Here is a 72,089-nt window from a genome sequence, read left to right on the forward strand (position 1 = left end):
CCTTCCATGTACTCCTTCACCCACTCTGTAGTTCATAGCCTCTTTTTCTTTGTTATTGTGACATACATGTATAAATGTGTAAATATTTAAATAAAATGGAATGAATCTGTTGATTGTATGTATATGATTTCAAGATTGACCACTTGGTACTGGACAGCCAGTTGGTGTGCTTTTCCCTGGGGAAGACTATTTTTTCCACTCTCAACATTCGTTAGTTGCCTGTAGTTCCTTGTGTAGAGGTGAAGTCCTGTGAGATTTCCATTTCCATGACAGCACACTGATTGGTGTTTTCTTGTTTGGTTCCTATTTAAGAGAGTTAGCTTTTTAGTCATACATTTATGTAATCTGTTTTTATCATGGAATGTCTTTATTCCTCCAGTTTTAATAGATAGTTTTGCTGGGATTAATAGCCTGGTTTGACAGTTGTAGTCTTTTAGGGCTTGGAGTATGTCTTTTCAGGCCTTTCTGGCTTTAAAGATTTCTGTTGAATAGTCAGGCATTATTCATAAGTGACTGCACCTTTCTCCCATGCAGCTTTCAATACCCTTTATTCTGTGTTTTTTTTTTTTTTTTTTTTTGGTTTTTCGAGACAGGGTTTCTCTGTGTAGCTTTGCGCCTTTCCTGGAACTCACTTGGTAGTCCAGGCTGGCCTCGAACTCACAGAGATCCGCCTGGCTCTGCCTCCCGAGTGCTGGGATTAAAGGCGTGCGCCACCACCGCCTGGCTTATTCTGTGTTTTTAATGTTTTATTTATGATATGTTGTAGAGAATTTCTTCTTTGACTTGTGTAACCACAGTTACAATCATTCTTTCAAATTCTTTTAAGTTCTTTCAGATCATTTTCATTAAGGGGCCATTACTATGAGACTTGTAGTTTTTAGGTGATGTTGGTTTTTTCCCCCTTGTACTGGGTTTTGTCATCTTGAGTTATTTGGTTGGTTGAGTTTTTCTTCCTTCAGCAAAGGTATTTACAGTATTCAGGATGGGGCTAATTCATACATTCATAGCAAGGTTGTGATCCCAATTTCCTCTATTTATCTAGTATTTGGGGATATAGCCTCTATTCAGTTCTGTTTCTATGCTACAGTTGGATGCCTTCAGCAGTTTGATTAAGGAGCCTGGAGCCAGTTTCCCCTGGCAATGTATACTCAAGACCCTGTAGGATAGGGCAACTGGCGTGTCTCAGTCAGGAAGAGGCATTGTTCTGGGAGTCTGGGTAACATGATAGCTGAAAGGTCCCTAGTGAACACCAGGGGTGGGATATGGTGAGTCCTAGAGGGAGCAGACAGGCTGAGATGAGGAAGCTATCCCTGGCAAGCAGCTGAAGAACTTGAGTGACCCAAATGGTGGGGAATCAAGAGGGAGAGCGTGACTAGTGTACTTGGGTCCTCATTATGAGTGGTGGCTATAAGGCCCAGAGTAACAAGTGATGTTGGGATCAGATGAGTCCCAGAGGAAGGAAGATGGGTGGAGAGGATGTGACTATTCCTGGCAAGCAGCCAAAGGACTTGGGCAACCTGAATGGAGGAGAATGAGGAGAGGGTTCAGGTAACCTACTTGAGTCTACAACACATGTGGTGTCCATAGTTGAAAACTGTTGATTATTTTGTATCTGTTTATTATTTACTTATTTTGAGATAAAATGTCATATAGCTCAGGCTAGACTGAGAGTCACCATCCTCCTGCTTCAGTGGTGTCTTGAGAATTCTTGATTTGTGTCATTTTTCTTTATTTATTTTGCTTGATTGTTTGTTTTCATATAGGATTATAAACCCATTCACTGTTACTCCCTCTTAGCTAGAAGTAGAAGTTTCCCTAATTTTTAAATAGAAGAAATTGAGACCAAAGGCAGCTAACTGGTTTATAGAAAACTCACACAAGTTGTTGGCAAACTCAGGAAAGTAGCTGAAAATTGCCCATTTCTAGTTTTAAATTGAAATAAGTGCTTTATTTTTAAGAAGGAGAATAATTTATTACATTTGTTTGCATGTATGCTTATGCAGGCATACATATGTATGTGTGGGTACTCACATGCCACTGCACATGTGTGGAAGACAGATGACAACTTACAGGAGTCAGTTCTTTCCTCTCACTACGTTGGGCTCTAGGGGTTGAAGCTCAGGTCATCAGGGTTGGTGGCAAGTACCTTTGCTGGCTAAGCCATCTCTCTGGCCCACAAGTTACATCTTATCTTCTGGGGCAAACTGATTGCAGAAAGGTAAGTCAACTATGATTACACAAAATAAACATCTTTGACTTGAGAGTCCCTGAAAGGTTCTGATCAGTTCTCTTGTCATTTCAATCTGCTCACCTATGTGCCAGTGCCTTATTCCTGAGGATAAAGAAGCAGTTGGCACCATCTATTGCTGGGGATGTCTTTCTGTATGCTGTGAATGTGTTGCTCTGATTGATTGATAAATAAAACACTGATTGGCCAGTAGCCAGGCAGGAAGTATAGGTGGGATAAGCAGAGAGGAGAATGCTGGGAATTGGAAGGCTGAGTGAGGAGATGCTGCCAGCTGCCACTGCCATGAGAAGCAATATGTAAAGTACTGGTAAGCCACAAGCCATGTGGCAACTTATAGATTAATAGAAATGGGTTAATTTAAGATATAAGAACTAGATAGTAAGAAGCTTGCCATGGCCATACAGTTTATAAGTAATATAAGTCTCTGTGTGTTTACCTGAGTCTGAGTGGCTTCAGGCCTTAGTGGGACTGGAGAAAACTCCAGATACAATTTATGACAACCAAGGCCTCAGAGTCTATTTGGAAGAAAAATGCACATGAAACCATATCTGTGACTCAAATGACTCAAGCATATTTTCCTGTAATATCATGAGTCACTCAGCTGTGCAGCTAAGGGAGTCAGAAGGGGTCATGGCATGCAAGCTTTTCTCAGGAAGGGCTCCTCAGAAGAGGAAGCAACTGGGTTTGAAAGAAAAGCAGTGTTCCTTAAGGGAGGAAGTAAGGCAGGCCACCATCTCTGCAGGCCCATAGCAAGGTACGCATAGGTCCTTGAAGGGTCTTTGGTTGTAGGGGAAGGATGGATGTATTATCCTAGATAAAAGGCAAACAGAGAATCTGGTGGAAGTTCTATGGTGATGAAAAGAGTGACGAATGGGGAACTGTAGCTAGAGTTTTCCTGCCTGGCCCACAGTCAGGACAAATCTCTCTCACCTGCCAGTCCCATAGCCGCTCAGACCCAACCAAGTAAACACAGAGACTTATATTACTTACAAACTGTATGACCGTGGCAGGCTTCTTGCTAACTGTTCTTATAGCTTAAATTAGTCCATTTCCATTAATCTATACCTTGCCACATGGCTTGTAGCTTACCGGCATCTTCACATGCTGTTTGTCATCATGGTGGCTGGCAGTGTCTCTCTGACTCAGCCTTCCACTTTCCAGCTTTATTCTCCTCCTTGTCCCGCCTATACTTCCTGCCTGGCCACTGACCAATCAGTGATTTATTTATTGACCAATCAGAGCAACACATTTGCCATACAGACCATCCCACAGCAGGGAACTTTCTTAACCTGTCACACAATCTAATCCTCCTGGGAAGATTGCTTTCTATTTGAAAGCAAGTTTCTTTGCAGGTCAGCAAAAGCTCCATTGTCCACTTGAAGCAGTGGGACAGACATTTCAGACACTAGCAATTCAATCATGTGGTGAAACACATATTGAGCACTTACTGTATTCCTGGAGTTTTTCTATGGACCAAGAACTCACTGGTGCCTAAGACTTACTTCTTGTCTTAGTTCACAGTCTCAATGATGTGAACTAAGATGTGAACTAAGGGATACAATACCAGATTTCCCTAGGGAAGGGTATTCTTTCCCATTCCTCTCCCTCTACTACTCATAGGAGTGGCCAAATGTAGACCTACCTTCAGATCAACGTAGGGCAGGGGAGAGAAACCCCCCCCCCCAGAGCATACCACCCGAAGGACTTTCCATATAGAGCCAGGAAAGACGGAACATTTCAAGCCTCTCTTTTATATCCTGCCTGAAAATGAACCATGTTTGTTAGACTTCTTTTCTGCATATGCTCATTCCTCCATGGTATGTTGAACTAAGAAAGATGTGCTTAGGTCAATGTTCAGCTTTTCTGGGAAATCACAGCCTTTTGAAAGGTCATGCCAAAGATTTCATCAGGGTTTTATCACCTGTGGCACCTGTCATGGTATTCTACACAGGATGAGTATTTGAAAAATGTCCCTTTAACAAATCTGGGGCTTTGAAACCCCTATCACACTTCCACCTGCACAGGGCCTGTGTGCACACAGGCCTTCCTGAATCCCTTCTTCTAATTCTTTAGATACCTTCAGGGGCATCAAGTGAGATGACCACCATTGTGGCTAGGTGTGATTGCCCTGGGATGCTAAGACAACGAGGATGTCCTGCTTGATATGTGATCCTGCCTCTACTTCATACACATGGCAGAAAGTCCCTTGGCCTTTTGTTGACTTCCTAGTTACCATGCTGCAGGGAGAGGGTGTTGCTCAAAAAGAAACACCTGTACAGGGGCACCTCCTCCATAGAAAGGGAGTAAAGAGCCGGGGGTTCTCAAACTGCCTCTCCTGCTGCTCATGCAAATCTTGGAAGGGCAGCAGACCATAAGAAACACTGGCCTCTCACAAGACTCAACCTTGACTCTCATATTCCGAGGACATTCACCTTCACGGACTCTTTGACCTACACAACCCAACTGCTGGGATTGTAGTTGCATTCAACCGCTCTGCCCTTCCTGTTGAGTGGGAACTGCTACCCCAGCAGCTTGTAGGCCCATGTGCATTGTATCACCCAAATCTCCTTTTCACTCAGAGACTTTCCTAGCTTTGAAAGAATAATGCTGTCATCATCACCCTCTGCATGGGCAGTGCCTTGCCATTCACTCAGACACTGCTCCATCATCTTGATGCCTCGGGGTAGGTGCATTAGGTGGATGTTCTGTAAGCTGCAACTTCACCTCCCTGTTCATTTTTCTTCTCTCAGTGAATTTTCCATCCTCGCCAAAATAAAATCTTATTAATACAAGTGTCCCAGATAGAAACATACCGATGTATCTTGGTTGACAGTTTGGGTTTGATAACGCCATGCTCAGCAATTCCAGGACGGGGGCATATTCCCAAGTGAACAAACAGTAGAGTTTTGGAGAAAATCCCTATCAACTCCAAGGACATTAGATCAGAAAATCCATTTGCTGAGCATACTGATAGGTGAGTGTTCACTTACTTTGAAAGCACATTTATTTTTAAGAGGTATTCATAAAGTTATTGAATTTGAGTGCGTTTTGTCTATTCTCCCTTGGTTTTCAGATAGGAATTTATAAGATAAATGTGACTAGCTGTATCTCACAGCTATTTGTGGCTGACATTGACTTTTTTAATATAAAATTCTCATTATCACTTCTTGGCCTTTTGGCTACAATCAAGTGATCTTTTGTGTTGGTATCTATTTATTGTACATAGTGATGTATTTCATAAAGACTTTTTCATACATCAAGTACTTTGACTATATTTTCCTCTCTCCCTTCCCTTTCCCCTCTCCCTCCTATTATTCCTAGTCATTTCCTCTAAGCAGTCTCATTTCTGTTTTCAGGTTCTATATGCATATTAAAATCCAGGATATACAAATTGGTGAAAATGTGTTTGCCCGTGTTCAATTGCACTTAATACAATTATTTCCAGTTGCATCCATCTTCCTGCAGATGACATTATTGCACTCTTTCTGAGCCTCCCTGGGATGAAAAGCTTCACTTGTAGGCTTCTTACCCACTCAACACTCTTTTGGATGGAAGGGAAGAGATCTGAAGGTTAGGGGTTTAAAGCCTTAGTGCATTGATAACCAACTGAAAACCGATAAATCACTTCTGAAATGACTTACTATTGCATAGCAGCCACCAGGTAAACAGGGCTTGGGGACTTTAAAGGGATTTATACATGTGGATATAGAAACTTGTCTCCCAGCTTCATCTTATGAAGTGAGTGAGAGATGTCAGTGAGGAATGCCAGAGTCCTATATGACAGAAGGACCTTGTACAATCTGCTTCGCTGTCCTCGACCCCCACTGCTCAGCTTGGAGGAAACCCTGGGAACACCTAAGTCTCTAACTGGCAAAGTGTCAATCAAGGTCATCCATTCAGTCCCCACCTCTGCTCCCTTTTCTTTGTCTCTCAAATGCTGTGCTTCTTCCTTTTCTACATTCTAATCTCTCCACTGTGGCAATTTCCCTCTCTGTTCTAATCCCTCTCTGTCATTTCCAAGATAAAGATTCCAACTCCTGAACCTGAATGTACTAGCTCATGTAGGCTCTTGGGGATTGCCATTAGTTGGAGGGCCAGCCTGAGCTACTGTTATGTTTTAAAGGAAAAGAAAAGATTCCAACCCCTTACTCTAGTCTAAAACACTTTTCATGACTGACAAGTGCTGCACTTTCTAGGTTCTCCCACACCTCTCTTTGCTTAAATTTTAGACTGCAGTCAGAGCAAACTAATGGTTCTTTCCCAAGGCAGTCTCTTTGACCTCTAGCCTTTGTGCTAGTTTCTTGCTGTACCTAGAACACTCAGTCTTTCCAGCTTGCCCTTTCTTTCCCTTAGCTACTGAACTGTGCAGAATTCTGTGCCCTTATTATCTTCACAGGAGGTCCTCCCCCAATCTGAACTGCTTTTCCTCTGTGCTTCCTCCTCTTCATGCTTCTGTCTTCTGAGCATTCATCAGCCTGATTGAAACTGCCCTTTTCCTCGTTTATTTCTCCCACTCAGTTCTGCCCGACTGTGTCTTACTCGTGATCATATTCCCAGCAGAGCCTGTTGAATGAATGATACATGTTTAAAAGTTTTTTGAAACTGCAGCTTGCCATACTAGTATTAAGTGTTGCATAATATTACCGTGTTCAACTTGGCTATTTACTATTGTTGGATAAAACTTTTTGATAGTAACTGATATCACATTTCAGTTCTGTCATTCTTGTTCTTTCTTAAAGCTGATTACTTAATAAGGCTTTCCAGTTAGTGAACATTTAAAGTGGACTAGACTGAGGTAAGATTTGATGTGATGATGTCACTTACTCATTATATCAATCTTATAAATTAGGTTCTCCTATAAGAATCATCCTAATTTTTCAGATTAAAAAAAAAAACTAAGTCTACAAATATAGGTTTAAAAACATTGAGTATCTTACCCAGTGTCTCATAGCTAAGTTTTTATCGTTGTTTTTTCAACAAGATCTGCCCTGCAAGCCAGACTGGCCTGGAACTTACTCTGAAACCCAGGCTGGTTTTGAACTGGCAGTGGTCCTTGTGCCCAGTCTCCCAGATTCTGATTACAAGCACGTTCCACCATGCCTAGCTTCACAGCCAGACTTTGGATGTAGAGATTACAAGTTCAAAATCCTAGTCCTTACAAAGTTTTCAAATGAGGAAATTACTGACAGAGTGAAAAGATGATTCACAAGATGAGAATATCATCTGTTACTTGTGCGTTTGCTGAGTTACCGACAGGTCACAGAACTACTAGAACTCAGTGATTTCAAACAATTCCAACAGGATATTAAAAATGAATACAGAAACTTGAGTAGATATCTCTATAAAGAAGATATACAAGTGTCCAAAAAGCATATGGAAATATGTTGAACATCATTGATCACCACAAAATGCTAATTCAAACGACAATGAAATAACACTTCACACCCATTAGGGTGGCTTCTATTTTTAAAATGTGTTGACAAGGAAGTGGAGAAGTTAGAACCCTTCCTTGTGCATTGCTGGTGGGATGTAAAATGGTTCAGTTGTTGTGAAAGACAGTATGGAGATTCCTTTAAAAATAGAAGTACCCACCACATGATCCAGCAATTCCACCTCTAGGTATATACTTTATGGAGTTAATCACAGAATCTCAAAGGGATATTTGCTTACTGCAATTTATAGATGTACTCTATACAATAGCTCAAAAGTGATACAGTCTAAGTGTCCATTAACGGAGGAATAGATAAATGTGTAGACAGTCAATGGAATATCATTCATCCTTTTAAATGTTAGGGTATCTTGATATATACCATGATATGGATAAAACCAAAAGAGAAAAACATATGAGTCCTCTTATTTGAGCTACTATCATAATGCAGTAGACACAGACAGATAGTAGAATGGCGGTGCCAGCAGTGAGGGGATGGGGACCAGGGAGTTAGCTTTGAATGGTATGTGTAGTACTTTTCACAGTGGGAAAGAAAGAGCTCTAACTATTGATAGTGGCCATGTTTTCTTAGCAGTGTGAATGTACTTAATACCATGCCCTTCCAATGGTTAATGTATAAAACTTTAAATGTTGATTTGAGTACAATTGGAAAAGCTAACCCCTAATTCTAACCATTTCCAAGTCTTGCAATGTCAGAAAATTCACACCTGATGAATCTTTTAATTTGGATTTTATTTCTTCTCTCCTAAGGCCAGAATTCTCCCTGCCAGGGCCTCTAGACCTTCCACATCGGTCATTGACTTAGATGTCTAGTTCATTCTCCTCCTAGGAAGACGACGGTTACTCTGAAGGTGGCACACACACATTTTACTCATAACCATTGGCAGATGGCTGTGGATCCCGTCTGTTCCCAGGAGTGACATCAGGACTAGCTACACTGTGCCTTTTCCATCACTGGGAGCTAATCCTGACAGTGACGTTGGACATCATTATTAATAGGTCAAGAAGAGACATAAAGAGAAGAGGAAAGTGCCTTGGGCTGAGTCACACAGTGAAGTTGAAACAGCATGCTCCCAGTAACAAACCTCACCCTGCCTTTCCGATGTGGCTGCCAGCTCCACAACCTTGCTCTTTTTTTTTTTTTGTACTTTGTACAACAGATTCACTGGCTATGGAAGCAGGTCTGAATTGTCTTGGTGATAAGTAAAGGAAACCTTCCTCTGTTTGGTATTGATGATCTCGCTTTGTTTCCTGCTTGGCAGGAGGCCTCACCATTGAAAATCAGTAGATCTTCAGGTTGCCCTCCATTCAGATGTAGCAAAGAACTCTTGATATCCCTGGGGTCCTTTGGGGATACTGAGGACGAAGTAGGGAAAGAAGGATCTGCTTCATCCTTTCCACAGGTGAACGTCAGGCCAACTGGAGCATGGCAGTCTCCTGGAGAACTTTTAAAACTAGAATGCTTGGGCTAGGAGTGCAGCACAAAGGTAGAGCACCTGCTGAGCATGTGTAAGGCTCTGGGTTCAGTCCCCAGCAACACAAAAAAGATACCCTGGGGCTTGGCCAGCTCAGCTTGGAATGTTCCCTCCCCCCCCCCCCCCCCCCCCCCCCCTCCCCCCCCCCCGCTCTTCCCAGGGAGCCCAGCCCCAATATGGAGCCCCCTTGAGTTTAGAAGCAGCTGTTCAAAGCCCCTGTCACTTAGCTGACAGGCACCTTCTTTGTGAGATGGGAAGTGCCACAGTCTGTTGTGTTTGAGCATTCCCATAAACACAGTGTTCCTCCAGTCTTGGCACTTATTACATACTGCCTGTTGTCTTTACTTAACTGCTTCAGATCTTTGCTTCTCATATCCTCAAGAAGCTACTGGAGAGTAAGGAGTATGTACACCATATCCTATTATTATTGCTCCAAATGCCAGCTTCATTAGCACACAGCGCATATTCGGTGCATATGAGTTGAACTGATGGAAGTCTTGTAGATGGGATATCTGACATAATTTCTTACTTATTTGGACAGAAGCTCCGTGTCCTTTGGAAGCAAAATGATCACATGGGAAAAGTCTCATAGACAGAAGCCCTGGCTTCCGATCCTGGCTGTGTCCTAAACTCCCATTGTGATTTGTAGTAAGTCACTTGCTTTCTCTGGCATTTAATTTCCTCATATGTGAAGCCAGGGCTGAGAAGTAAGCTTCATGTTAGCGCTGGGCTATTCTGCATAGCAATGGACAGTCTTTTTCTCATGTGAAGGTGTGAATGTCTTTTAAAAGTGTAAATCGACTCCAAGTTCTGAAATGAGAAACCTGGGTAGAGAGCAAAGTATGTGATTTGGCCTCGGTTCTATGCATTGTGTGTATGGAGAGGAGAATGTTGCTCACTTCTCATCCATGTTCTTGGTTTTGACCGGACACTTCCATCCTAGGAATGTGAAACGTTCACTATCTTCATGCCTGTTCAGTTCTTTTTATGAATGAGCTGGTGCAGAGGTTCATTCCAGCTGGATTTCTGCTTGTCCCTCTGTTTCTAGTCTGGACTAAAATGTTTGTTATTATGTTTGATAAAACCTGTTCAAGTAATGTGTTCTGAGGAGGACAAGGATGACACAAGACACAAGTATTCTTTTCTTTCATGGAGCATCTGATTTACTCAGAAAGTTGGTACACAGACATGGGGATGTGCTATTGTCCATAAAGAACTACCTGAGAACTAAGGGTTGCTTACAGAAAGCTCCAGTACATAGAATAGAGTCTGCTACTACACAGGTGATACTCACTATAAATATCTGAAAGTGAATGAAAATGTCCGTGACTCTCAAACCTTTTGTTTTAAAGAGACATCTTAAATGCAATCGTGTCTTAAGCTCACTACATGATTGAGTTGGATATGATACTGTCTTGATTGAGGAAAGCTAGGGACCATTTCCTGTTTGCTCACTACATGAATGAGTTGGATATGATACTGTCTTGATTGAGGAAATCTAGGGAGCAGTCCTGTTTGCTCTCCCCTCTGGATCCCAGGAAGGTTCTTCAGAGCCTAACTGGAAAACTTTTCTTGTATCCAGGAGAAATGAGAAATGTTTCAAGTCTTGCTCTTTTCCCAGTTCATTTTGGCCACTTGCAATCTTAACAAAATAAATAGAAGATGATCTTTCAGTGGGGACATGTGTATCTGAAAAGAAAATACTGCCAACTCCCTCCACCCACCCTCACTCCAGGGATCCCGCAGTTATTACTAAGAGCATGGAAGAGGTTGTTTTCAGTAAGAGATTTCCACCTTAATCCACAAATGTATATGAGATTAGTGTTTTTTTAACTTAAATAAGAAGGAAAGGAAACTAGTGTGGTAGTTTCTCCAGCATGCAGTAGAATGCTTGTTGGGTATAGTCAACTACAGTGGATCACAGTATAAAAAGCTCCTCTGTGGAGTCTGCTACGGTCAGCAGCCAGCTAGGTGCAGCTGCCTTTTACATCAGAGCACCCTACATTACCCTGACAATCAGAAATATTCCTAACCAAATTCACGGTCAGCGTCGTGTACATGCAGGTGTCCAAGTCTCCCTAGAGAACACATCTTTCTCCATGTTTGTAGGACTGTGACCCTCTGCCCAACCTGTCCGACATCCTTGTTTCCCCATCACCAACAGGTTGAGAGATAATGCCAAGGAGCTTACTTGACAGAGTGGTCTGAGAAGCAAAGCATACCTCCCCCCCTTCATCTTTGGAAAACAATCTGGGGTAATGTTTTGGAGATGTCAAACATATAATGCTTTTAAATTAAGAGGTTTCAATGTTACTAGTGTCATAGACCTTTCATATGAATCTCTTCATGCCCTACAGATTGTCCTTCCTTATAAGAAAGACAGTTATACATATAACTTCCTTATATGCCAGAATCGGTAGGTATATAACTAGTTCTGGGAATTCCATTTGACAGTAAACTAAGGCATGAAAGGAATGTCCCAGTCCCAGAGAGCAAGCCACCAGAAGCTGCAGCTTCTTCCCTGCTGATTTGTCTCCATCTCTTCCATCTCCTGATGGCTACCTATCTTTAAAATCCAGCTCAGGCTGGACTCTGATAGAGGACAAGCATTTGCTATGGTTGAAGTTCCAAGCATCCTCCTGCCCTCTGCCGCCATAGCATATGGAATAGTTATTTGGGATTCAGTAGTTAACACCTGAAATCTGGTTTTAGGATCAAGAACACTCAAGATTGGGGCTGGAGGAAACCTTAGGACCCCAAAGATTTGTTCAGGGTCTGTCTGACAGCAAATCATGACAGCTAAGACTAGACCAAGTTTTCCTAAGTGGATCCTGCCTTCCTGGTTGGATCCTGAGGCCACTTTGATTTCTTGCTCCTTTTTCGTCTATAAATTGCCTTCCTTCTCTTCTCTGTCGCATGCTTACTGTTCTGTCTGACCAGAGAGAGGGCTCTGGACTGTGCTGCACAGTATCTGTACTTATTCTCTGGGACCTTGGTGTTTGTGGGCTTAAGGCTGGATTAAGGACCTCAGTGCTGGGAGAGAGTCAGACATCCCAGCTCTGAAACAAGATTTCATCCCAGCTAAAACCACCCCAGACATTTGTTTGTTTAGAAGTGAAAATAACAGGTTTAGATGATATTGCCCAAAGTCCCCCAGCTAAATGGCCACAGCAGGAGTCAACTTGGTGGCACTCTGCTGGGACTCTTACTTTGAGCACTGGCCAGGACCTCTAGGCGCTGGAGGGGTAGGCCAACTGAGAGCAAGCCTGAACTCTGCCTTCCTTCTTGGAGCAGCACAACTGTCCCTGAAGTATAGCATTCCTTTATGTATGAAAACCTGTCTGTTCATTTTGTTCATGGCTCTTGTCTGAAATGCAGGGGCTGGCAGTAAACCTCTGTGTGCTCTGTAACCAGTCTGGCATTTTTTAAACTTTGCCTGGTCGAATTCCTACCCCTGCCCGCCCAAGCCAGGCACTACTACTCGAGTCCAACCTAGCCCAAGGGTGCAACCCCTATGGTGAGGCACCACTGTCAGAAGTCAGCTCTTGCGAACCTGGAGGCTGTTAGGTAGCTGGGCTGTGTCTGAATCCTCTGACTTCCTTCTGGATTTGCTCTGCCTTGGGCTGGTGTCCTCCGCCCGCCCGCTACTCTCTCACGCCCCCAGTGTCCACCAAACTCAATAAACTCAGCTCTCCAGGGTGTGCCCATCTGGTCTCTGGGTCCAGGAGCCCGTGAATCTCCAGCTGGGTGCCCACTGCTCGCTCCAGCACTGGTTCCGGAATTAGGAGAGAAAAAGAGGAGGCGGGCCAGAGGGCACCTCTCTGGGGTCCGAGTCAGCAACCCAATCTTCGTGCTTCCCTTGCTGCCCGGCACTGGCTGCCCAACTTTTTTCATCCGTTAGACCCGCTGCTTGGGATTCGCAGTCTAAGTGGGAAACAAAGAGCTCTCCTGAAACTGCCCTAAGTCTCTTTGAGGGGATTCCCCCAGGAAACTCAGGAGCTTCAGTGGAGGCACTTAGGGCTCTTCTAGGGAACAAAGGGTGAGGACTTCTTGGGTGCCCCTCAGCTACCCATTCCGTTTGCATACAGCAGCCATCACCCCCTGGAGGAGAGCGAGCCAGGCATTCCAGCAGATCCTGTGCCTAGAGCCCATTGGGACTGGCCTCTCCGGGGCAGGGGACTCTAGCAAGCGGCTGGCAGAGCGGACCTGTTTGCTGGCTACTTTGGAGGTGGGATGGGATAGAGTTTAGAGATGGAAAAGCGTGGAAGAAGAGGTTGCGTTCCTCTCCCCGGTTCATAAATGATCCAAGTCGCGAGTGGGAAATAAAGAGTAAACACAAACAACCTCAAAAAAGAAGCCAAGAAACCCTAAGCCAAAAGAAGCAAGCACAACGCTGTTACAAAACTGTCTGGTTTTGTAACAATTTCCCCGCTGCCGGCCAATGAGCAGCGTGGTGGGGCGTCACGTGGTGACGTTTTATATAACACTTTGCTGAGACAAGACAGTTATTAGGCGGCGCGGGGCAGCCGGCATGGAGCTCCAGGAGGCGAGGCAGAGCCGGGCGCACTGCGATCCCGCGTTCATGGCAGCGCGGCTCGCTTCCAGCCGTCGCTCCTTCCTCCTAGTTCCCTGTTCCTAGACGCCTCCTCCCCCGCCCCAACCTCCGCAGGTCCCTCTCTCTATGGATTCATTTCAGACTGCACAGATGTTGAGCTTGCCCGCTGAGCTCGGCAGCAACAACTTAGAACTGGCGGAGCTGGCGGAGCCGGAAGAGCGGGCGGCATCAGTGTCCGAAGGAGACTCGGAGGCCCACCCAGACGAGTCTCCCGAGAACTCTGAAGCTCCCCGGACGCAAGAGCTGGAGCAAACACAGCCTCCGGGGACCTCGACGCCGTCAGAGTGCAAAGTCCTGCTCACACAGGCAGATGCCTTGGCATCCGGGGGGCGCCTTCGGGAAGCCCTCGAGGTGTACAGACAGCTCTCCGAGAGGCAGCAGCTCGTGGCTGAGCAGCTGGAGCAGCTGGTGCGCTGTCTGGCTGAGAGCGTCCCGCAAAAGGAGCCGGTGGCGCCAGCTCCCTCGGACCAGAGCGGCACCTCAAGCTGCTGCAAGGTGGCCGTGCAAGAGGCAGGGGAGGCTGCAGCCGTGGCCCCCGAGGTATGGGATGGCTTTAAGTGCCGGAAGTGTCACGGATTTCTCTCAGACCCCGTGTCCTTGTGGTGCGGCCACACCTTTTGTAAACTGTGCCTGGAACGTGGGCGGGCCGCCGATCGGCGCTGTGCGCTGTGCGGGGTCAAGCTCTCGGCTCTCATGATGGCCAGTGGGAGGGCACGCGGGCCGCGGCGGGCTGAGCAGCAGGCGCCACTGCAACTGCGAGTCAACGTGGTACTCAGCGGCCTTCTGGGCAAGTTGTTCCCGGGCCCGGCGCGGGCGTCGCAACTCCGGCACGAGGGCAACCGGCTGTATCGCGAGCGCCAGGTGGAGGCAGCTCTGCTCAAATACAACGAGGCAGTTCGGCTGGGTGAGTCCTCCAGCCGCTACCGGGCCGCGAGGGCTTGGTCACGACGCGAGGGGGCGGGAGAATGAGCCGGGCTGCGAGATGGGGGATGGACCAGGGCAGAGTTGGGTGCGCACGGGGCAGGGGGGGAAGGGAATGGCCTGTGGCCCAAGAGGAGGAGGAGGAGGGACATTTCTAGGAGTTTGTCTTCTCTACTTTAGCTGTGCCTCAGTCTCTCCGGTTCTGTTGCTTTTTTACGGTCTTTCCCGTCTCTCCTGCTTGCTTTTGTGCTTCTACGCCTCCCGGTCCCAGTTTCGTTCTCTTCCTCTCTTTTTGCGCGTTTCTTCTCATCTTTGTCCCTGTTTCTGTCTTGCTGGGTGTCAGCGTCTCTGTTCCTCTATTTTTCCTGGACACTTCAGAGCTCCCTCTTCCACCTGCCGGCACCTTTGCTGCCGGGAGAGGAACTTGGCACTATTTCTCAAACTCCCGCGCGGTCCTCCTGGCTTTTGCCAGCCCGAGGTGGCCCGCCGGCGCCCGCCGGAGTCTGCGGCTCCCGTCTCTGGGAGTTGCCCCTTCCGGGGCCGCGGCTCCCTGTGGGGTGGGTCCGGCCTGGAATTAGGTCAGGAGAGCACTGGTTGCATAAGGACCTCGAGCCGCCCGGGCCGGCGGCCCCTCCTCCGCGCGGGCGGGCGGGCGGGCGGGCAGGCGGGCAGGCGGGGATTGTGTAACGCTGAGGTAACCGAAGTGGGCCACGCTCGCCTCGGAAACCATCCCGCGAGCGTGTGCGGGGGGCGGAAGGGGGGGCTCGCTCCCCGCTGCCCTGTGACTCATTGTCACTGCTTCCTATCACACGATCCTTGGCTGAAATAGATGCACTTGCCCACCCCACCCCCCTCCACCCGCCGGAGTCAGACAGCCTGTGCCCTGACATCGAACCCTTTGACCCCTCTAAGCCAATGGGCGGCAGGACCAGGTAACTTCTCGGGATTCCCGAGGAAACAAGGGCCGGTCTACAAAGGGGATATGCCTCTGTCTACCTTCTCCAAGAGTTGCCTGAAGAGGTAGGGTGGGCTTTGTAGCTTCAAGGGCAACCCGGGCAGTCCCACATCTCTCCTGGACTGGAGCACAGGAGTTCTCCCAGGGACCTGTTTGCTTCACCTGCCTCCTCCCACTCAGATCCAGAAGTGGCCTTGGAACCACAAGCTGGTGCCAGCACCTCTGCAGGCAGGCAGGGCGCAGTGTCCAGAGAAGCTTGCTGGGGAGGAGGCAGTGGGGCTAAGCAGACAGGGCTGTGGGATCCTAGGGTCTCCCAGGTCATCTCTGATGGACGGAGGAGGGATGGGATGGAGTCTCCACATGTTGAATCCCACTCAAACCAGCAACAGGTAATGCTGGAGGGAAGAAAACCAGGGTTGACAGGACGTGAGGACTGAGGGACACAAACCTACTCACAACACATATTCTGTCTGTGCCTATACAAAACAGGCTGTGAGCTGCTGCTGTGCGTTTGAGCAACGTGGCAGAGAAGACTGTAAACTCTATGCTAAAGGCAAGAGCAAATAATGAGCACCCAGGTCATCCCTGAGCCTATGTCTGAGGGATGGAGTAGAGGCAGACGCCAAAGCCTGTTTCAAGCAATAGAAGCTGTAGCCCAGAACCTGAGGAAGAATGCAGCAATATGAATGAAACAGTTTCTGGCCACTTATGCATGGAATTCTAAGGGAGACTGTATTCCTTTCATCCATTCCCCAAGTGCTGGGCAGGAAAGCCCCTTCCCATGCATTCCCCTTCTATCACTGCCACCACTTTCCCCAGGAGCATCTTTCCTATACCTTTGTTAATCTCCTCAGAGCAGTCGGGGCAAAACTGTCAATACCACCTTCACCCTCCTAAGAGGAAAAGGGGCCTCTTCAACTGACTGTATTTATCCTGGGACTGGCTAGTGTTTTCTTGTTCTAAATGCTGTGCCCACACTCAGAAGAAGGAACTTCCCTCTACCGAAGCCTCAAAATGTTAACATCCACTAGCATTGGCTCTAACCAGCCCTGTGACTTCTAGCCCTATCACTTCATCTCGTTGGCCTTGTTTTCCTTATCTAAAGAGTGGGTGGGTTAAAGTCCTGTCTAGGACTGAACTCCAGTGATTCAGTGATGGTGAGAATAAGCCTCCTAAAAGCCTTGTCAAGGTACTTTCTCATTTGGCCATCGATAGCAGGATGGACCTTGTAAATGCATAGCTGCTTCTTCCTGGAAAGCTTCATATTCACTGACCATTGGGAAGAGGGAGAGGTGGTGTTAATACCACAGATAATCCTGCCTAGAATACTAACATGGACTTGTCTTATTGGGGGGGTCCAAATAGGGGTCACATCTGGCTGCCTCTGTTCCCTGGCTTCATTCTTTTTTGATAGTGGCTCATTCAGACACCAGGCTGCTGGACACTAGCAATGTGCATCATCCATCTGGCAGAACAGTGCCGGGATTTCCTCTAGGTGAAAGTTTCTAATGCATTATGGATACCACACTTCCTAGGACCCACTTGAAAAAGGAGGGCAGCATTACCCCTTTGCATGGAGAAGCTAGGGTGTTAAAGTCAGGACAATATTAGGACTGGAAATGACACTTAACCTTTTGGATCCAGTAGAAAGAGCTTAGGTAACTTTTCTTTCCTCAAGATCCATCCTCATACAGGACTTATCACATGCTTGTGCTGGGGGCCATTAATGAGGGCTTTTTTTTTTCTCATTTTGGCAGCTCCAAATGATCATTTGCTTTATAGCAATCGGTCTCAAATTTATTTCACCTTGGAGTCTCATGAGGATGCACTGCATGATGCAGAAATAGCATGTAAACTTCGGCCAATGGGTTTTAAGGTGAGTGTGGGACAGGAGGGATGGGACGGGGCTATACTGCAGACAGGGATTGGCAGGAAGGGCTGTCCCTATGGGGCAGGAGACGCTAGAACTTGTACAGAACAGGGAAAAGCTTTTCTAAATGATTGGACAGTGCAGGGTATCCCTTGGTCAAGGGAGGTCTAAGTCTGCAAAGGGTCTCAATATATCTACCTTCAATTGGTGACCTTCAGGATAGCCTGGTCTTCATATTTTTTTTTTCAAAATATGGGATCAGTAGCCAGACAGCCCGACTTCATGTCTCAGCTCTGCAACTTTTCTTAACTGTACGGTCTTGGGAAAATTACTTAATTTCTCTGTGTCTGATGTCCTCATCTATAACATTCTTACATTCGACGCAACTACTGAATAGGGTTGTTTGTGGGGATCCTACAAGATCATGTAGGGAAGATGCTCGGAACAATGCGTGTAGCATTATGTGTTTGCTGTAACTGCTGCCATCACCATCACTCGTAATTTTCTAGGGACAATAGGCAGAGGAATCTGAGAAAGATATTCCTGCCCTGGTCCTTAAGAATGTCTACTGATAGCCAGGCTTCTTGGGAGCTTGAACAGTTTCTTTAAAGAGATCTTCATATTCGCACAATGGTTGTGCCATTTTGAATCATTAATACAGTCATTTGACATGTCAGTATGTGTATCCTCAACAAATCTAGGTCACAAAGGAGAAGTGAGAAGGAAGACAGGGTAGACATCAAGATAGGAGATACCTGAATACAAAGTACCATTTTCGGCATCTTTGCCTGGCTTCAGGACCAACCTCCTCCACATGTTTGTATTTTGTTTAGAAGATTAGAACTGGGTCTGGAGCTCAATGTTTGCAAAGTGTGATCATAGGGAAGTAGCTACACTCTCTGACACTCGAGTGCTCTTCTTCGTTAAATGACGTTATTGCTATCTGCCATGGTTGTTTCACGGGTATGAATAAGGATCAAAGGTGAGAATGACAAACAGAACATTCTGTAAGCTATCAATGTTACAGGATCTTGGTTTAAGGTCTTCTGTGTCCAGCCTGAGGGTGGGAAAAGCAGTGTCTCCAAGACCGCAGTCACTGTGCCTATCTGAATCTCATGGGAACAGGCGTCCTCTGAATCCAGAATGTTCCTGATGGTAGAAAGACCTAGGATTGGGCAGTACCTTCAGTAATCTCTAGACAGCCTCCGAGTTGGTCTAATTAAACACACTCTCTGCAGCAATTTACATGCAAAATCACACTGAATAGGATAAATACTACGAAAGTTTACATCAGTTTAGTTCAGATGTTGCTGCCTAATGATTTTTTATGTTAATCCTATGAAAACATTGGATAATCAGAAGTTTTTACAGATCTAGGAACTTCAGATAAGGCCTTGTGAAACTGGGCATGGTGGTATGTGTCTGTAATCCAAGCAGGATCGTGAGTTTGAGGCCAGCCTGGAGTATTACAGTAAGCTTGTAATATTCAAGTAAATCTTATTGGTCTTTCATGAGAGAGTTTTCATGGACGGTGATGGATCAGTGTGTTCTCTTTCCCAAGGAACACATTTACAGCTTAATACCAGTCACACCAGTGCCTTAAGTTGCCATGGGGACAGGCTGTCTAACATGCAAGCCAGGGAGCTGCCTTGGGGTAAGAGGGGTTTCTCTTGCAGCCTTTTCCACTAGAAGGAAAACTAACTCTAGATACTGTGGTGGGAAGAGGACTGAGAAACATGTTCTAGATGAGAAAAGGGGTTTCTACAGCGAAGGAAGAATTGGTGTGAGTACTGGGCAGGGGTTTTATTTCCACACAGTTGGGACAAAAGGGAAAGTTCAGAGAATTCTGTTGTCTTGGGGTTCGAAAGGGTCTAATGCATATACCTCTACATTCTGATTCTTGTATTTCCCACTATTTCTGGGTGAAATGCCATAAGAGAGCGAGTCCAGTAGGTAGCCAAATTTCATCCATCTATCCAGGGCTTAATGTCACTCATCACAGCTTGCTGGTAGCACAGCTGTCAGTGGGGTAAACTGGCCACCGTGAGAAAGTGGGCTGTGTGAGTTGCTACTGAGTTGATTATTAGGAACCCAGAGGCCTCTCCAGTTTTCCAGCACTTATCACCCTAAAGCTGCTCTGCAATGTCCTGCTAGCCTTTCTCCAGAAGGCTACTCTTGGCAGGAGCAACAAGGGAATGTGGCAGCCAAGATCAGGATCCAGAAAGAAGTGAGGGTGTGGATAGAGGTCCCCAAGAGGTTTGTGGCTGTGGCCACTGCTTAAGAAAGCAGCTCCTAGCCAGGCCCTGACACCATGCAGACACATGCTAGAAGAGGAAGCAGGGGAAATGCCTGACAAGTAACATCTGGGCCTTTCATTCATACTAGGTACAAAGAGAAAGCAGCCCTTTACTTTTTTTTTTTTCTTGCCCGTTTCAGGTTCTGCTCAGGCCCTTCTACAGAATTTAGTCCAGAGCACTTGGGTTTGAATCCTGGGCCATAAAACTTCCTTATAACTGTAAAATGTGCAGCAACAGAGAAAAAGACAGCCAAGTTCCTAGAAGCAAAAGCATTGGCTCACTCACTGGTCAGACTTCTGGAAGGTGGTCTTCCTTTGAGGGGAAGAGTGCTCTGGAAGTCCTGAGGCCACAGTTCCAGTTCTAGATTGCTGCTAGTGACCTTTGAAATGTTGGAGGAGCCACGGTCTTCCTCTGAGGCCTCTGTAAAAGTGATTGACTGTCTTACAGACCAGTTCAAAGAGAGGCAAGTCATCTCTGGATGAGCAGTGGAAACTGAATTATTGTAGTCTGTAGTTAAATGGAGGCTCTGACTTGTTTGTGATCCTCAGCTGTGGGGTGGAGGGGAGGTGGTAAGCATAGAAGATAAGAGTATGGGCTTTGTATGTAGTCAGTCCTAGGTTTAAACTTGGACTCTACAGCTTTCCGGCTGTTGTACTTTGATCAAGTTATTTCTCTGGATCCCCCTTTTGTTGTCTTTAAAATGGGATTCAGAATAGTTAGCCATTGTTACCGGGATGAAAATCCAAGTCTTTGGACAACACTCCACCCGATAGTGACGGCTCAGGAAGTACTCAGCAATCGCTGTTAGTAGAGGCTACATTAAGAAGATGAAGAAGATGTGACTGACTGCTAATGTTTTCTTCCAGGCACACTTCAGAAAAGCACAAGCGTTAGCCACCCTAGGCAAGGTGGAGGAAGCACTCAGAGAATTTCTCTACTGTGTATCTCTTGACGGAAGAAACAAGAAAGCCAGAGCGGAAGTTCAAAGGGTGAGTTGAGTGCCACAGGGTCAGCTACCTAGTGGACCCCCACCACTCTGTCTACTCTAGGGAGAAGGATGAAGATGTGACCCTCCTCCATATTTGTGATCCTGAGTGGGTGGTTCTCTGGGTTTAAGGGGCATGAGAGAGAGGCCAACTAATTGTCCAGAAGCCCCGCTGTTCTGGTAGGTACTATCAAATTGGCAGGGCCTACTTTTTTTGTAGGAACCAATGATGAATGCTTTGACCTGGAATCAGTGGGAGATAAACCAAACTAAACCAAGTAAGCTAACCTGGGCATGAAGGCTCACTGAGGACAGTCTGCTTGTTGATGAGAGATCAGGGGCCAGGGGTGGGGGCTGCTTACCACTTTATAACTTTTCTTTGGCTGAATCGCACCTTTCACCAGTCACATATGGAGGCTAGCTCCTGGGAAAGGATACTGATGGTCTCCATATTGCTTGCCACATACAGAACTCAAATCTTTACCTCTTCTGCTAGAAAACTAAACCCAGTATCTCCTAAATGCAAAGTCAGAGTCCATTATGAAGCAATCTAATTAGTCCTTCCAAGTCTTGGGTGCCAGGAGATTGTGGTTGTAAAACAAATATCATGAGAAATACCAAGAACTTGATTGAAGGCTCAAGCATCCTGATTTGATGAGTGTTGTCATTTATTCTAATATATTCCTCTGGTGTCTGGAAGTTGGATGCTGACACTCAGTGATTGCATTTGGTTTTCTGTCCCCAAGCAACCATTTAACACCAGGCCACAAGCCCTCCTATCTATGTGTAATGGTTTGACAGGGACAGGGAGGAAGAAAGTGAGACAGAACTGGTCTCTGAAGACTCTAGAATGGAATATTTAGCAAAACTGATAATATTGTCAGAGGCTGGACTCTGGATTTTCTGACTCTGGCATAGAATCTCCTGTCTGGAAAAACATTTGACCTGGTTTGTGTATATGGATAAGGGTTTATTGATAAGGGGCATGACTCAGGCAGAATTATTAGCAATCTATGGACCTTTTCTAAAACTTAAGTATAACATTACCTGAGCATTGCCTATGTGCCAGTCAGTTGGTTTGTACTTTCTGTAGAAGGTTCCATTTAGTCCCCATAACCTCACTTAATTTCTTACCATGTTATAGATGAGACGAATAGACGAGGAATCTAAGGCTCAGTGACTTTCTTGAGGCCACATGCTTCTTTACCTTTCTTTCATTCGCTCCTCAGGTGGCCCAAGAAGTTCTGGTATCATCAGTTGAACTAACCTCTCTCTCCAGTTTGCTTTTAAGGATGGACTATTGTGATTTCTATACCGGCCTGATGAAAGACAAGGAAGGCATTGTGTGAAACTCTGGGGGCACAAGAAGGCCTAAGTTCCTCATGGAACTTGCAATATTTTGTTGGTTAATATGAATGCCAGTCAATACAAGTGAATGTGTGCTTAAGATAAGTCTTACAAAATTCTGAAATTAATGTAGGAATGTGGAGGCAATTTTCTGCTGAGTGTTATAGAGCTACAACAGCCATGTAAACACACTGACAGGCCTCAACTGTGTGTATTCACTGGATTATTCCAGTTTTAGGGCTAAACATTTGACAAATTGTCCAGATGCACTAGACATTAATAAGCCTCCTTAGAACCCACAGCGTTATGTTTTATTTCAAACTACAGATTCTGGACCATCCCCTTCCTTCTTGACCCAGGCCTTTCTATGGATGAAATTACATCAGAACTGATTTGCATTCATGTGGAACGATTATTCTCACTGAAAGCTGCCCCTGACTTATGCTTTCCAAAGCCGTTGAGAAGGCCTACAGAGAGATCTTAGGTGGTAAAGCTAAGAAGGGAACTGCTGTATTATTCCTGCCTTGTTTCTTTTGATTGTAACCTCCTTTTCCTCATGCTACCTTCTGTCTTTCCAACCTTGTACCTGGGTGCTATATGGCCTCTCCAGGGAGACTGTCTCAGAAGTGGATATACCCTTTGGGGTCCCTGAGTAGGATTTCTGAGAACCAACATTGACTCCTGGGGATGAGTGAGCTCTGAAAGATTACACTTATGACCCTGGGCATTGTGTGCCTTCCCACTTTTGTCAACTTAAACCTGGAAAGTAGGGGCTTTAGCAATGCTAGGAAACATAAACAGCTCTCTGAGGATTTGAGACACCTGAGTGCCAGATTTCTTCTTCTTCCTTTTTTTTTTTTTTTTTTTCCGAGACAGGGTTTCTCTGTGTAGCTTTGCGCCTTTCCTGGAACTCACTTTGTAATCCAGGCTGGCCTAGAACTCACAGAGATCCGCCTGCCTCTGCCTCCCAAGTGCTGGGATTAAAGACATGCACCACCACCGCCCCGGCCTAGATTTTTTCTTGATCCCCTCGATATATAAATGCCTTCATCATTTCCATGAGTATGACGTACATTTATTAGGCATTTATCTCTGTCTGGAGAGGAAGACTTATTTTGTGACACAGTGCATAGTAAGATGGTATAGTTTAAGGCTCAGTATCATGGTCTGTAGAGAACATGAAGGGACAGGTGAGGTCAGGGAAATGGAGTATTGAGGTGAGGCAGCACTTGAGCCAAACTTTAAAGGCTGAGTAGGGCTTCTGTGCAGGGAAAGTGCTGATGCAGGAAGGAACATCACGAAGAACCTTCAGAGGACAAGCAAGAAAACAAACCAAATTTTGAGTTTAGCGTTCTTTCAAATTCTCTTGACAAATTAACACTTCCGACTATGTAGATTGAACAACACCGTTGGACATTCTATAGTGGCTCCAAACATGGCAGGGTCTACTAGGTGATAAACATTTCAGTGTGTTTTAGAAGCTGATTAGTAATGCCCTCTCTCGGTGCCGCACGCACGCACGCACATATGCTCACGCACGCACGCACATATGCACACGCACGCACGCACGCAGATGGCTAGGTAGATGCATACTTACGTACAGTCCCTAACCCCTGATGGCATAGAGGAGAGCTGAAGCAAGGATGTGGACAGCTAACGGTGCAGCCTGCACTCAGATGCTTGTCTTTGACTCCTAGAGCATTTTCTTCCACTCCTTTCTCCCTTCTCCGTTTATCCAATTGGAAGTGAACCTACCTGCCCCTAGGTACTTGAACTTAGCCTGACGTTTTCTGTATCGATGACCAGGAAGAAGAAGAGGCTGGAAGGGGAGAGGAAGTCTAAGCTCTGCTTTCTTAACATATAATTACTCAGGTCCCCAGCTCCAAAGGGATTAAAATCCAGGGGTGATGATGGTGCAGGGGAGCGGGGGAGACAAAACAGATAAGCAGAGAAAAGCAGCAGCAAGGAACCCAGTGGAGATTTGTGAGCTTCTCTGCCCATTGAGTTGTTGCAGACTTGACTCTGCATTCTTCAACTGAAGCGTCCTAGTTTGCTTCTCTGTTGCTGTGATGAACACCATGACCAAAAGCAGCTTAGGAAAGGGAGGATTTGTTTTCCTTATGCATCCCAGGGCACAGTCTTATCAGTGAGGGCAGTCAGGGCAGGAACTTAAGGCAGGGACTTGGAGGTAGGAACTCACGCAGAGGCCTTGGAGGCATCTGCTTACTGGCTTGAGTCTGAGGGTCACATTCAGCTACTTTTCTCAGACACACTTGGGAGCACCTGCCTGGGGTGACACCACCCACAGTGTGCTGGTCCCTCCTGCATTAATCATTAATCAAGAAAATACCCACACAAACTTGCCTACAGGCCAATCTGATATAGGCATTTTCTCAATTTAAGCACCCTCTTCTCAGGATGACTTAGTTTGTATCAATTTGACAAAAAACTGACCAGTGCAGGAGGCATCTCTTCTGACTTAATCTCTATGTTTCATTTGGTTCACGTAGATTTTAAAGTCCCATTGCAGGTATTTCTGCAGAGTGATGGCACCACAGAGGTGGCTCTTAACCTTGGCTAAGGAACAAAGGCATCTGTCATGCCTTCTCAAAACTCAGATTCCTGGGTCATACTTTCAGACCTGGGGAGATTGGAGTGGGACCCAGGAACTGACATTTTCATAAGCTCCTAGGTGACTCTTTTTTTAAAAAAAAGATGTATTTTATTTTTTTTAATATGAATGTGTGTTTGAATCTGTGTGTGGGTGTTTGCACATGAGTACTGGCGCCTCTGGAGGTCAGAGGTGTCAGCTATCCCTGGAGCTGAAGTTACAAGTGGTTGTGAGCCACCTTACATGTGTGCTGGGAATCGGACAGTATGTGCTCTTAATAACTAAGCAATCTTTCTGCCCCCGCCCCCGACTCCTAGATGATTCTGATGTGTGTTGATGCAACAACTTCTCCTTAGTGTGTCTAGGGACACTGCTCCAAGGCTTCCTCATTGGAGTTTTGCCTTGCAAGCTGTGTGCTCTCTGGTCCCCGCCCCTCCCCCCTTCACCTTAGTTTAGCACCTGTAGAAACTCGAGTAGTGAAGTCTTCTGTTTTATGTCACAGCTTCTCTTTAGTTTCTTTACACCATCAGTCCCGGGGGATTCTCAGGAACATTCTCCTGATATCCTGCAGCTGTTGGCACCTCACCCTAGATTAAAGGAACACGTAGAGTCAATGGCTACTGAAGGCACCAGTCATAATCTACCAAAGTTGTCACAGGTAAAACTCAACTCACCCAGCTCGCTCATGACACTTCGTTTGGCTCTTTTGTGGGCACACGAGAAGAGAGCCCTACCTCTCCTACTTTGGTTCCTGAGGGAAATAGAAGGATGGAGTTGATAATGGCTGTGTCCTTTGCTTAAAGCTACAACTGGGAATTTCAGGCATGGTCAAAAGTTTATTTAGTTACTAATGTGTTTGTCCTCTTGGTCAGATCCAGAAAACTGAGAGATTTGATAGAAGTAGAAAGAGATTGGCCCACTTCCCCTGAAACCCTGTAATTGGGGTGTGCTTATTGGCTTCAGGTTTGGGGAAGATTCAAGCTGATGGCCTTTGAGCACCAGTGAGAATTTTGTGCAAGGGTAACTCCATTTGGGAAGCAAATGGAGGGGATTTCTTGTTCTTGTTTATACCTGCCACATAAGTAGGCTTCTCATGCAAATTTATAGCAAAGTAGGGGTATGAGAGTTAAGTTGAGAATGAAAACAAATATTTGTGGTTTTCTTTGAAAACAAGGGAACAGAACACAGAGGAATGGGCTTCGGGAGCTGGCCTTTTTGCCACAGGGTAAGTGGGCAGAAGTTGGGGCTCAAAAAGACTAGACTTAAAGCGAGGTGTAACACTGAATTCCTGGGCACCTTTGGGGAGCAGTTTCTTCTCCATTTCTACCTGAAGTTCCTCACTTGCATATAAGCCCTGAATGCTCACATCTTCCCAGTTTTTGTCCCTGTTCTAGAGAAGGAATAAAATGCAAGGCAGCTGATTTTTCTTGATAAAGGCAGAACTTGGAGTATCTCCTGAAATCAGAGAGCCCCTAGTGGTCATTAGTACATGATTAAGACAGCTAACACTCGGAATGGGGACTTCTACTTGAAATTCAGTATGCAATGAAAGAAACAGAACCTCTGTCATTCCAATGTGAGCCAGCTGGGGATCAACGAGTGCCTTTCCACCCACACTTTGTTTTGCAAGGCCTTGGGTTCTTATGTGGACAGTGCTCTGGGCTCAGGAAAAGGCAAGACTATAGGTCTGTTTTATGTAGTCCTCGAAACCCCCTGAACATCCTGGGATATAGACTGTGAAAACCCACATCCTCTGCTTTCCTCTCCAGTTCCTTGTGTCCTCTCGCCTGTGTCCACTAGAAGTTCTGGCAGGGGTAGAGGGAAACAATGAAGGTGAACATTTTGCTGTCAAATATATAAACCCATCTTCGGAATTATTTCTAGTGCCACTTTCCAATATCCTTCTCCTGGATGAAATTCTCTAAAAGGCTAGAGACAAGCTATTACTATTAAGCCAAATTATTTTTGTCTCCTTTTCAGACTTTTCACCCAAAATTGAGGAAAAGGAATGGATTGTCTCCTGTCCCTCTGATGAAAATAGCATATAGCTGTGAAGCATGGGTTGCCTTGGCAGGCCTGTACAGAGCTGGCCCAAAGCCTTACCTAACGCCCTTTGAAAAATGGCTATGAATGACGGGGGGGAGGGGAAGGGGGGAGGAAGTATCCAGTAACAGGATATCCCCTCACAGACTGCTTTGATTTCCTTACAGACCACTGGGGAATGGTTTGGATAGGAGGGCAGAGTGGTGCTTCCCTTGCAGTCAGTCCCTCCTTCACCCCTGCCCAGGGAGCTTTTCCTCCCATGTGCCTTTTGTCCTTGCTTAGGGAAGTCCCCTAACTCTACTTAAGCTAAACATGTCTTTGACATAGATTAGATGTGAGCAATAAGCCTCATGACTGCCCCTCCATTGAGTTGTGTATCCACTGAGTGTTCAGGAGTGAAGATCCGGGTTATGTTGCTTTCTCTTTGTCCCCTCGGGGTAAGACTACTGAAGGACACTATTGGTCTCAAGTAGATTTTGATGTCTGGTTTTTGCTTCATCTAGGAAAATCCAGAGCTTCCACATTGCTCTAGTCAGGAGGAAGCAGCAGCTGGAGGAGACAGCAGCAACACGGAGAGCTCAGCTCAAGTAAAGGTGGGTAGTCAAGAAGACAGTGGGAAAGATCAGGAAGAAGACGAGCAGGATGCTGCCTCCCTCAGGCCTGGCAAACGCCAGGGGAAAAAAAGGAACCATTGCCAAGTTGATGAAATCCAAGAAGATACAGACGTGCCCAATAAAGTCTCCAAACAAGGTACTAATTCTACCCAGGGAGAAAGTAGCTTAATGCAGATGACTGGGCTCACTGACATATATACTTATATACATATATACTTATCCTCTGTCTGGGGGCTCTCCTGGCTCGGAGCTTATAACTTAGCTCTGGCACTTTCCAGCTGTGAAAGCCCAGGGGTTGCTATGAGGTTTTCATGAGCATGTACAGGGTACCCTGATATCACACTGAAAGTGCTGTATGATAATTAGCATTCATAGTCAAGACATTGGTGCAGGCAGCCCATCAAGAATGCCATCCCATGCTTTTCATCATGTCACTTTCTTCCAGGCCAACCGGTTCCTGCCCTCATCCCTGTTCTGGGAATGTAGGATGGAGGGGTGTGGTCAGGTCTCACCTAGTTGTATTCTGAGAGGCAGTAGCTATGGTCTCCTATCTTTCCAAGGGAGATTGGCAGCACCAAGATCCAGTGGCAGCTCTGAAGGCCTGGCTCAGTCCTTGAAGTTGCCACTGCTGCTACTGCTGAGTGAGGTGCCTTCAGAATTTGAACGTTCCCCAGGAGCTCTAGCCTTGGACTGCTCTGTCTATGGGGACTGCTAAAACACCCCTGGGAGCCTACTTAGGGAATCCCATTGGCAATTGCTCAGGCAGCCACTAAACTAAACTCTGGGGGAAGTTTGAAATTGAAAATCTGAAAAACTTTTTTTTTCCCTTCAGAAGTACTGTCTGTAAAACCAAGTTGATCCAGCTCTGACTTAACTGTTTTCTAAATCACAGATCTTCCTGCTCATCAAGTGGCCAAACCAGATCTCAGTATTCCGCTTGCATCTTTTGATGCCTCTGACCTTGAATGCTCACTGTGTATGAGGTATGTGATGTGGGCCATCACTTACTGCCTGGTACTTCCTTCTCTTTGGTATCTGGGCCTTTCCTCTAGTAACTACTGAGTTAGTTAGTATGTAAAATCATGGCACAGATGAAATGGAAACCCCATTGTCATGAGACCGCTGCTGTCCCCAGCTTACAAATGGTGTTCTTCACATCCTTAAATCCTGACTTAGAAAGACCTAGGGAGTGACAAGGCAACAAAGGTCAAAAACTGATGGACCACAAGTTGAACATGTCTATTTGGTCCTCATTAGATTTGATTTTATTATATATGACTGTGCTGAAACAGGATATATGCTTTCCAGCCTGTCATGATCCTATTAACTTATATCAGCCTGTCTCACATTATTGCTTGAGCCTTAGAGGTATTTGAACTTGCGACCCTGAATCTAAACTACTACATTAAGAACTCAAGGCTCAAGGGTTAATATTAATGCCAAATAGTAGCCTAAATTGGGTTGTGTATGTTGTCTCTCCTTCCTCAAGAACAAATAGACTGATTCCGTGATTGTGGTCTGAAATTGAAGTTTATTTCATTTCATTGCTGTGATTTAGTGGCTGAGAGAAGGGGCGCTGAAGTCAGTGTTTGAACCCTAGCTCTTTCCGCTCACAGACCCTGTCCTAGACATTTGCCACCACTATTTTTTCTTTAGTAAAGTAGAAACCAGTGGTGCGTACTCCATGGGTTGTGATGATTAATTAAGAAAAACCATTTAATGCCTAGAGTAATGCCTGGAAAACAGTAAGTACTCCAAAAATTTCTCTTTTTTCTTCTTACCCAGAAGTCTTTAATGTTAGATCCACAGTCTTCTGGGGAATCTCTATGTATGCATTCAAATAGATCCATGAATTCATTGAAGTAATATGTAAAAGTGTGTGTGTGTGTGTGTGTGTGTGTGTGTGTGTGTGTGTGTGTGTGTTTCTAAGACAGAAGCATATACCTTTCATTAGATTCTCAAATGTGACTTTCTTCAAAAGTATTAAGATGGAACTGAGACACTTGAACAAATGTTGGCCTGTCTTTTGCAAGCTCTTATTTCTCTCCTATTGGTCATGTGAGTTTATGTTCTGAATGACTTTTTTATCATATGAATAAGAATAAGGCAACTATTACCTGAAACATGGACTTTTCTTAGAGAAAATATACTTGGGTCTAGGGCAATAACTCAGTGGCAGAGCACTTGGCTACCATTCATGAGGTCCTGGATTCAATAACCAGTATCGCAATAATAATAATAATAATAACAATAACAGTAAGATAATAATACACAAAAAATCTGTAGTAGCATAAGCAGGTGTGAGCTAGCTCAGCAGATACAGCACAGATGTCGTCAAACCAAGCTTTGAACACACTGTCAGGAGTCTGTTTAAGTGGTGTGGACCAGAGTGGGATGAACTGTAGAAACAGATCCTTTGCACCACTTCATCCAGCCCCTCACAACAGAGAGTCAAGTGCAGCACGCTAAAGCCAAGATATGAGATAGCAAACACCTGCTTTCAAGCAGAGACTGGGCCCCATCGTCACCACAGCAGTGCTGTGACTCGAAAGCCCATGATAGGCACTGTGAAGTAGATTTAATTTAGCTTACTCAGAAAGAGCAGCTCTTTGTTCTGCTTAACCCTCCTTAACACTCCTGCCAAAATCCAGGCGACCCAAAATCAAACATACAGACTCATCCTGTTTGTGTTTTCCCTGCGGAATAAAAATCCTGAGGTTGAAATTCCTTTGTTCCTCTTCCTTTTCTTTTCCTCTTTCATCTTCTTTGTCCCTAATCACAAGGGACTTTGTAGAAGAGTTAGGAATTTGGTCCAAGAAATAAACACACAGAGGATAAGCACCCCCTCTAGTTCACACCCCCTGAGCTTAAAAGCCATTGTGTCCCTCTTCCTGACCCCTTGTTCCATCTTTGCCCAGAGTAGCTGTTATGTAGGCTACTAAATTATAGCTAGACTCTCACTGCCTTGTGGTGTAAGGAACCTGGCTAGCCTAAAGCGCTTTTTGAGCTGAAGCCCTTAACACTTCAGCCCTTGGAAAGAAACATGTAGATTCCCTTCCAACAGGTTTGTCTGTAAGCTGCACATCAGATGCTGACCGAATTGGTTTTGTGTGGATGCCTTTGCCTGTATTTTTCTAGTCGTGAAAAGTTCCTTTTCCCACGTGTAGCCATTGCTATTTTTGTCACGATTGTTGTTGGCTTTTGTTTGGGCCCTCATGTGTCTTTGGAGGAGAGCCTTTGTATTTGGTTACTGTTCTTGTTGCTCTGACTAAATATTTGACCAGAAGCAGTTTGAGGGAGGAAGTGTTTATTCTGGCTTACCACTGGCGGGGATCATTCTCTCATGGTGAGGAAGGCCTAACAGCAGGTGGGCAAAGTGTGGCTGTAAGATCAGGAGTCCTGCTGCTTTCACAATACACAGGAAACAGACAGTGATGAGTGCTAGTGCTCGGCTCTGTCCACAGTTAAGATGGGTCTTTCCACTTCAGACTAATCTAGATAATCTCTCACAAGGGTCCTGGAGATTTGTCTCTTAGGTGAGTCTACATCCTGTCAAGTTGACAGTTAGCATTAATCGTCACAGGTCTAAAATCACAGATAAGTTCAAGCTGCTTGGTCATGAATTAGACATTTGTACCATCTGTATAAGATTCTAGACTGAATTTTAAGCCTGTGGTATTGCCCTGGCAGAGAAAAGTTAGACAAACCATGAATTTATACATTTTGATTTGAGAGAGAAAATTGATCGGGCTTTAAGTTTCACAGGGAAAGGGCAGAAAGTGTGAATGGAAGCCAGGTGTAGTAGTACACTGTAATCCCAGCACTTGGGACCTAGATGTAGGAAGGTGAAGAGTTCAAAGTCATTTTTGGCTACACAGTGAGTTCAAGGCCATCCTGGGCTACATGAGGCCCTATTTTTTTTTTTAATGAAAGAGTAATTAGAGAGTACATAAATGAAATCTTTATCAATCTCCAAGTCTCCATTGCTGAACTGGAAGAACTCCATTAAGGGAAGCCTCCCCCTAGCCCCAACACCTCAATACCCTGCCCTGCAATCATGAGAGGCATGAAATTCTCCTTGAGGTGTACCTGGCACATATCACCCTAGCCATTGGGGCTCATCTCTGGGCTGCTGTAAAGCGATACCTTTGGGATAATACTATATTTTGAGATGTGAAGTGAGAATAATTGCTATCTGACTAGTTCTCTGGTGACCCAGTGGCACTGGTGATAAGCAAAAGGATAGCTTTATATATAATCTAGTTATAGCTCCCTAAGTCACTGAGTATTAAGGTAGTTTACTTTTCTTTCTTTCTCTCTCTCCCTCCCCCTTCTTTTTCTTTCTTTGCTGTAACCTGATAGCAAAAGAACACAATGCAAGGCTGTCACTGGTGGGAAAAGATAGCTCTTTCCAGATAAGTCAGACATTTTATCTGGACGGACATCTAACGGAAGGCATTTTTTTCTTACTATTGTTTACCCCATCACTCCGATAATGTGAAATGCTTTCTTGTGAGACAAGCTGGCCCTGCTCTGATTTAAAACTGTCTCCCTGAAGTGCTTTCAAAATCCTTCTGTTAAATGGAAAAAGGACAGACATCCTCATATATACTTCTGTCTTCTTAGGTAAGAATCTTTGTGTCTCTTTCTAGAGAGCAGAGGAAGGAGGGAGAGTGACCGAAAGGGAAGGAGAAAAGTGCTTGTGGAAGTGTGTATGTATGCAGATGGATCGCCGGCCGGCCGGCTGACTGACTGGGATGTATTTAGTATATTGATGTATGTAGTCCTGGCTGTCTTGTAGACTGAAGGAGGAAGATTAGTTGTGGAGTCAAATTTGATTATACATTCCAAGCTTTCTGTCTACCAACTAGCTGTAAAATCTTCGGCATGTTATTCTGTCTGTTTGAGTTTTCATTTCCTCAGCAGTAAAATAGAGTTAATCATAATTACCACTTATTAATATGTAGTTAATTTTAATGGAAAAAGAGTGTTGCACACAGCCAGAAATATAGCAAGAAAAATATATTTATATTCTTAAAAGGGCAGTAGTCTCAATCATCAAGTTCTCAGGAAAAATAGTTTTGCATATTAGTAGTAGATAGGATTCATCAGTTATTCTCATATGTATAATCAAATGATATATAAAAGTATTCACATATGCTGAGTATGGTGGTATGTGCCTGTAATACCAATAGTCAGAAGTTTGACGCAGGTAAATTAGGAGTTACAGGCCAGCCTGAACTACAGAGTAAGAGCCTACCCCTGAAAAACACCAAGGAATCTGGGGGAGGGAACACATAATTCTAATCCCAGCACTTGAGAAACTGAGGCAAGAGGATTGCCAGGGGTCTAAGGCAAACCAGGGCTATATAACAAGGCCTTATCTTAAAAACAAACAATAAACAAAGAATGGGTAATAGTAGTGTACACCTTTAATTCCAGCACTCAGGAGGCAGAGGCAGGTGGATCTCTGTGAGTTCGAGGCTAGCCTGGTCTACAAAGTGAGTTCCAGGACAGCCAGGGCTACACAGAAAAATCCTGTCTCAAAAAAATTAAAAAATGCAAACAAACAAACAAACAAAAAACCCAAACAAAGTTTTGGAAATGTGATTCAGTGATAGAACAATTTCCTCACACTTATAAGGCCTTAGGTTTTATTTACACACACACACACACACACACACACACACACACACACACACACACCACAAATTCACCTCAGATGCACAGAATTCACCTCAGCAGTTCCTGAACCCTCCCTGAAATCATACTTCAGAAACCCATCTTGTATTGTAAAACATATATGTTCTGAAGAAAACATTTTAAAGACTCATGTAACCCCTTGGTTTAATAATTAAGACATCAGCAAGATCCCAGAAATTGTCCATATGCCTTTTCTCAATCAGGACCATACTTAACCACAACTCCTGTGTGGTTTGAATGAGATGATCCCCATAGCCTCATGCATTTGAATGGTCTACAGTTGGTGGCACTGTTTGGAGAGTCTTAAGAGGTGTGGACTTGCTGGAGCAGGTGTGTCCCTGGGGGCAGGCTTTGAGCCTTCCAAACCTTCTGCCATCCCCAGATTACTCTCTCTGTTGCCTGCTTGAGGTTTGAGGGGTAAGCTCTCAGCTTCCAGCTCCAGCTACTTTGTCACGTGCTGTCCTTGCAGGACCCTAACCTCCGGAACCATAAGCCTCATGTAAACTCTGTCTTCTCTAAAGGTTGCCTTGGTCATGGTGTTCTCTCACAGCAATATAAAAGTAACTAACCCAACCCCCAAGCTACTATCCTGAGTTCTATTCTGTTTCTCCTTATAATTTTGCCATATATATATATATATATATATATATATATATATATATATATGCAGCTGTAAATGGTATCATCTAGTTTGGCCTAAATCTTAAAACTTTGAATTCTAATGTATTTCATCAACCTGGTTGCTTCTTTTGAACTCAGTATCAACATGTAAGTGAAGTTTGTTCGTTTTCATTAGCACAAAGCATCTCATTGTGTGAGTGTGCCACAGTCTCTTTATCCTATTCTAGATGGATGCTTGGGTTGGCTCTAGTTAGGAAATATTATGAATGGTCACTGTTTTTGCATGTGCCACTGTTTGCCCATTTTTCTACTAGATTATTTCTTTTTCCTACTGCTTTAGGTGTGTTTTTCTTACAAGCTGTAGGTATATTTAGATACAAGCTTTTTCTTACCTGTGCATTTCAAACACTTTCTCCTACTATGTATTTTGTCTGCCCTTTAGTTATGCTTTTAAATGAACCTAAAAAGTCTTAATCTTAGCCCCGTCGAAATTAGCAATCTTTTCATTTATATTTAGTGTCTCTGAATTTTCTTGATTTTTTTTAAATCTCTGTGTCATAAAAGATGGTCTTCTATTTTATATGTTCTGAAAACTGTATTGTTTTCCTTTTCAGATTTACTTTTTCGATCACCTGGAATTGATTTTTGTGTATGATGTAAAAGAATCCACTTTCATTTCCCCATACAGATAGCCATTATAGCATTTATAGGGAATGCTATTTGTGCATTAAAAGTCCTCGTGTGGTCCTGTTTTAAAATGTTCCATTTGCCATACGTCAAGAATCCATGCCTGGGTCTATTCCTGAGCTTTCTATTCTGTTCCATGAATCTATTTGTCCTTGTGCTAGTACACACTGTTTTAATCACCATGGCTTTATAATAAGTTCTGATGCTTGGTGGAGCAAGTCCTCCCACATCCTTGTTCTTCAGATGTGTCTTGGCTCTCAGCCCTTTGCATTTCCTTATTGCATTTAGAAAGCAACTTGCCAAGTTTTCTCTCAAACAAATCAACCAATAAAGTAACTCATTGGAATGTATTGAGACTCACCAAATGTTTATAGTTCTTTTTTTAATTGATTTTTTTGAGAATGTCATATCCGAGTATTGTATTTACATCATTTTCACCTCTCCCTTTCCCCGCTACAACTCCTCCTGTGTTCCCTCCTCCTCCTTCTCAAATCATTGACCTCTTCTTCTATTGGCCTCTAATTAAGTATGTGTGATACCATATAATATGAGGCTGACAACCTCTTGCTCTAAATTGAACACTCTTGGGAAGTCAAAAGAAGCTGATCAAGATTTGTCTCCCTTCTTTCTGTGCTCAACATCTTGTTAAATGTGAACCACACTTCTTAATAGTCATCACCAGCTGACCCTAACTCCTGGTCCTGCTTCAGGTGAATCTCTCTTTACACAAAGTAAATCTATGCATCTCTGAATGTGCAGAACACTTTTTATTAAGGGTCCCCAGATTGATTTAGAAACATCCTCCCTTCTGAAAGCAATTAAAATAAGGTCTATTGAAAATATGGTACATGTGAACATATTTTTATACGTGAGAATGTAGATAGATATATGCACATATTATATGTATATGTTAATAGGAGTAAGTGCAGTAACAATATTACTTACTACTGCTAGGAAAATTGTCTATCCACACAAAAGACAGGCACATGTTTGTTACAGTTGTAAGAGCCTTCAGGCACCAAACATTACTTAAGTGAAGAAAAGATTAAAGGTTAGCAAACAAATTGAGTTTTTCCCTATAGTAATATGATGAAATGGGTCTCTGTGTGTGTCTGCATGTGTGTATCTCTCTGTGTGTATCTGTGTGCTTACAATATACTCAGGTAAACAGGTTGGCTAAATACTTTTTAATAATGGAATCTATTCAGACACTCGGAGCACTAATCTGAATTTTTCTTGGACCAAAGAGGAAAAGGCTAGAACCAATGTTACAAAATGATTTAGTTATGCCCTAAATATGAACCTATGCATCTTTCTATATATAGTTCAGAAATGGAAAAGAAAATGCTTTCCTTAGGTGTAATAGTACCAGTGATGAAACAGAAAAAGAGTACCCCTTCCACAGGTTTTGACGAACAGTTCTGTGAAACCTTAACCCTGAATTCCCCTATCTTTTTAAAATCTTTTTACAGTTGTCTCCTATTTCATTTCCTAAATTTCAGATTATTCTATGAGCCAGTCACAACACCTTGTGGGCACACCTTTTGCTTGAAATGTCTTGAGAGATGCCTAGATCATAATGCAAAGTGCCCGCTGTGCAAAGACGTTCTCTTCCAGGTAAACCGCTCCTTCTGCCTTGGTTGCATTAACTTATTTGTACTAACTCAGTACCCAACTGGATCCTAAACCACTGTGTTGTGCTTGACCAAAATCCCCTCCGCATCTGTTTGTTTCTGCTGTCTCCTAGACATCCTTTCTCTCTCCACAAAGTCCTTCAGGAAAATGAGGCAGCACATAGCTTTTCAATAACTGTCAGTAATGAAGCTCATTTATGTTAGAAGCAAAAACACGAAATAGATAATAAACACAAATCTTGGTTCTGGTCCCATTGTGGTACCTCATAAACAATTATCTTGAGTGAATTTTGTTTCCACTATCCTTGAACTAGATAGCTCTGATTTCTGCATACAGTGATGTTTATTTGTGCTTAAAAAGGTCAGCTGCTTAAGGCTCCAGCCACCACCCCACCAAAGAACCCTCTCAGACTGTCAATGTGGTCTTTCTACAACTCCTCAGGAGCCACTGTTCTTATTAGCAGATACTTGGCTGCTTGTAAAGCTCTGAAGACTTCAGATTCTTTAAAATTAACTACATAAGCTTACATCTTCAAGTGGGCCTTATGGACTTTCCTGTGGCAAAATAAAGGAATATGTCTTGCTTTCCTTCCTTTGGATACTTGGGGATCTCAGCTTACAAACAATATTAATATTGCTTCCCCCTTATCATCCTTGAAGAAAGGTTGCAGGTGCTGGGTTATCTCCAGAGAATGATAATGCATGCTGGTAGTTCCAGGATTTGGGAAGCTGAGACAGGAGCATTGTGAGTTCAATGTCTACCTGAGACAGAGTAAGATCTTGTCTCTCAGGAATAAAAGGGACTATTTATATGTTCCTGTAGGTCCAGAGAAGTGTATGTTGAGCTTCCCTTAACTCTGACTTTGACAGTAAGGAGCTAGAGTGAACCCATCATCCAGAGTAGCCTTGAGAATGAGAATGGGAAAGTGCTAAAGTAACGGCTTCCCTTAGATAAAGAGGTGGGATTTGCAACCTGATTGTTGATAAGATTTCCATGGTCCTTCTATTTAAATAAGACACCCATGCTGTGTTAACACTACAGAGTTCACACCAACAGAAGGAAGAAAGTCTACCATATGCTCAGCCTCGAGAGAAAAGCACTGTTACCATTTTAGGGTGTTTGCTTTTTGGAGTTTTGTTTTAGCATCAGCAGAGGGATCACTTTCCCACTTAGACTGGCTATCTCTTGAGTCACTGCTTTCCCCTAAAGCCCTTCACTGGACATTATGTTGCCAGGCAATGACAGTAGCTGATAAGGCATCCAGTAGGCAGAAGCTGTGGGATCTCAGGTTCAGAGGCTAGAAGATATTCTCATCTATCTCTGTATTCATACAAGGCCATACTTCTACCATTTAACAAAGTGATACATATTCCAATCATGTTCGTGGCAGAATAGAGACTCCTGGGGAAGAAACAAAATTGTCTGAAGCCAGCAGTTTGATACTCAGGAGCTCCCTCTGCTGAGTCCCACAGCAATCAATTCTCTGTAGCTGTTTATTTTTTCTTTATTATTATTTGAGAATTTCATATGCGTGCTGTATTTACTTGCCTTTTCCCTCTCACTTTCCACCCAACCCTGCCTGTGTTTTTCCCACTCCTTCTCAATTTTGTGATCTCCTATTCTCTAACTTTTGTTTCATATATGCGTGCATATAAATATAGGAATACAACTTCCCAAGTCCGTTTAGTGTTGCTCTCATGCATATGCTCTTAGGGCTGGCCACTGATACTGGATAACCAATTAGGGGGCTTCTCCCTGGGGAAGACTGATTCTTCCTCCCCCAGCAGCTGTTAATTGCCTGTAGCTCTTCATCTAGGAGCAGGGCTTCATGGGATTTCCTCCTTCCACACTGACAAGTTTTCAGGTGTTGTCCTTTGTTCAGGTCTTGTTTAAAGAACTGTGTTGTTCAGATTTCATGGGTACAAGTTTTCTATCACATAGAGAAGGAAGCACACATCCTGGTCCTCTGGCTCTTACAATCTTCCTGCCCTCTCTTCTGCGATGTCCCGAGTCTTACATGCAGGGGTTGTGTTGTAGTTGTATCAACTGGGGATGAGCACCCCACAGCGACTTGTTAATGTACGTTTTGACCAGTTGTAGCTTTCTGTAGTGGTCTCTGCTGCAAAGAGAAGCTTCTTTGGTGAGGGCTGAGAGCTACACTTATCTGTGAGTATAAGGATAAGTACTTAGAATGCAGTTACAAGTATATTATATTGCTTTAGGAAAGTGGAGGTAATAGATTCTCCTCTAGGTTCCATTGCTTCATGAGCATATATTTTAACATTCATTGTTTGGTCCATATTATTAAATACACACTACTTGTAGATCTCTACATATACATATGGTAGGGATGTTTGGGAAGGACAAACTAGTGACATTTTAACCTAAGTCTGATTCTGAATTTCAGTGATACCTAGATGGTGTCATAAACTGGCAAGTAGACAGTCACCTGTATTTGGCTGTTAGTGTATGTGTGGTTTTTATTTTAACTAAAGTTAAGACATAGAGACTTGGTCTAGGAGCCAGACATTCAATTGGAGTGGAGGCAGGGCAGGGCAGGGCAGGGCAGGATACATGAACATAGCCTTTTGGGTCTCTGAATCCTTTGACCAGAATCTTTCAGCACTTCCCAGATAGGGCTTGTAAGCACAGCAATAAACTGCAAAGGAAGTATGATTCACCCCTCTTTAATTCACTCATGAACATCTCAAATCTAAAGCTTTAGGTTGACTGCGAGATTTTCAAAAGTTTAATGCAATGTTTCTTTGTTAAAATATTTTTAATTATAAATGTTCAATTGCATGTTTTTTTAAGAAAATCAAAACTCTAACATCCAAAAGATACATATATTGTGGCTGTATTAGCTTCCAAATTATGGGTCCAAATTACAACACAAGAGTAATTTCACTAATATCTGGAATACATCAGACTCTGTGTTTTTCTGTGGACTGTACAATATTCTATTACCGTGTTCCCTTTCTAGTGCTTGCCATCAAGAAAGTATAGCAAAAATGTAATAATGGAAGAACTCATAGCTAAATTCCTGCCAGAAGAACTCAAGGAACGAAGGAGGCTTTACGAAGAGGAAATGGAAGAACTCTCTAAGTACGTACATGCATGTTTCTATTTTCCATTTCATGCACTTCAGATCACGGAAACTGACACACTTCGTACCAGCTCCTTGTTCAATGATATCGTGTTCCTAGTTTGAAATGGCCATGGTGAGGTTATTTACATCATGGAAGTCAACAAAGCTACAGATTGCCCCTCCCATCCCTCTCAGAAGCAGTTGTTAAACATTTACCAGCAGGTCTCTGAAGAAGTGCATCAGCCAAACCACAGAGCCACCTGATGCATCTCAGCACTAGTTAGTGCATGTTATGGGAAGGAGTGGATTAAGGAGTAGCTCAATTAGGAGACCTCATGAGACAACTGGAAGATGCCTTTTAGTGGCTTAAACAGTGGTGTGAGCCATACCTGGGGTTAACACCCAGTTCTATCACTGAGTATGTTTCGTGATCATGGGCATGCCATTTCACCTTTCTGGGGGTCGGTTTCCTTGCCAGTGACTTGAAGATGATAGCTCTTACATTATGGACTTGTTCTGAAGACCCCAATGAGTTGGTGCACAGCAAGCAATTAATGAATGGCCATGGTGCCGACACTCGCTGTGTATTTCCTCTGCCACACACGGTGTGAGAGGTGAAGGGGCAGGATGGAGACATAATTGGATCTTCAAGGGCTCTGACTGTTCTGCACTTAGCAGAAAAAGCAGGAAATAATAATAATGAAGTCCTGTACCTCTGACTGCTACCCTCCTCCCTGCCCTCCCAAAGAGTTCTCACAGCATTCTGAAGGCTTCCTGAGGGGAAAATCGCTTCAGTTTATATGCCCTCTGGGGAGAGACCATTTCTGAACTGCGCATCCGTCGGTTTGGATGTGCCTTCACTTGGCATGTTTTTCTCAGAGACTAGAATTCTTTGTTTCTCATTGACTTTTACTTTGAAATTACTCTGCACAGTTCTATCTCTTTCCTGATTCTTCACTTAGTCTTTAACCCAGCGGTCCTCAGCTTTCCTAATGCTGCGACCCTTTGATACGGCTCCTATTGTCATGGTGACCTCCAACCATAAATTATTTTCATTGCTACTTCATAACTGTAATTTTGCTACTGTTAGGAATCATAATGTAAATATCTGATATGCAGGATATCTGATAATGCAACCCCTGTGAAAGGGTTGTTTGGCCCCCGAAGGGGTCATGACCCACAGGTTGAGAATGGCTGCACCTCTCAGAGTCCTTTTCTCACTATCACTTAAGAGTGTACTAATCAATAGGACATACTGAGGGGCTTTCTGTTTAAAGGCATCTCAGGCCTAGCCCCTTTTAAGATTTAGACAAGAGGGCCTTACATTTCTTGGCCCATTTAGGTGCTTTGTCCCTACACTGGCTTTACTAGATGATTCAGAGGACCGGGATCTATGTATGACGAGTTGGCCCAGTTGGGGGATTCCCATAGGGTCATGTCCCTGAGTTTTCAAGGGTATTCATTGAAAAGCAGATTCCTGCATTGCAGTTCCAGAGTGAGTGCATCAGTATCTCTGAAGGTGTATTGGCTGAGTCTCTAGATTTGAGGGTCCCCCATTATTCTCATGTCCATAAGCGTTTGAGCATCAGTGGAACACATTTGTCTTGTTGGCCTCTTGCTGACTGCTCCTCCTAGCTGGGTCTGCTCTGAATAGTCTCTGAGAAGCTTGGCAAATTTGAAATGCATGTAAGGACTTTGCAGGCAGGTTTTACTGCCCCTCTGGAAAGCTGGGTGCATTTATACCACCAGTGCCACTCTTCATGCCTCAAGAAAAGTGCCTGAACTGGTCCATTTGGACAGAGAAAGGGAGGAAGAAAGGGAGGGAGGGAGGGAAGAAAGGAAGGAGCAGCATAGCTGTCACCCACTGTTTATGGTAATAGAGATCTAATCAATAAACTTAGAATGTGTGAAATGCCAGTTTAGGCTTTCAGACTTGGCTAGTCTCCACATTGGATCATGGAACTTGGCCTACAGCATCAAGTGCACCTCAGTGTTTTTGTATCATCCATTAAACTTTGATGACTCCTTGTCTTACTCCAAGGGAATCATATTGTGACATTTGACCAACCGATCTGTGCTCTACCCCGTTGGTTTGAGATCCATCTCGTATTCTCTTCCCGACAGCTTAAATAAGAACGTGCCTATTTTCGTGTGTACCATGGCCTATCCCACCGTTCCTTGTCCCCTGCACATCTTTGAGCCTTGTTACCGCCTGATGATTCGGAGATGTATTGAGACAGGCACGAAACAGTTTGGCATGTGCCTTGGAGATCCTGTCAAAGGGTAAGTGAGGAGACATAGGGAACAGGGAAGTTAGGCAGCGAGGGATTTCTATTTTACTTTGGAGGGTTTCTAGAGGTGGGGTCAACCAAGTTCATGAGGTTAGCCAGCTCAGAACACCAAAACATCTGTGAAGATCACAATCCCTCTGGGGCCTGTTTTACAGTGGGAAAGGCTCCCTATTTAAAATAACCCTAGAAGTCATATTTCATTAAGCAGGTGGCATACATTAAAAAACTTGTCTTGTGGGCTAGGGTTGCAGCTCAGCCTGCCTACCAGTCACAAAGCCTTAGAATCGATCCTCAGCACTATATAAACCTGGAGTGGTGTTGTACACCTACAATCCCAAAAGTGGAGAGTTGAAGGCCAGAGAATACAAAGTATAAGGTCATCCTTGACTACATATGAAGTCCAAGGACAGCCTGAAAAACGTGAGAGCCTGTCTCAAAAACAAAAGCCAGAAACAAATAAAGAAAATTGTTTTGTTAAGAGTGTTAGCCCTAGAGCTAAACTACCCACTTTTATATTTGAGTGCTGACCTTGGAGCACCTTTGATGTTGGGAAAATCATATAGCCTTTTTGTCCCCAATTTCTTTGTCTGTTAAGTGGGCATGATGGTATGCCTACCTAACTGGTCTTCCTTATTGGGAGAACTTATGAGTTATTGGTGCACTCCAAGCACTAAACACAGTTCCTGTCTAAATGCATCCATTTGGGATACTGTAACATAATGCTGTATAGTAAGTAATTTATAAGCAATAGATTTGTATTTGAGACAGGGTTTCATACTGTAGCCTAAGTTGACCTAGAACTCACTGTATAGCCCAGACTGACCTCAAACTCATGGCAATCCTGCTTCAACCTCCCCAGTATTAGAATTACAGGTGTGAACTACCACAGGCAATAGAAATTTATGCCTACTGTGAAGTCTACAGCCAATGTGCCATAATAGTCATTTTTTTTGGCTTTTTTTCTGAATCCAGAGCCTGTACATGCTAGACAGGTGTCTTAGTTGGGGTTTCTATTGCTATTAAGAGACACTATGACCAAGGCAACATTAATAAAGGAAAACAGCCGGGCAGTGGTGGCGCACGCCTTTAATCCCAGCACTCGGGAGGCAGAGCCAGGCGGATCTCTGTGAGTTCGAGGCCAGCCTGGTCTCCAAAGCGAGTTCCAGGAAAGGCGCAAAGCTACACAGAGAAACCCTGTCTCGAAAAACCAAAAAAAAAAAAAAAAAAAAAAAAAAGGAAAACATTTAATTGTGGTCACTCGCTTACAGTTTCAGGGGGTTAGTTCATTTGGTCATGGCAGGACATGGCAGCATGCAGACAGACATCTTGATCAGAAGGCAACAGGAAGTGGACTGAGATACTGGGTGTGGCTTGAGCATATATGAGACCTCAAAGGCCACCTCCACAGTGACACACTTCCTCTAAAAGGGCCATACCTACTCCAGCAAAGACACAATTCCCAATAGTACCACTCCCTATGAGCTTATAGGGGCCAATTACATTCAAACTACCACAGAAGGTATTCTACCATTGAACTATATCCTAAGCCTGTTTGTTTTATTTTGAGACCAGGTGGGTCTAAGTTATCTAAGCAAGCCTCAAAATTGTGATTCACCTGTTAACAGCCTCCTTTATAGCTAAGACTATCATTGTATGCTATCATGTTCAGGGTGTGATAAGGCCTTGTTGTGTTATAACATGGTAGAAAGACAAAGAGAAAGTGAGAGAAGGGAAGTCCCACCTTCCTCTTAATAATGAACACACTCTGGCAGTAATCAATCCACTCACGTGAGCAGACCCTTCATGGCCTGATCACTTCTTAAAGGTCCTGCCTCCTAACAGTGTTAAAATGACAATAAATTTCAACACAAGCTTTGAGAGGGACAAACATTTAAACTATAGCACTGCACATAATATGTGCTCAACAAATGATAGCAGGTGTACCATTATGTTCAGATCTCTTTTCTTTTTCATAGATGCTGCCTGTTGTATAGCTGCAGTTGTAGATCAGGGCACAGAAGTCCTCTAGCAAACAGCACAAGGTGCTAGGAATGGCTGGGGTCTAGGCCATGAACAATAAAACTCATCACCAATCTACTCTTTTGAACTGATTCTCAACATACAGGTTTGCAGAATATGGTTGCATCTTAGAGATCAGAAATGTCCAATTCTTTGCTGATGGCCGATCGGTGGTTGACAGCATAGGCAAGAGGCGCTTCAAGGTGCTCCATCAGGGCCAGCGGGATGGCTACAACACAGCTGATATTGAATACATCGAAGATCAAAAGGTGAGGGTGGCCAGTGCCAACAAACCTAACAGTCAAATTATCAAGGTAGTTTGATATACAAAGATGATTGCAAAGGGGTTTCTCAGAATTGTCTTGGGGCCTTGGCATTTCTCACCCAATTGCTACTGGATGAATGTTGTTGGGACTGCTGCCCAGTTGCATCCATAGTCCTCCCACCCCTTCCCTCTCCCCCTCCCCAAGGGGGCTTGATTTAGAATGGGGTGTACACATAAGTATTTTAACTACGGATTGATTTATATTTTCCAATGTATTTCTCTTGAGATTATGGTAGATTTAAATATAAATTTGCATTTTTAAAATGTGCAACTTGCCCCAGAACACTATTCCTAAATCAGAGTCATTCACCATCCCAAAAAGTAAAAAAAAAAGTCACATGTCCAATTATCGTTTTCTGAGCTAATGGGGAGATGAAGAGGTCAGTAATCCCACGCTCATTTATATTATTTATGTAGTAGATTAATGCATGATTAATGGATAAAACAATTTGACCTTGAAGATACACTGAGGCACAGATATATTCATACCTACCTTCCCAGTGAGTAGGAAAGAAAAAGATGTAAAGATAAAAAGAGAAGAGGGATAAGCCAGCACAATGCACTTTACTCATATGCCTTCACCTGAGCTAGCTCAAGCTTCTGGCTGTCTCTCTGCTTGCTGTTTCAGGCATTTTTCTCAGTTAAACCTTTTGTCTTCCTGCTCTCTCTGCCATATTTGTACTCCACCCAGCACCTGGCTCCTGGGTGTTCCAATCTTACACGGGAGAAAGCCAGATGGGTGAAGGAAAGGCAGGTCAGATTCTCAAAAGAAGGTCAGGTGTCAAAAACAACGCTGAGGTGGATGGAGAAGGTAGAGACTGCTTCACTTTCATTTTGACATTTTCAGGTTCAGGGAGAAGATTGTGCTGAACTCATGGGCTTACATAACTGTGTGTATGAGCAAGCATCCTCATGGTTTCATTCGCTCAAAACATCTCTGAAGAATCGAATACTAAATCATTTCGGTCCAATGCCAGAGAAAGATGAAGATCCCCAGGTATGCAAGAATATCCGTGTAGAATAGTTGGCCCCAGCAGGTGGGAGTGTCCAGGCTTTGTGATTAGGTGGTGTGTGGCTGTCATCCAACAAGTCAGTGCAGAGAAGAGGACAGATCCAATACAGGATTGTGTAGCTAGATAGTGAGCGGCATGGGTAAGACCAAAAGGATCCCAAGTCAGAATTGGGTTAACTGTAGTAAGTAGTAGGGACTTGGAACTAAGACAAATACTGAGAAATAAGCGAGGTGCGAGGAAGACAGCAACAGCAGTGACTGAAGAACCTCCAGGGGGAGCCCAGACCTGCACCTTGGTAATGCTAGGGTGACAGGACACATGCACAGGCCAGGGAGTAAGACACACGGTAACTAAGGCTGCTACTTCCGGCCAGCTTCTCCAGTCCTGCAGGAGCTGGGAGGTAGGATCACCTACACGACAAGAGTCCAGCTGCAGAAACCTTCATATCCAGCCCATCTACGCATAGCCCTGCAAGTCTAGACCCTCACCATTGTTCCTAGCTTGAGCAGGTCCTGAGAAAACTGGCCCCCAGGACATGGTTCATTAGGTTCTACTGGATTGCTCTTCTCCTTGAGGAACAGGTCTCTGTGAGCTCAGGCTGCAGATCCAGAGTCCACTAGGCAAGTGGGGAGAGTTTGCTTTCACCACACTTTGCCTGCCTTATTTCAATCAGGCAGTGTTCGTGGGGAATTCCAGTTTGGAGAACAGAAGGCTGAGCAGCTCTATTCTATTCTATTTTCTTAATGCTACCTTTGCCCATATTCTAAGCTGGCTGTCCCACAGAATCACTCCTGGAACTTCTTTTTTAGTTTATGCTTCCTGATTCTATCACAATAGAAAAATCTGAATATATATATATATATATATATATATATATATATATATATATATATATACATATACATATTCTGACCTTTCTGCCTAAAGACGGTGTTGCCTGCCTTTCTGGCAGTGTGACCTTGGGTAAATCCCTCCCCCCTCTCAATTTTTCTCTAAAATCAGACAGAATCATTAGGAGTCTAAAGTTCCTCCTCCTCCTCCTCCATTCTGAGGTTTCAAAACACCTGTCGGTTTCCAAATGGGCTGAAGTGTCTTGCTTCCTCCAGCCCACAGACTGGCTCTTCTCCCTCCACACAAAGGCAACACTCACATGTTCTAAAGAAGGCAAGGCCAGCAAGTGCTTCCTGGTGACCCAGCTCTTGGCTATGGTGATTCAAGAAGACAGCATAACTCAGAACAAGGTCATGTTCAAGCTTAATGTTCCCCTTCACCTGCTGGGGAACGTTCTCTTCCAGTCAGGCAGAAAGACAGAGATCAACAGTGCTAACCACATCTTCCATAGGAGAAAACACAGATGCCTAGTGTGATTCATAAGGCCTTAATGACATAGCAAGCCCGAATCATTTCCGTTCTTATTAGTTTTGTTACCATGTTGCCTTGGTCATGGCAGCAGCAGCAAAAACTCATCCAGTTTGCTGTGTCTAATTCGGCAGCCCCAAGTAGTAGTTCCACGAACAAGAGGGTCATAACTTGGTGGGAGGTTTCTTAGAAACAGCCACAGTATTAACATCATCAGTTTAAGTATCTGCTGGCGATCTTAGGAAAGAAAGCTCAGAATAACAACCTGATATCCAGAAGTGATTGTAAGAGAAAATACCTTGCACACCACAGTGAGGTGTGTGTGTGTGTATATATCTATATCTATATCTATATCTATATCTATATCTATATCTATATCTATATCTATATCTATATCTATATCTATATCTATATATATATATATATATATATATATATATAGAGAGAGAGAGAGAGAGAGAGAGAGAGAGAGAAGAGGCAGACAGAGACAGATAGAGAGAGACAGGAGAGACGGGGCAGGGGTGTCCAGATGAAGCCAGAGGCACAGAAAAACCAAGCGTCGTTCAGGAACATTCAGGGAGAAACACACAAAGCAGTTTGGAGTCAAATAACCTCAGACCAGCATGGGCTTCTCTACAAGTGGAAAGCTGACTCCTTTTGAAAGTTGTGGGAAGAAAACTCATTTGAGGATTAGTAATAAATGTCTAAAATGTGTGCTCAGGAAGCTGATGACAAAGAGAATTTCAGTGAAGGATTGGTAAGGGATGAGAAGTGTCAAAAAGAAAACCCGAGGGTTAACAGGAATGTGTTTTCTAATTGGAATGTTTGGTTGCTGTTCTTTGAAACTGGAAATCATAGCTCTTGGTTTCAGGGGAGATGATAACTATGGCTCTGTTTGTGACATGGTATATTTAGACTACAGCCTTCCACCAAAGTCAAGAAAATGGTGGGCGTTAAAAGGCATGCCAAGCCCAAAGAGCCGTAGGATTAAAGGCCTGGATTTGAAATGGATCAGTCTAAAGGACCTGACCAGAGCCTTAGAAGTAGAAGAGACAAAAGAATGAATACTCCAGCTTGTAAAAGCACACTGCCTAGGGTGCACAGTGTATGTGTTAAGATGTTGGTTTGCTTGGTTTAACAAGTAGTAAAGATGATTGCGACTCAACTGGAGGACTAAGGCAGTTCTCTTCCAAGAGATCATCCAGGAACCCAGGCTCTTCCATCACAGAGCTCTGTCATCTTTAGAGAGTTCTTTTTTCTTGACTGAAGAAGACTGAGTATCACCATCACTTCAATCTTGTTAGAGAAAGGAGGAGAGGCTGGAGAGATAGCTCAGAGGTTAAGTGCACTGGATGCCCTTCCAGAGGACCCAGGTTAAATTCCCAGCACCCACGTTGTGACTCACAACCACCAGTTCAAGGGAATTAGATACTCACTTCTGTCTTCTGTGGCACACAGACATACTTGCAGACAAAAACACCATACACATAAAACAATTAAAACTACAAAAGAAAAGAAATGGGAGGAAAAAGGAAGGCAGAGGCTGCATACTCTTTTCTCAGAACTTACACATATCACTTCTCTTTATATCTTTTTAGCCAACATTTTGTCTATGGCCTCACCTAGCTGCAAGGGACACTGGGAAATAATAATGTCCCCTACCCCCTACCACCATGTGGCTGTATGCTCAGCTGAAACAAAAGAGGAGAAAAAGTACTGGAGACTCTCAGCAGTCTCTGCCACACACAGAAGCGGTTCCACATGGGGTGTTTACTTTATGCATGTGAACATCTGTACATGGACTGCATGGGAATAGGATTGATGAACTGTGTTTCTCCGTTGCAGGTTAATCCAAATGGTCCAGCCTGGTGCTGGTGGACATTAGCGGTTCTTCCCCTGGAAAGCAGAGCTCAGCTCCCCTTCCTAGCAATGAGGTCCTTAAAGGATAGACTCAACGGTATTCGGCGAATCCTGGCCTTTATATCCAGAAACCAAAATTAGTGGGAGCAGATTGCGGAAGAGGCATTTCCACCCTCTCTACTGCCCTGGGGCGATGTTCTTGTAAATATATCTAACTGCAATAACACCTTAACAGAAGAGAGTATCCTAGAGAGATGTTACTCTGCTTTTTGACCACACAGAAATTGAGTAGGAAGACCAAAAGAATGTCACCTGTTTGACTTTCTGTCTTCAGATGCTTTTTGACACAAACAGCCAGAGGTGTGGAAGAGCCCAGAAAAAGTTGTTTAGCACCAATTTTTCTGAAAGTCAAATGTGACCTGTCTTTCATAGCTGAGTGACTGTGTGGTTGAAATGTGAAGCAGAGATGCTAACATCACTGCATTCTTTCACTGACTTGAGGTCTCGTTTCAAATGGTTCAGGTTTTATAGAGCATTGTGTAAAATAATGTTCATACTTCTTTCTGTTTTAATAATTTATTTTTTGCACTACTGTATCCTTTTTCTACATGTACGTTTGTAACTATTTAAGTGTACATTACTGAAAAGTCCATTGCTTTATTTATTGATGTGGTTGACTATGTATGTAGGGGAAATAACAGTACTAAACATGTGCAATGTTCTTTACGTTTTTTCTGAATTGATCCCAATTCTTGGGCCATTTTTATATAGTTCGTGTCTATCCTAGTGGACTAAGTTTCAAGGAATTTTGGAAGGCTTCTAAGGTAATTTGTCTTCACAGATTCCACTCTTTCAGTTTGAATTAAGTGATAGAAACTACTTAATTGATTTGGCATAAGTTGTGGTGTGTGCAAGAGTAAAGTGAAATAACCCATTTTCTGTGTGTAATACAGGATAAGGCTGAAAAAATTCCTTAGGAATGGAGAGATGAATTAGAAGTGTCTTTTATTACAATCTATTAGAGGTATTTGTTTCGGGCAATCTAGTTAGAAGTGTATTAATTTCTCTCCAGTGCAGTGAAGGGTAAGATTAATAGTTACCTGGTTTTTCAGAGAGAATGGCGTCAAGACCTGTACCAGCATCTGCTGAAATACTCGAGTGACTATTCCTTCTTAAAAGTGTAAAGAAATCAGAAAGGTTAGACTCTCCTTAAATCTCTATAAAAGAACCAGAGACTGCATCCATGATTTCATGTAAACACTGCCTTCCCTCCTGCTAACAATGGGCCAAAGATTCCAGTGCAGGGGGAGAAAGAGAAGGGGCAGCAGTGGCTGCTTAGCTTGCTTAGTGCTAGTCTGAGGCCTTTGGCGTCAGAGAAAGCTGAAAAATAGATTGTGGGAGTGTTATAATGGCAGAGGAAAATTCAAGCCGGGAAAAGTCAATGGTCGTATTTGTTTCTTACTCAAACTATTCCCAGGTGGTTTTGGACAGCTATGGTGTGTTAGTCACATGTAGCCCCTCCACTCTGAGAATGAGAGAGAGAGAGAGAGAGAGAGAGAGAGAGAGAGAGAGAGAGAGAGAGAGAGAGAGAGAGAGAGAGAGATATTGATTCAAGGTTTAGTCTGGGTTCTTCTGTAACCACAAGAAACGTGAAAGAGGTGGGGTTTTTGTGTTAGACAGAGGTGATCTCCAGATGCTGTAAAAGAGACTCATGTAAGCAGAAAGTAAATGATCATCTGCACTTGCTTATGTAGGCTGTGCTGTCAGAGCATTACCAGCTTTGAAGTTTGGAATAATCTGGGCAGGTGAAGAATGCAAGTGTATGGAATGGATATATAGGATGGAGTACTATCTGAGTTAAGTCTAGAGGGCTCAGAGAGCAGGAAATGAAGATGCTTTCCTCTCCCACCTGACACCCAGCCATATGATCATGACAAAGTTCTAGTATGATTGTTTCCTATTCTATAGTGCAAACACAACACAGAAAAGGGTCCAAAGCTTCTCCACTTGTTACATGTGTTACTTTGGCATTAATTTAACTTGCGTTGAGCTCCAGGTTCTTCATGTATGAAATGGTAGTGGTGCTCACTTCAGCAGCACATATACTAAAATTGGAATGACACAGAGAAGATTAGCAAGGATGGTATGCAAATTTGGATAGCATTCTAGATTTTTATTAAAAGATGGAATAGTGGTGATATTAATAGCATATAGGCTTCCTGGGAATGTTAAATGGGACATGTCAGAAATTACTTAGCACAGTACCTTGATGATGGGAGATATAAACTGTAACTATTGTCAGCCACGTTGTAGAATATTATCAATGGCCTACAGTTACATGAAGCGCTGCCTTTACTTTCAATACTCATTTGTAGTCACTTTAAGCTTGGTTGGGAAAATCCAAACCACTGATTCGTGAATCACAACTTGATGGTTTGCAAGTAACTCCTTTTGTGGTTAAAACTGGGAAAGTAGGGCTGGGGATACAGCTCAGTTGCTATTGTTTGCCTTCCATGCATGGGTCAGTGGGTTCTAGCCCCAGTACTGTAAAAATATAAGAAAATGAAAGGACGGAAGAACAAATGAATGTTAGAGGTAGGGACTGATTCCTATGCCAAGAAAATAATTTCCATTTTAATAAGGGCTAAAAAGTAATGCTGTATTTGGGGGGCATCTAGAATTCTTGTTAGAATGAAAGCCTTAAGTTTTAGCTTCCATGAGCATAACCAAACCATCCCTCCCTATTCTTCAAAATGTGTTGAAAATTGCAACTATACCAGAATAATTAGATCTCACCATCTATGAGTTTTGCACATAGCTAATGGTATTTCTTTATGCTGCCCCAAATAACAGGCTCTACAATGATGTGTTGAGAATATACCACGTCCCAGGTACTAAACTTAGTGATATCATTTGCCTGAACAAATGAAATAACCTTTTAGACAGCATTGTTAACCCCACATATGGATAAGAAAACAGAGGCTCAGCAATTTTAAAGAATATGCCTATGTAATATTTTCATCCAATGAGTGGCCAAGCTTGGTTCTTTACCTATCATGTAGCAGATCTTTCAACATTTTGAACAGTTTGTTATACATGTTTTATTCAACAGACATGGCAGTCAAATCACAAAACACCCTAAGAACTCAAAACGAGAAGTTCCAGGTGAAGCTGCCCAAAACATCTTCCGTTAATCTAAGAGGAAGAGGAAGTACGGCTTCTTAATAAAATCTCATTGATAAGAGGGTACCCAATCTGACCCCATGGAAATCTTGGCTGGCCTAAATAGTGTGTTCCTCGGAGCAGCCTGAATCCGTGTTGGGGTTGTTCTCCAGCCAGCTTTTGTTTCAATGATGGCAGGAAGTGGGAAAGTAGGCTTTAACTTTCTTCGGGATGTACATGAGTGGGATAATCAGTTGAACTTGACCATTTTTAGCACTTGCAGATTGATTGGTTCTGCTTCTAAGCACAGTAACGATGAGTATAGAGATGAAAGCTAACTCTCAGCCAGAAGGACAAGATTCCCCCTTGTAGACAGTGCCACTTTCTTGGGTTAGTCTTCCTTTCTACCGTGACTTCATAGCTGACCCAGTCCTTTCCTTGTAGATTATTTTCTCTGTGTGTGTGTGTGTCTATGTGTGTGTGTGCGTACACTAGGTAGCAAGCAGACCTTATGCCTTTCTGCTTTGTACCGTACTACTGCTGCTAGCTAAAAACCAGCAAAATGTAGAAAGTGAAAAATGAAGAAACTACTTTTCAGTGCATAATTTGAAAAAAGGGGTGTTTGCTCCTCACTTTGAGGAGCAGAGAACTATTCCAATAGCTTGCCTTTCTGGAGGCCAACTGCTTCAAGTTCAGTACTGCCTCAGTAGCAGAGTTGAGTTCTGGCATGTGTGGTGCTGCCATCTCTGCCTGTGGAGCTGACTTGGGTTCAGATAATCCCCTGTGATTAGCCACAGAAGCCTCAGAACTCCCATGGCTGGGCCACTGAACCCAGAGGTCTCTTACTGCCAACAGGTTGTGTCCTGTTGATGGACTGCAACCCCCTGGGGCCTGCATGCCCTGTGCCAACTCCATTTCCAGCATTTTAGCCCTAGATTCATTCCTTGGGTTCCCAGCGTGTTGACTGTGTGTCCATTTCTACTCATCCAGGTAGAAACAGGCAGGCTGTAAGTTCATCCTTGGGCCTAAAGAACGAGGTTTTGATCCTGGAAGGAAGACAGCTCTTAAAAGCAAACAGGGCTTTGCTTTCTGGCATTTCTAATATACAGAGAGCAGGAAGGGAAAGGAGCCATGCACAGTGTAGACATTCACTTCCTTTTAGAATGGCATATCCCACCCACTCCACTGCTTAACTACTTAATACTCTGGGGTTTACACATCCACAGGTGAAATGAAGAACTTTTCACCTAGAAGTGGGTGTTTCCACACATGTTAAGTTAACCTCCAGAGAGAAGTGCCTGGAACCACTGTTCCTGGTGTCACTTTAAAGCTTTGACTTCATGACTTTGTAGCATTTAAAAACCTTTTGCAGCCACAAATGTGATTAACAGAAGTTTACAAAGCAACACTGTACCTTGTGCTTTATCTTAAAAGTCCACTGGCATTCATCTATTGTTCGGGTGACGAGGACAACTGGGGAGATAAACAGAAGAGCAAAGAGTTCAGCGTGGCACCATTGGCTGATGTTAGATAAGTGAGTCTCATTATTGTATGCAGTTCTCTGTAACGCCAGGATTAAAACATCAAGCAAGCCACTTAAACAGTGGCCAGTGTGTATATGTGTCTGCCTTCCATTTGTTTGTTAAGCAGCCATTTTACTTTTTGAGCTGAAGGGAAATTAAGATGCCGCTCCCTCCCCACCAATGCTGTTCAACTACCTCTATATGCCTGGTTTCTTTTTAGGGGTTCCCTTCTTCTAAATCTGCACAAAATAGTTTCAGCTCATCTACGTTGTAATCGCAATGTGGTATAGACAGTCTCTGTGAAAATTGTTTGTTCATTAAACAAAGGTTTCCTGTTGTCTCTATATCTACCAAAGTGTATTCTATCCTAGAAAAGTAATTAACTGGCTGGGATGAGCCTGGTGGTACTGGGCTACAGTCACAGCAACATGGGAAGTTGAGGCAGGGGGATCACAAATTCATTACCAACCTAGGGAATGTAGATCCTGTCTCAAAACCTAAAAGCTGGACTTAGTTGTGCAGGCCTGTAATCCCAGCTGCTTTGGAGACTGGGGCAGAAGGGTTGCAAGTTCAAGGCCTGTGTGGTTTCAGAGTGAGTTCAAGGCCAACCTTGACAATGCTGTGAGATCTTGTTTCAAAAATAAATAAGTAAGTAAATAAATAAACACCATTAAAAAGGGTTGGCGATGCAGCTCAGGCAGAGCACTTGCCTAGCATACACAAGGCCCTGGCTTCCATTCAAATTACCACAGAAAGATCAAAAGACAAAGAAGTAACCAGCTGGTTACTAGCACGAGTCAGGTCCGTAATTCAAACCACAGCACTATAAAGACTAAGTCAATGCAAATTCGAACAACTCTTTATGGAACCAGGTCTGCACCCCAGCAGCAATCACTTACATGTATGGCAATGAGGCAGGTGTGAGTGGATTAACATGACTAATACGTCCTGAAACATTGGCTATAAATTGAGTGGTTTTTTTTAAAACAAAACAAAATAACAACAACAAAAAAAACACTGGAAAGGTTTACTTATATTTAACGACTTATTTTTAAGCATTTTTCTTTCTTCTTTTCCAGCTAACCCACTTCTGCATTTATCATGGGTTTTGTTTTAAGCATTTCTTTTACTCTTCAGTAAGTCCATAGATGAATCCACTGTGTTTTGACCCTATCCATGCCCTACACCCTATCCCTCCTCCAGCTCCTCCCGGGCCTCCCCTGATATGTTTCCTTTCCAACATCAAACCTTACCTCTTTTTTTTTTCCTCTCTAACCCACTGAGTGCAATTAGGGCTGCCTGTGTGAGTGTGGATGTGGGGCCCTCCACTGAGGCCTGGGAAACCTACCAGAGGCCACACCTCCAAAGGAAAATGATTCTTCCTCCTCCAGTAGCCAGTAGCCCCTCAGCTAAGGGTTGAAGCATTTTCCAATTATCTGTCTAATTTCTTTGTAAATACAGCAGTCTTGTACTGTGGCTGACTCGAGAGGATCACCTACCCGCTGTTTTATCACTACCATTGCCGCGAAAGAAAGCTAGATTTGTTGTTACCTTCTCATCCCGTGGCCAACGTTTTTGATGAGCTTTTTTTATCTTCTTCATTTTTTAAAAATGTAAACGTTTTTATTTTCATTGAGTGGTTGATCAAGAAGAGCTTAAAGGGAGCTGAGGAGATGACTGAAGGGGCAAAAGCGCTTGCTGCCAAGCCAGATGACCTGAGTTCAGTCCCTGGACCACACACGCAAAACACACACACACACACACACACACACACACACACACACACACACACACACACACACTAACTAACTAACTAACTAAACAGACATAAACAAAATGATTTTTAAAAAAGAATAGCTTAAGCCAGGAAGTAGTGGTACCCACCTTTACTCCCAGCACTCGGGAGGCAGAGGCAGGCGTATCTCTGTGAGTTCGAGGCCAGCCTGGGCTACAGAGCTAGTTCCAGGTTGGCTTAAAGGTGAAGCCAAATCATGAACCAGTTTTATGGCACTGAGGATAGAACCTAGGGTCTCACAAGCCCCAAACAAGTGCTCTACTGCTGAGCTACATCCTCAGCCCAGCACGAACTGAATGATGGGAAAACGGATAAAAAGTCACTGGGCCAATGTGTTATATTAACCAAACTGGCCCCAGCAAGAGTGCTTCAGCAACGTGTCCCATCTTCTCTGCAGTGCTGATTTTTGTGTTGTGCAATTAATGGTGTTTATGCAATTAATGGCGTTTATGCAACTTCTGTTCTACCACTGAAAAAAGAACACAAGAATGAAACGATGAAAAAGTGAGCTGAAGCTGGGGACGTAACACACTTGGTAGAGTGCTTGCCTAACATACAGGACACCCTGGGTTTGGTCATGAAAACTACATCAAGTTGGCATGGTGCACCTGGGAGGTGGTGGCAGGAGGATTAGAAGTTTACGGTCGTTCCCATTACATAACTAGTTCAAGAGTAGCCTGGGATTCTTGAGACGTTTTTTTAAAGAAAAAAAAAGAAAAGGAAGGAAGGAACGAAAACTTGAATTGAAAGACTGGGATATAGCTCAGTGATAGATTGTTTGCTTAGCGTATGCAAGGCCATGGGTTCAATTCCCAGTAAAGAAAAAAGAACTGATAATCCATGTTCACTGTCACACAGCTATAATGCCCTCTAGAGAGGCCCAGAAAGGATGATTTTGAGTTCAAGACCACTTTGGACAATATAATGAGAACCCCTCTTTCAAAACAATAAAAAGGAAGTAGAGAATAGCATAAAATAAAAAGCCAAGCATGTTGTTACACACCTATAATATCGGCTACTCAGGACGACTGAAGTATGGAAATCATGAGTTCAAGGATAGCCTGGGAAACATGGATTCAGTTTTAAAAACAATGAAATAAAATGATGGGAAAACTCTGTCTACTTGGACCCAATCCTGTTTGTTCTAACATGACCTATGGAGTAATTGAGAAAAATCAGAATTCTTGACCAATTAAGGCCCAGCGGGGATGGTTGTTTGTGCGCAGTCTGACTATCTCTATTCACAGGAGACACGCTACACTTAAGCCAAAGGCGCAAGCTCCCTTTCCAAGCCGGTTCTTCCACCCAGAATGGCCGCATAGCTTTCTCTCTAGAGAACTGGATTGGGCCGTCTGTAAAGAAAGCCAGTCCTATTTGTTATTGTTCCAGAAGCTTCAAGTAAATCCAAAGCTGTCAGTTTCTGCTTCCTCCCCTCTGGGATCCATTCTGGCTCCTTTGAGTTTTCCAGGGCCAAATATGGTTCCCTAGAAAGTTCTCCCAGTGACAAAATGAAGGTCCAGGAAATGAGGAAAGTGCCTTAAGCTCATGGGCTCCCCAAAGCCACACCACCACCTTCTTACAGTTTGATTTCTTCATCCCCAGGAAAGGTTGAGGGAGGGTGGGAGAGGAGGAGACTCGTCTGTGGTCATCTCAAGGTGGATATGTATCCTAGTCAAGAAGCCTTAGTGTCTCCACACCTCCTACCACTCTCCAGATTTTTGCTTACTTACAATTTTCCTGCTCTGACCTATAGTCACACTGATTGGCCACCTTTGTTTCCTTTCCACTTTTACACATATATGTACTAGCACATACCACTGGTGCATTGAAAAGCACTGAAAAAAATTTCCTACATCTATTGAAGTGCAGAGCCCCCAAAATTGTACCTCATTGCAAATACCACCTACCATCTTGGGAGTAAGTATCAACAATGTCTAAATGCTTAAAGTTCATCAAAATTAAGTCCTCAAAATAGCTCATTTGCTCTAAATCCAATGATTTTACAAATATCTGGCTTCTTAGGGATGCTAAAGGTTTAGTATAGTTCTATTCAATAATCACAGGAAGGGGTAGGATAACTGCCACTTTAGGCTACCGGGATGTCTATTGACACATTGAGTATGTGAGGCAGGATAGACAGAGAAGATTATCTAGATTTAATATTTAATATTTATGTATGTATACAGATATACCTATATTACATGAAAGTAGGAAAACTATAAGAAGGGAAGAAGAGGTATAAAAAGGGGTGGTGAATGAGAGAGTGTAATGGTATATGTGTTGGCTAGTTAGTTTTATGTCAACTTGACACGAACTAGAGTTATCAGAGAGGAAGGAGCCTCAATTGAGAAAATGCCTCCATAAGATCAGGCTGTAGGCAGGCCTGTAGGGCATTTTCTTAGTTAGTGCTTGATGAAGAGGGTCCCAGACTATTGTGGGTTTTATAAGAAAAAGCAGGCTGAACAAACCAGGGGAAGCAAGCCAGTAAGCAGCACTCCTCCATGGCCTCTGCATCAGCTCCTGCCTCCAGGTTCCTGCCCTGTTTGAGTTCCTGTCTTTGCTGATTTTGATGATGACGGTGATGTGAAACTGTGAGTGAAATAAACCCTTTTCTCCCCAGGTTGCTTTTGGTCATGGTGTTTCATCACAGCAATGGTCTCACAGCAACTGTCTCACTGAGACAGTAGGGGAGAAATAAATATCACATTTTACTGATACGTGGAATCAATCTTTGACACAAAAGGAGACTATTTGGGGGAACCAAGGGGACTGGTGGGTGGGTGTAGAATGGCTAGAGATGGTAATGGGTGAATATGAGCTAGGTACAATAGTACATCTGAAAATATATTAATAAAGTCCACTATTAAAGTGTTAATCACAAAAGTCCATTTAAAATGTAAAAAGGGAAAAAAGGAGGAGGCTTGAGGAGATGCCCCTCCCCTTTGGAATCTAGGTTGTGTTTCTTGCTGAGTTTCAACACAACTGACTCCTGAAAAGATTGCCTGCAGACACGACACTTTTTTTCTGGACCTTATCACAAACAAGAGTATGGAAACATTGAATAAGCCATGCCAAAGCAAAACAAATGTGACCTTTGAGTTTCGACCTTATCAGCACTCCTCTATCCTCCATAAATCTTAATAATGTAACTGTACCTCATAAACCAACTCATGATTTCATCTACAAAAGGAAATGTTTATAGAAGAAATAAACAAGCTAATACTTTTTATTTAATTTTAAAATTTTGCCTAATTTTTAAGCTTTTTTTTAGTCTTTGAGCCTGGTTATAATTGCATCCTTTGACCAATGTAACTTCAAAAACCAAAACCCAAACCCTATATAGCTATTGTTTAAGCCAATTAGGCATACCATCTGTCTCTCCTAAGAAGCCTGCATGGGTATGTACTAACTCATCTTTACTCAATGGACCTTGACTTTCTTCACACTGACTCATCCTGATTTTTTTTCTGCCACATCAGCCAAGGCCCCAGCCTTATCTGAATGGAGGTTCCTAGGAGTTGAACCACCTGGACTACTTAAAGTTGAATCCCAGAGGCAGATCACTTGCCTAGCGTATGCAAAATCCTGGGTTCCATTTCTACTCTACAAAACAAAACAAAATAAAACAAACAAGACCCCGGCCCCAATCCAAAATCCTTTCAGGAGATGGCAGTGTCCTCTTAAGGGCTTTTTGTTGTTGTTGTTATCTCAGCAAATGGTTTGACTTTCCCCCTTCATCCTGTACTATTTGTACCTAAGCAGATATCACCACACATGTGGAGCACATGTATCTTTTCTCTTAAACACACACACACACACACACACACACACACACACGCACGCACGCACGCACGCACGCACGCACGCACGCACGCACACACACATACACGCTCACACATGAGACTTCATGTGTGCCTTACCTGCAGTTTATCAATGATCCCATTCATATACTCTATTTAAGCCTCTCTGCACACTAAAATCTATAGTCAATTGTTTGAGACAGTTCAGGCTGTATTAACCTGAGATCACTACAATATTTCAGAGATTTTTCTGGAGGTCCAGCATATCAAGATTGCATACTACATCTGGGTGTGTCTTTAAATGATTGCCTATTCTAGTCTGACGAGTTTGAGGACCGACCCCACTTTTCTGGTTTAGTCTACCAAGTATGCTGGCTATTTGGTGACATGGTAGAATCCTAGCAACAATCAAATATGAAAAGTTCATTGACTCTTTCTGGGACCATTCTGTGTGAACAACATTGATATTAGGTTGTTCTGCCTTAGAGAAACAAAGCCATATACATGAGCAGCTATATCGGAATGTTCTTCTATTCCCTGCCATACATTTCACTCAGCAACCTGCTCCATTTGCTCTCTGGCTTCCGATCTGTGCCCCTTGGGGAAGTCTTTCTCTCCTTCTCTAGAACCTAGAATAAAGTGATTGGATATTCTCTCCCTATCACTTTTTTCTCTTGCTTTTTTTTTTGTCTGGAGTTTACTGTTTTGGGCTCTCCACAGTTTGACTCACCCATTTGGGTCCAGTCATAAGACTACTTTTGCCCACTTCCTTCTTCAACATCACACTGCTTTGCCTCTGTCTTCAGCTCATTCACCCACAGACAATCTCTGAATGTTACATGCCCATGTAATCCCTGACTGTCCCTGCTGATGGCTCCTCACATCGCCCTTGAATGGGCTTTGTCATCTAATCCTAAAGTTTCCTATGATATCACAATGTACATTTTGCATTACCTACCTGATCCTTGAAGATTTATGCTCTGTAAAACCACTGCAAATAGAAGACCCTCTAAAAAACACTCCCACAAACTCAGAAAAAATTGTGTGTTACAAACCAGTTGTGATGCTTGCTATCCTCCAGTGGCTCCCTTCTTCAAAAGTAGTACTATATCTCTTCCCTGCTCTTCAATCCCTTAGCTGCAGGGCTAAAGGTGAGAATATTCTAAGGAAAAGATTGAATATGGAAATATATACGCACATAAACAAAACCATCTCAATAAATTGTTAAGAGAGGCCACTTCTACCAATGGCCATTTATTGAAAAAAATTGATATCAGTTAATAAAAAAGGTTTAGGAAATTTGCAAAACAGGAACTGTTTGGTTAACACTCCTCAGTGACCTAGAAGGATATTGAAAAATGCATTTCTGATCATTAAAACATGGCACCTATACGTAGCTTGGCCTTTCTAGAACAACAGTGCCACATACACACTGTGAACTTCTCAAAGGCAGTTCAGTGGGACCACATTCTGAATCATTTCATCCAAAGCTTATCTTGAGGAACATGATAGTCAGCTGGTTCTTAGGTCTTGAGTTGACACTTATGTAGGAAAGAAATGCCATTTGATGGATCAATTTGAAGTCCAGAAGATCATCTAAAAAGTTGTCACATCTAGATGTTTAAGAACTCTAGATGTTTTAATCTGGTTAAATGAAGCCACATAGTATTCTAGGTAAATGTAACTGGTAATGGATAAGATGTAGGAGAGTGGGTAGCCTCGTTTGCCTTTGGCAGATGTGGAGAGAATGAAGCAGTGAGCCATTTCAAACTGGTAGTGCCCAAGGCAGGGCAGCAATCACAATGAACTAAATATTGGTCCTTGTTATAGGCTGAATTGTGTCACCAACCTCAGATCCAGTGTTGAAGTCAATAACCCCTAGTACGTTAGAAGGTGACTGTTTGAAGATAAATCCTTAGAAGATATTAGGTTTAAATGAAGCCATTAGGGTGGATCTTAATTCAATCCAACTGGTGTCCCTATGTGAACCTAGGGGGACACATAAGCACACAGTGAACAAGAGAAAGAGGGGGAGGGAGGGAGGAGAGAGAGAGACAGAGACAGAGAGAGACTCCAAGGAAAACCCAAACCTTCTGGCATCTTGATCTTGTACTTCTAACTTTCAGAACTGTGAGAAAATAAATTTTTGTTGTTAAGCCCATTTTGTTATGATAAAGCTAGCATAATAATATACTTCCCTGAATCTGAAGCCTCTTTCAGAGTTTGAGGAAGTCTCCACAGATGCATAATTGTGGAAAGCAGAGACTCTCTAGCAGCAGCAGCAGCAGCAGCAGCAGCAGATGTGTCAAGATGAAGTTTCCAGCTCAACACTGAGAGTAATGAGGCGGGCTCCCATGGGTGATGCCCAGTGGTGGACACTGCAGTAGTGTCATGAATGGATTCAAAGGGGCTCACAGAAAGAGCTAATTGAAGGAAGGGTTTATTCTGCCTCAGGGTTTCAGAGGGGTCAGTCCATCCAGCTGGGGAAGGCATGGCTGGCACTTCAGTTTGTATCATGGTGAGTCAGGAGGCAAATAAATAGGAATGCCCTTCCCCTTTTAGGCCTTTATGTCATCCAGGTCCCCAGCCGATAGGATAGTGCCACCAGCCATATTCACAGTTCATTAAACCTCCTCACTTAATCCTTGATGGCAACCTTAAAAACATACATAGTGGTCCCTCAGTCTCCCAGGCGATTGTAAAATGAGGCAAGCTGGTGATGAAGACAGGGGACACAGGCAGCAGGCAGCTTTTTTTTTTTTTTAAAGTGGGTTGGTCGTTTTTCTTGCATGAGCTTCATCTTGGTTTCCAAGCTCTCCTAGGGACTCTGTGAGCTACTGAGAACCTTGAAATGGATTCCTTTTCTCCCTAACTCCATTAGTGATGGGGTCCAGCCCCGACTGCTTTGCTGTAGACCTACATCTACATCTTGGCAGTGACCACATTAAAAATACAAGTCAGGGCATCCAGAGTAGGGATGGATGATGACCTCAGGGTTCCCAGGACTCAAGTTACTCTGAGCAGTGCTGCATGCATCAGAGATGCTGGCAGTGGTGACAGCTGAATCAGACTGATATGTTTTTTTTAATTTTTATTTCCCACCTTCCTTTTGTTCTCTTTTTTTCCTCCCCCTTGGCTAATGTTTTGACTAGGCCAAAGGTGACATATTATTTGGATTTACATGGGGCCCTTAGAACTAAGAAAGCTGTGATCCGTGCTTGGTGTGAACTCTGTTGGGAATGAAAGCTATTTAAAATGAGTCCAAAGTGGGTCCCTCTTGACCCATCTCACATTTAGCCATAGAGAATAGAAGATAATAACTCCACTTTATTTCTTTGTAAACTATGATTTTCCATTACTTGAACTGAAAGGTCAGCTTGAGACACAGTGAAAGCTCTAGAACATACAGGAAGAATATTGAGAGGAGGAAAGGGGTACATGATTATCGGTGAGAAGTGGAGAAATTGTTGAAGAAGGGGGGACACTGATGTGGTCAGGGGACTATCTTGAAGCTGAGTTTACACAATGAACACATTATTTCTTTTTAGATATATTTAATAGAGGAACAGAAATAAAAATCTGTGCTACATCATTTGTTTGCCCTTTACCTGATAAAACACAATCTGTCCTTGTGAAGAAGCTGTGTGTTGGGAGAGGGACTGGAGATTGAACCTAGGGTCTCCTGCATGCTAGGCAAGCATTTCTACCACTAAGTTACGTGCCTAGCCCTCTTTTTTTACTTCATTTTGTTCTTTTGAGACAAGGACTCACTAAGTAATCCAGAGTAGCATTGAACTGACTTTTTTAGCCTAGGCAGACCTTGAACTTGTGATCTTATCTTAACTTCCTGAACTGCTGGCATTACACATGTGTGCCATTAAACCTGGCAAAAAAGCTTTATTGTTTTTTATTTACAGATTATGTTCAGAGACTTAGGGAAATAAAAATGTCTATATAGTCCCCCAAACAACTCCTCAATACTACCACACCTGGGGTTGTTTCCCAATCTCATCTCAGAAGAGATTTATGCTGTTCCTCAGTTACTTGCTTGGGGCCTTACTTTCAGTTGCCTAGCAACCTTGTGCAGGCTTTTTGAGTCCTCATCTCTTGAGCCTGGACTCTAGCTCTTAGCGGATTTGTTTCGATGCATGTATGTATGCATGTATGTATGCATGTATGTATGCATGTGTGTTTGTATTTTGGGTTTGTTTGTTTGTCTGTTTTTTAGGTAAGGTCTCCTCTTGTAGCACTTGCAGGCATTGGACTTGAGAATGTACTGCCTCTCAGCCTAGAGAGAGCTGGGATTACAGGCATACTCCATACCCAGCAGTTATTATTGTTAAAATGTGACTTCAGACCTGCCAAGTTGCAGCTCTCCTCTGCATGTACTGTCAATTGTTTTTGTTGACTTTTTTGTAGGCTGTAAAATGTAGGCATGACAATGGAGATAGCCCTTTAGTGGTGACATATACAAATGGGAGAATTCCCAGGTTTTTTATTTTTCCTTTTGGAGAACTCAATAAGAATATTTGGCTGGAAGTGTAAAAATACAAAACATAACAAAAAGCCCAAGGAAACAAACTGAATTGGAAGTATAGGCTTTCAAGCACTGCCCAGAGTGAAAAAGAATATTACACTTAAAATATACCCAATTCCTTACTGAATTGCTGATTTAAGTTTAATATATATAAAACTTTTCATTACAGGGGAAAAAGGGTCAGTAGAGCAAAGGGTTCCATAACAACCTACCAGCCACACCTCTTGGAACCTATGAAATCACTGAAGTGGAGAGGGGCAACTAGGTCAGAGAAGAGCTTGATGGGAGCTGGCTGACCAATGGTTACATAATCAAGCCAAGTGAAGGTCACACAGCCCACTCCTCCAGGAAGAAGCAAGTAGGATTGGCAAAGGGCCAAGGCTGCATCATGTTACCCTACTGTCAGGAGGACCTTCACCTCAGTGTTCCCAGGATGAGGGCCAGTGGGATGCCCCAAGAAGTCAAAGGAAACAACGGGAGAAAACAGAAAGGAATATTTGAATATTTGAGCTAGAAATAGGTGGTGCTACCCAGACCCAGTGACCCCCTGCTGATCTGCTACCTTGGCAAGAGGACATAAGCCTCTTTGTTGGGGAATGGAGGAGTCCATTCTTGTTCTTTCATTTGGGGAGTAAGTGATGTATGAGAATAAAACAAACCTGCAGGTAAACCAAGAGAGGCATAAATTGAGACCAAAATGTCATGCTTGTGTTACAGTCTAAAGTTAGAATGTCCCCACAAGCTCATGTGTTTGACCGTCTGCTCTCGAGCTGGTGGTGCTGTTTAGGGAGACAGTGGGACCTCTGAGGCAGGGTCATGGAGGGTGGAGGGGGATCACCAAAGACAGGTCTTTGAGAGTTATATCCCAGTCCCACTCCTGTCCAGGGTTCTCTGCTTCTTGCTCTAGCAAGACATGAACAAGCTGAGTCAAAAATTCACGTTGTGCTAGGTATGGTGGCACACGTCTTTAATCCCAGCACTTGGGAGGCAGAGGCAGGCAGATCTCTGTGAGTTTGAGTTCCAGTCCAGACAGGGCTACATAGTGAGACCTCAGCTCAACAAACCAAAACAAAAACAAATCCTGTTTCCCTGGAGCCACGCCCAGCTGTTTCCTGGCCTTGATGAAATATTCCCGACTCTATGGTTCAAAGGAAATCCTCCTTCCCTTAAGTTGTTTGTGTTGGGTATTCTGCCTAAGTGACGAGGAAAGTTATTAACACAGTTTAGGGAACTGAAGGTTTACCCAGATTAAGAGACTAAACCTCTGTGATCAGGAGATAGATCCCTTTGGGTCCTCATTCTTCCCATCCTGTAACCCATTGCAGCAACTAGAAATTCTCATTATGCCTACAAGTAGAAAATTGGTGGCTTTACTTCGACAACACCTCTGCCAACCAAATATAAATAGATTAATCAGTCCAGTTGCCCCCACTATGGGAATTTCAGAGCATGATATAAAGCAACTATTTTATTTTGTGCCTTCTGAGGAGAGCAGCATTTGACTTAGGAAACTGTTTTCGGGCTGGATCATACAGTAGAGGAGAGACAGAGATGTAGTCTGTTTTCTCAGAATCGAATGGGAGGAAAGTCAGTCTTCAACCCTATCACAGAGACTAGAATCCCTACCCCCATAAATTATGCAAATGCTGTGAGGCAGGTCTAGGATGATGCTCAATTCTTGGATGCTGGAAATGACGTATTGGGTAAACTCTCTGGTGTCTTAGAACCCATCTCTTTCCTCCACCCTCTCCAAACAGCACACTTAAGCACCTTGCTTGCCACCTTTGATCACATGTGGGAGAGGGAGGTAGGCGTAAAGGACTGAAGACTGTGTGACTTTGGGGACTGGTGAGGAAGGGGTCAGTTGGGAGCAGCAACCAAGCTGCAGTGCTCATTCACTAGCTCTAATACTAAAGTTCAGAGTGATTCTGTCTCTCTGGGTGACCTTCAGTGCTCCATGAGTCACAGCTTCAGCTGAGTCATAGGCAGTAGAAGAGGCTGTTTTCTACTCGTGGGACTCCTTCCCATATTCTTCCTAGTTAATTGAGGAAGGAACTAGATTTCTATTATTATTAGTGCCTTCTACGGATTTAGAGTCACGGCTTTGCCATTTACCATATGTAGATTGCTTCTGTCTAAGGCTTAATTCCTCACCTACAAATAAGGTAAAATAATACTGCCTAGCATATCACAAGAGCATTGTGTCATTTGAATGGAATAAGTCATATAAACATTATGTGCAGGCTGGAAGATGGTTCAGTGGGCAAGCACTTGCTTGTGTAAGGTTGAAGATCTGAGTTCAAATCTCCATCACCTGCACAAATACCAGGGTGATGTGGTGTCCCACCTGCAAATCAAGTGCTCTGTAGGCAGAGACTAGGCAGCCCTGGGACAAGATTCCTAGACAGACCATCCAATTCAGTGAGCTCTGGGTCAAAGTGAGAGACCCTGACTCAATATATAAAGTGGAGAACAACTGAGAAAGACATGCAACATCAACCTTTGGCACACACACACACACACACACACACACACACACACACACACACCTTTACACATACTCATAATGTGTGCCCACACACATGAACATGCATATGTACTCCACACACTCACATACAAGTGCAAAGAAAAGAATATGAGTTGCTATCATATAGGAAAAACTCAGAGAATATGAATCATTACTAAATTATTACAGAAATTTAATTGGTTGGTGAAATCTCAACATCTGGAAATAATTACTGTATAGAAATCAGTGGAAGATTATCCTCCATTATAAATTACTAACTTAGACTTCGGGACTTAAAAATTAATTTACCAGGAGTTTGGTTAATGAGGATCTTTATTCCCAGACCTCATCACCCTACAGGAAGAGGCAGATCTTGAGCTAGTTTCTGAATTTTCAAAGGTAAAGAAAGGCCAAGGACTCAGCACCTACAGAAGTACATGTCCTCACAGGCTCTGTGGCAGACAGTAGATGGACTTCTCAAGATGCCTTGCAGGTGGTGGGTAGAACCTAGATGATGAATCCATGAACTTTTCAGCTTGCTGGGCTTCTGCTAGGGGCTGAGGTATTTTGGGCTTCCTGTATTACTGCCGATGGAATGGCTTGTTCAGCCAATGTAAAAAGATGAAGTTGCTTGTCATTGCTGGTAGAACCTGACCTTTGGACACTGAATGTCTCCTGGGTGCCTGACACACTTTATCCTGTAGCTCTCAAAATAAAGACTAATTTGCTATCTTCTTTTTCTCTAGGAACAGCACATTCATCAAGATTACTCTATTACTTTATGATTAATTTCTTTCTTTTTCCTCCCAAGAAAGCAAAGTCTCTAGTGAGCTTCTATGCCATGTTCCAAAGTTTCCCACAATAGACTCAGAGAATTGCCTTTAGCACAGCGTGTGCTTTCAATATCTCTGGAAGTTGATAAGGGCCGCTTTGCCACAGTCGTTCCTTTCCAGATTGTAGTTATAGGAAATGAGAAGGCTGCCAGACTCCAGAGCATGTGCATGCATGTATGTATGCATGTGCGCGCGCGCACGCACACACACACACACACACACACACACACACACACACACACACACCACTAGAATCAAAGCTTTGGTAGTGGTTTGTATGCACAAAGCCGAAGGCAAGATCAGTGCAAATGTCATAATTTTTCTAGACAAAGAACCATCATGTGGGTGCCGAGTAGAGGCTGGTAAACACCATCTAGGGTAGGGTGTGGGTTCAGTGGGCCTCGTGGAGCTCACTCATGACATACTCAGGTCTGTGACATCTTTTCCCACAGGTTTTTGCAGAACTTCTGCTGTTCTACATGCCAACAACAGATTACAGATGTGCATTACAGTTGAGAAGTCTGTCTGTTCTATCATCTAAGTTATTGAATTCATGAAATCCAATAAACACATTTTTTTTTCCTTTCCTTAAAAGTGGACTTTCCTGCAATAAGGGATTTACAGAATGGTTTGGGGGTAATATTTAAACTTGGAAGGGCTCTTAGAAACTCCTCAGTCCAATATTTTCATTTTACATACAAGAATAAACTGAGGTTCAGAGAGATTTTGTTGCTTATCCAAGGCCATGATGTCTATTTAGTGCCCCAAACCCGAAGTAGAATCTAAGAATCCCAACACCAATTTCCTGGCATCTTCAAGGACAGCATGCTACTTTCCACTGTAATGACATTTATTTTATCTTAAATAATGACATCTTATAATGCTTAGTGATCACTTCCTCTACACTGAGCAATTAAACACATTACCATACTGCTCCCAAAGACAAGGCTAAGTGGTAGCAAATTTTATTTTCTCTGCTTAGACATGAAGAGGTGGAACTGAACTTGGTCAAGTAACTGAACCAAGGTCATACATTGCACCACAGAACTCATTCAGATTTAGTTGATCTAACTAATTCGATCCAGGAAGATCTAAGGGAGATATTTATATACAGCAGAGTGTACAAAGCAGAACATCAGAATGTACATTTGTTTATTTTTGTCCCGAAAAGATAATTGCATTAGCACTTACAGGTCTATTTCTGGGAGACTCTTCCAGTTTCTGAATGCTCTCATCGATATTTGCCACTATGTTTAGGAGCGGTAATGAATGTGTATAGGTCGGAATAAAGAATGGCTTTGTAGGGACTGGAGACTAAAATAGTAATAGACAAAATCCTCTAGTCTCATAGAAGTTCAGGGCAGAATGGGAGTTTGAGAGTGGGAGAAGCGTAGGAATCATGCCCCATATACTCTTCAAATCAGAGTTACCAGGTCTTCACATACTTGTGTTGGTTCTATATGTTTCTCAGCATAGGAAAATTCATAATGAAGTCACTGCAGTTGGCTGCTTGGCAATATTTTCATCAGGGGAGCTGAGATTGCTGTCAAACGTGACTGTTTGAAGCACCATTTTGGAGAAATACCCTTGTGTGGCTCTAGGGGTCTCAAAATTAACAATCCTAATTCATTTCTAGTGAAAGATAAGTTACACTCTGAAATGCTGTTAGGACAGAGGAAACATCTTTGCCCCAAATTTTATTTAATTCTACCCTTCTTTCTCCACAAAGCTTTCCTGGTCTCACCTGGTCAGCAGGGAACTGTTCCTGTGAGAATGCCTCCACCTCCTGGATTTAGGAGTCAGGTGGCCTGTCAAAGGACCATGGCATTTATCCCGTTCTTCTGGGGTTGGGTTCTTGCTCTATGTGTTGGCAATCTGCTGCCTCTCTAACAGGCCAGTCACTTCTTGACAATAAGGCTTTCTGCACTCAAATGAGTGTTCCAACATACAGCTGAGAATGGGCTGAGGGAGGATGTCATAAAATCCACATCCTTATTAAGCATTTAAGAAACTGCCAGGAGTAAGGGGTGGCAAAACAGCTAAGTGGGTATAGGGGATTGCTGCCAATACTGAGGACTGGAGCTTGATCCCTGGTACCCGTACAGTGGAAAGAGAGAACCAACTCTGCAGATTGTCCTACAACCTCCACACAGGCACTGTAGCATGTGCCCACATACGTTTACAGAAAGAAAGAACGAAATGTTAAACCTGAAAGAAGAAAAAAGAAACAACGAGTCAGCCAGAAGGGAGTTCCTCTCACGAACGTCAGCTGTGATTTTTCTGCAGGCACTAAGACCATGAGTAAATTACACTGAGCTCCATATTTAACCAGACTACAATCTGGACATTTTCTCCTGGGCCCTTTGCCATAGTCACAGAGAAAACCCAGCCTTGGATGAATGTCTGCTGGGAGGTGGAGAGACGCGTCCCTAGTGTTGGTGTGGGAACAGCAGTGGAGGACAGCTGAGTCATCTCCCTCACTGGAGGGTGACCAGGAAAATAGGAAATTACTATGCACAGTGGATTGTGGGATTGTGCTTTGTTGGCAGCTGGTGAGTGGCAGAGCTGGAATACGAACCCAGGCAGCTGGCTCTCCAAGCTGTGTTCTCACCTCCCAGACTAGACAACCTCTCAGGAGAGCGTAGGGACTCTCTGTCCCTGTGCCTGTCTGTCTTTGTTTCATTCCCTGTTTTTAACAGACAATAACTGTTCTTTTTAAAAAAAAAAAAAAAAAGGTGTGCAAAGAAGTCCTTCTTCTGTCCCTACAGTGCCCTGTGATTGCCTCAATCATTTCAGATGTTGTTGCTTCTGGGAATTTTTCAAATGAACCTGTGCAAGAGGATTGTCTCTGTAGCCCTTGGTTATGTGGTGACACTGTCACCACACGTGTATTCCATCAGAGTGAGTTTCTTGCTGATTGCAGTGAGGGAGGGCAAACAGCATGAACCGTGAGACAGCTCCACCCCAGGATACTGTGGGATCTGGACTTTGGTTGGGTGGTTTGGAGGCAGGGGCTGAGGTTTGGTCTAGATTGGCCATGTCAGAAGGCACAGCCTTTCTGCAGTGGAGTATCTGGGAGACTGGATTGGGGCTAAAGGTCTAGTTGGACAAGACCCAGCAGGCACTCATGGTAGCTGGGTGAGGGATTTTTTTTGTCACTGCTGTGGTTTGGGCTGTGTTCACAGTCTGTCTGAATTCAGACATTACAGAGTGATCTTGCTTTTGTCTGGATCCATCATAGCCACAGAGCTGCCTTGTCTGGTGCTGGCATCCTGTGTCATTATGTTCAGCAGAACACCAAGACCTACTTTAGTGTTGCAACCATTGCCAGACCAGCTCCTAGCAACCCCATGGCCTCGCTGATAGCTCTGCTTCCACTCCTGAATGGTTAAAAAAAAATTGCTTTTCTCTTACTCAGGTCGCCATTTTCCCAGAAGGCCATGTGCAGGGGACTTTCTTAAGTGTGCTGTTTAAGTAGGTTCCTGGTTGCTCTCATCACGTAGGTATGTCTACCTCCAAGCCTTTGTTCTCTTATCCTGACCAAATCGAGGTATCACCATCTACCCAGCCTCTGGAAATTTCTGAGCTAACACCCTATCCTAGTTCATGTTCCTGTTGCTGTAATAAACACCATGACCCAAGTCACTTGGGGAAAGGGTACATTTCAGTTTACAGATTACAGCCCATCATCAAGGGAGGCCTGAGCGGAAGGTCAAGGCAGGAACATGGGGGCAGGAACTGAAGCAGAGACTATGGAGGAACACTGCTTACTAGCTTGCTCCCAAACTCATGTCCAGCTACCTCTCTCATAACGATGTATATGCACCCTCGTTTACATCCCAGAAGGCTTCGTAGGTCAGTGGTGTGATGAGCCAGTATTTTGCTAAGCACAGCAAAGCAAGTTCTTTGATTGCTGGCATAGGGCTTCCTGAGCTAGCTCGACTTGTGACAGTCATTTACTTTAGCTAGGGTCATTTGACTCTTTCAATAGTCCACTCAAGAGTCAAGAGCCCCTCCTGGCCAGGCTTGGGGATGCATACCTGCTCTCCCCACGCTAGGGAGACTGAGGCAGGAAGATGATGAGTTTGAGGCAAGCCTGAGTTAGATAGTGAGACTTTAAGAAATAAAAAGATAAACTTTGAATGCTGGCGCTCAGGAAGCAGAAGCAGGCAGATCTCTGTGAGTTTAAGGCCATCCTGGTCTGTATAGAGAGTATTAGGCAAGCTAGGGAGATCCTGTCTCAAAATGAAAATAAATATTCAAATTAAAATAAGCTAATAAAATAAAATAAAGATAGCCCCTTCTGCTAGTCATTGGAAACAAGAGAGAAGGAAAATCTGATTGCTCTCTCTCTCTCTCTCTCTCTCTCTCTCTCTCTCTCTCTCTCTCTCTCTCTCTCTCTCTCTCTCTCTCTTTGCCTGTCTGCCTGTCTGACCTGAATTTTGTTCTCATTTATGTGAGCTGGGATTGATGAGATATAGCCTTGTCTTGTTCTTTTCCATTCTTTCTCTGCTTGCTTCTTGGTCCTGTGTGGATTTGAGAGGCACCAGTGCACTGAGAGTTTCTGAAGACTTAGCAGGATGGTTGTCTCCCAAACACTGCAAGCTAGTGGAGGCCCTTGAAAACCCTTTTTCCTAGTTCTTTGTACTGCTTCTCTTATACCGTCCCCCTCAGCTCCACTCAGGCTTGTGAGTGATGCATAGCATAAGGCAGAGCGTCTGTGCATGTGGGTCTTCCCCAAACGGTATCTGAGCATAGTTCCCTTTATATAACACATTTCTGAAAATAGGTATTCTTGTGACGATGTTTGCTTGAAGGAAGCAGCTTCCATTTCAGCGTGGATTAAAGTAGAATGTTGTGAGACTATAAGAAGACACTACATACCAAATCAGATCAGTAAAATGTGCTGTGTAATTTTTTCAGCACCCTCCCAATGGTGCTACCCTTGTCCTCATTTACATGTAAGAAAACTGAGGAAGTATAATTACCAAAAAAAAGCAGAGGAAGAGAGGATAGGATGGTAAAAGATAAGAGGAAAAGGTCAGGGAAGTATTGAGCAGGAACTAAGAGGATCTAGTGGAGCTTGGTGGAGGTAGGTTAGGAGATGGGGAAAATTTCAAAACAGATGCACTTTTGTTATGAACCCAGAAGAAGAAAAATAAACCAAGACTTTCCTGGAGGAGCTGCTCGGGTCCCCGTCTTGAAATGGGAGGATTTGGTCAGCATAGTCAAGAAAAACAACACACAGACACACAGACACACTGACACACAGACACAGACACACAGACACAGACACACAGACACACACTGACACACAGACACAGACACACAGACACACACAGACACACACACAGGCACACAGACACACAGACACACACAGGCGACACACACAGACAGACACAAAAACACACAGACACACGCACACTCCTTTCATTTTTCTTTGCTGTTGAAGCAAAGCCAGACATCTATTCTGATATAGGGCCATAGTGCTCCATCTAGTGGCAATCTTTAGAAAGTTCACTAAGAATGTGCCACAGCCTGTACTGAATGGGAAGCTTGAAATAGAGCAGCATTGTGTTATTTTTTAAAAGACAGTGAGGTCCTGATGTGCTGCTACATTAAAAAAAATTGTTTAATAATCTTGTATAATACCTTTGACAGGGGGACTTTGTGATGCCAGTCACTAATGCAGAGTGCCCCTGGACAAACCAGGAACACCTTTGCTCGGGAGGGATATTCTTTGTCTCAGTGATCATTCCATGTTTGTAGATTAGGTGCTTGGGACACAGTGATGCACAATATGAACAAGGTCCCTGTTCTAATGGAGCTTCCTGTGAGAACTAAAGAATAGTCAATGGCATCCTTTGCAAAATATGTTAAAGAAACCTCAAAATTTATATGG

General features: G+C 43.5%; 1 protein-coding gene and 1 pseudogene across 2 annotated transcripts; both read left to right on the forward strand.

Moving 5' to 3' along the window:
• Positions 1–10,914: 10,914 nt before the first annotated feature.
• On the forward strand, positions 10,915–53,060 carry Lonrf3 (LON peptidase N-terminal domain and ring finger 3). 2 transcript variants are annotated; one of them, XM_052738119.1, is made up of 12 exons: positions 10,915–14,691; positions 17,421–17,539; positions 20,697–20,819; positions 25,276–25,431; positions 27,320–27,566; positions 28,323–28,413; positions 35,944–36,058; positions 39,060–39,181; positions 41,289–41,447; positions 43,581–43,743; positions 44,647–44,796; positions 48,017–53,060. In XM_052738119.1, the coding sequence occupies exons 1-12, from the start codon at positions 13,854–13,856 to the stop codon at positions 48,170–48,172; spliced, it is 2,439 nt and encodes an 812-aa protein (XP_052594079.1). In that variant the 5' UTR covers positions 10,915–13,853; the 3' UTR covers positions 48,173–53,060. The 2 variants fall into 2 exon arrangements, with proteins under 2 accessions (XP_052594079.1, XP_052594078.1); XM_052738118.1 differs by lacking the exon at positions 25,276–25,431 and having other exon boundaries at positions 10,923–14,691.
• Positions 50,113–50,206, forward strand: LOC128117962 (uncharacterized; annotated as a pseudogene).
• Positions 53,061–72,089: the final 19,029 nt, after the last annotated feature.

The sequence above is a fragment of the Peromyscus californicus genome, unplaced genomic scaffold, assembly GCF_007827085.1.
Source record: "Peromyscus californicus insignis strain IS unplaced genomic scaffold, ASM782708v3 Scaffold_10__1_contigs__length_136768540, whole genome shotgun sequence".
Taxonomy (NCBI): domain Eukaryota; kingdom Metazoa; phylum Chordata; class Mammalia; order Rodentia; family Cricetidae; genus Peromyscus; species Peromyscus californicus.

What these genes read in the sequence shown, in the direction of transcription:
- Lonrf3 (XM_052738119.1), top strand. Translation starts at nt 13,854, where the DNA reads ATGGATTCATTTCAGACTGCACAGATGTTGAGCTTGCCCGCTGAGCTC. An exon ending in GCAAAGACGTTCTCTTCCAG is followed by an intron (nt 36,059 to 39,059) that starts GTAAACCGCTCC and finishes TTCCCTTTCTAG; the next exon opens with TGCTTGCCATCAAGAAAGTA. An exon ending in GAAATGGAAGAACTCTCTAA is followed by an intron (nt 39,182 to 41,288) that starts GTACGTACATGC and finishes TCTTCCCGACAG; the next exon opens with CTTAAATAAGAACGTGCCTA.